At 42.4% G+C, this 72,089-nt stretch overlaps 1 protein-coding gene across 1 annotated transcript; it reads right to left on the reverse strand.

Moving 5' to 3' along the window:
* Nucleotides 1-2,724: 2,724 nt before the first annotated feature.
* Nucleotides 2,725-30,616, reverse strand: LOC138681500 (neuroblast differentiation-associated protein AHNAK-like). Its single transcript, XM_069769044.1, has 5 exons — nucleotides 30,502-30,616; nucleotides 13,712-13,763; nucleotides 11,936-12,086; nucleotides 8,482-8,645; nucleotides 2,725-8,402 (listed from the first exon to the last, which is right to left on the reverse strand). The coding sequence occupies exons 2-5, from the start codon at nucleotides 13,712-13,714 to the stop codon at nucleotides 4,110-4,112; spliced, it is 4,611 nt and encodes a 1,536-aa protein (XP_069625145.1). The 5' UTR covers nucleotides 13,715-13,763; nucleotides 30,502-30,616; the 3' UTR covers nucleotides 2,725-4,109.
* Nucleotides 30,617-72,089: the final 41,473 nt, after the last annotated feature.

Genomic DNA, 72,089 nt, shown 5'->3' on the forward strand with positions numbered 1-72,089 from the left:
TCAGCAAAGGGTCCAGAGCAATATTAAATAACAGAGGTGACAGGGGACACCCCTGCCTTGTACCCCCGAAGATGGAAAAAGAGGTTGACTGAATACATTAAGCCAAATTGAAGATTGGGGATTGGTGTAAATTGTCTTTACAAAGTTAAAAAAGGTAAAGCCAAACAATCTATACTTTAGGTTTCGAATGACGTGAAACCAAGACACTCGATCGAAGGCTTTATCAGCATCAAGGCTGACCAGTATATGCTGCTTGGCCTTAGCCTGGTGACTATGTGTAATGGCAGCCAATGCCGTTCTAATATTATAAGTGATAGACCGACCACGGACAAAACCCGTTTGAGATGAGGTGAGAATATCAGGAAGTATAGACTGAAGTCTATTGCCATGATTTTGAGAAGCAATTTAAAATTAACGTTTAGGAGGGAGATCAGACGGTACGAGGCAGGAAGGAGCAGGTCCCTGCCTAGCTTTAGCAACAAAGAAAAACAAGCTTTGTTGAATCAGTCAGGCATAGAACCCGAATCAATAATATGATGAAAAAGAGAAGTAAGGTGGGGAATGAGTAAAGGTTGTAACATTTTATAAAATTCAACTGAAAACCCATCTGGGCCATGTGTTTTAAGCAACTTTGAAGACTTGATGACTGACCCCACTTCCCCAGGAGAAATTGGCTGATTTAAAATGTCATTTCAAGCATTTTTAATGTGGATTTGCAGTAAAATGTGCATTGAAAACCTTGTTAAAAATGTGTGAATAGGCCCTAAGTAGGAAAAGGTCATGCATAAACATATATCTCAACAATAGAGCATGAGTTTTTACCTTACTGTCTATTATTTCAGAACTCCCATAAACTACAGTGGAGCCACAGTCTTAGCCACCTGTCTAATTCATATACTACATTCAGAAGTACCAAATGTGTTAGGAGACCCCATTCTCCTGATGTATGAGACATCCACAGATGTCTACACTGGGCACCGTGAGTACTTGGCATTCCCTGCTTCTCAGCTGCTGCCACTGGTTCTCTGTGTGTGGCTGCTCACATATAGTAAATCTGTCAGACAAGCATTTTTTGGTCCATATGATTGGCGGCTGCACAAAATGGCATCGCGGGCCGCATATTGCCCGCGGATCAGAGGTTGTGCACCCCAGAGATAGATGATACACCACACATTTCCATATCAGGGATGTCCAGTGTAGGAAGACCCTTGTTTATGAAAGGTCTGTCAGAGACAGTCAACCCAAAAACGATACTGTGATGCTAGTCACTACTCACAAACAAGCAGCCAGACTGGATAGTCAAGAGATCCAAAGTGAAAAGCCAGGAGGGTATGTCATAGAAAGAGGGGTGAGATAAAGGCGAGGTTAGGTCACAGTCTGGGGTCACAATGCTAAGAAGGTAGCAAAATACGACAAAAGGGCTAAGCAAATACAAGGTCAAAGGCAAATTCTAGGTCATGCAGCAAAGATCGGAATACAAGTAGACAAACACCTCTTGAGCAAAACTACAAGTGGCAGTAATCTAAGGCAGAGAGCTGGATAAATAACTAGGTACTTACTGCAAACATGAGACATGGATGGATCCCTGGCCCTGATTGGATGACTAACCTGTCACTCAAGACTCTGACAACTCAGCATGCCCCAGCATCCGATTGGACAGCTGAGATGTCGATCACCATACTGACAGCTTTGCACGCCTCTGCCCTGCCTAGATTGAATGACAGAACTGTCATTCACTGTGTCCAGACACAATGATAGGCAGAATTGTGACAGATACCTTGTAAAGACTTGAAGCTATCCACTCCATGTATTAGGTACCAGAGAAACCCCAGCCTTTAACTTATAACTCCTATACAGGGATCTGGACTTATAGCGGGTCTCAGAATGCAAGAAGTTTAGGAGGGTGCAGTACCACCTCACTGGTCACAGAAGGGAGTTGATTACTCCTGATGAGCTGCTGGACAACACACACTCATTGTGCTTGCATGGGCGGCACCACAGGTCCCAGCCATTCTAGTATCCAGCCATACTAGTATCCCTTGCTGGGCAGTACCTGCAACGCCCAATAATGTAGGCCTTGATGTCTCCTCCAGCGCTAGCATGATGACCTCGTTGAAGGAAGAACTTGATCCAGCTCCTGATCCACACTTCAAAGACGTGTTGTTTAAAATCCTGAAGTTTTTATTTCCAGAATCGTTAAAAATCAATAGAGAAAATAAAAAATACTAAATATAGGAAACAAAATCCTCTGTGATGGAGGAGCAGTAGGGGTGACAAAAAAAAAATTGAGGCTACCAGATGCGTTTCGAACACAAGTGGGTTCTTAGACTTGGTTTAAACCAATATTTTTAATGGTATGTCACAATGATGGAGAAGGACAAGAGCCAGGTGCAAGTCAGAAATTAGGTCTATGGCTTTTACGTATCACATCTACTTTCTCCCAAAAAGGTGAGAGTAGCCTACATGACCAAAAAATGTGTATCAGGTCACCTCCTCCGTGCATCTCTAACACATGGGGCTTGCTTCTGGGGTAATCGAATGTAATCGAGTAGTAGCTCTATACCATCAAGATAGTCATTTATAACCGGCTTCATGGAAGAGGGAGCAGATAGAGGATTTGTACTGCCACTGGTCCTTTTACTTCATGTTACATATTATTTTTAACCTAACAACTTAATTTTACCTTTAATGAAGTACTATTACAATAGAAATGAGACTCCATCACATGTTTTATTCTTTATTTGTTTCTTCACCTCCTTTACATTACTTATACACATTGTAAAGAATACATCATAGCTTATTTTTGATATATTTATACATAAGGTTGGCTTACCGTAATTGATCCACTTAAAAGGAAATATATGTGTCACATAGCACAGTACAGCATAAACACATAGTACGTATTGGATATTACACTTGATATTGCACAATAACATCTTGTGATTTTATAGTTATACATTTTTTCCTAATTGAATTATAAAATTACATATTATTGGTTTATGATGGTTGTATTCATGGTTATGTTTGACTTGACAACAATGGCCATCACAAAGGACAAGGTAAAGTACTAAATAACAGTATCACATATGCTATATTTATGCAAAAATTTACAGCGCTGCTATATAGTCAAAAAGAGTATAGAGTTAAAAGTGCTAAAGAATAACGCCTTCAAACAATTGGCAGGTTTAAGAGTTTAGGTGGTGAACAATCCGCATGGGATCAATTACATTTCTGTAGGTCCCAATTAACAATAATAATAAATTAAGATACAAAGTACACACATATACTGAAAAACAAAATACTTCAACTAGCAATCCTCATGTTACTAAATTTTATCTCCAGGATGTAGTAAATATAAGTGACCTATCACACATGTGTCTGAGGACATCTGACCTATTTGGTCATCAATATCAGATCTGGGGGAGTTCAATAACACCCCATTACCACCGATCAGCTATTACCAGCTCCTGCAGCTGTTTCCTGTAAGCAATGCATGAAGCAGTACACCACAGTTCCATCACATTTTATAGTGGCAAGTACTCCTGATTAGCTACTATTCAAATGAATAGCTCCATACACTGTACACACTGTATACACTGCTGACCGGACTGGTAACAGCTGATCGGTAAGAATCAGGCCCTCACCAATCTTATACTGCCGACCTATCCCAAGGATAGGTTATTAATATTATACTAGTTGAAAAACCCTTTCAGAATATTACTTTTACTAAATTTTCATTACATAAATGTGGCAAATAAATTGACTGTACAATTATTCATACAATATTAAACCCACATGATAAAACTGACTGTTATAAATTTTAAATACAATTCCCAAATGTCCCAAGATATCATTTTCATAATTATAGTGAAATCTCAAAAAAATTGCTATATATTTCGGTAAATCAAACTTGAATTTTTTCTTATTTAATTATTGTATTATATTCAAAATGTGATTTGTATCTCTATTCGTTTGGGTAACATGGATTTGTCCACTTTTATTTTTTTTAATACGGCACTTCAATTGTTGTTGTTTTGGTTGTTTTTTTAGTTTTCTTTGTTAGATTCTTTGTTATCCAGGCACAAAAATGTAAATCTATGTGAGCGATGTTACGAAGTGCTTAGACGTGGAGGTGACAAATCAAAGCCAACATCAGGTAATGAAAATGTATCATTGAGAAAAGAAGAGAATTTTGATTGAGAAACGTCCCTTCTCTTTGGTGAGTTAAGGTCTATATCAATATTCGCAGGAGGCACACTAACATTTATGTCATCTCCTGGTTCTTCTGTTTGACCATGAAAAGGCTTTTTCCACTTAGGAGCATTCATTTGTACAGAAGGCAAATTTACATCATAAGAAGCGTCATCATTTTGGTACATTTGCAGCCTAGGTGGAGAAGCATTAATGTCACCTCTTACTTGTGGAATGTCAACATCAAAACCTGGTCCTTCTGTTTTGCCTGGGAAAGGCTTCTTCCACTTTGGTTCATTCATATGTACAGAAGGAAGATCAACATCTATATCCACATCATCTAGCCCATCACTATTCAACCTTGGAGCAGACATACTCACATCTGGTATGGTCGGGGTTTTTATTTTTTGTGCTTTGATGTTTGCCGATGGTGAACCTGTGCTGAATTTTGGTGCCTTTATTTGTGGTTGAGATATCTCAATACCGGGTACTTTCACTTGGCCATCAGGTATGTCAAATTTCGGACCTGATATTTTAGCAGAAGGTAATGAAATATTTCCTTCTGAGGGTTCTAAGCTAATTTTTGGCGCCTTTGCTTGAACATTGGGCATAGTAACTCCACTTTCCAGCTCTGGTACTCTAACTTTAAAATCTGCATCTTTTCCTTTAAATTTTGGAGGTTGGATGCTGGCAGTTGGTAAGTTTGCATTCAATTCTGGAGTTTTTAGCTGAACGCTACCCCCTGGCAAAGAGGCATCAGGTTTCTTCATTTTGAAATCAATGTCTTCTCTAGATTTTCCAAATGTTGGCATTTTAAACTTTGGCATAGTCATCTTCTTCTCAGATGACTTAAGAGTGACATTTGGTACACTAGCATTCATGTTTGGCAAAGTTGCACTTCCTTGGAAATTTGGAGGTGAAACATCATACTTAGCAGACTCTAGGCCTAAATCAACATCAGGAAAACTTGGTTTAGTGTGAAAGATACGCAAAGTTGGAAACTTAAATTTTGATTCTTTGGTTTCAAAGCGTGGTGCCTGTAACTGTGGACCATCACCTGACATATTAACTGAGGGCATTTTAAATTTGGGTGGGTTAATTTTTTGTTCAGTTCCCTTCAAATTAATTTGAGGAGCATTTATTTCTGCTTGAGGAGCCTGAAATGTCCCATCTACTTGTACCTCTGGAGTTTTTACATTTGGTCCTTTCATTTGGAAGGTAGGCATTTTAAGTTTGTGGTCAGCTCCTTTTACATCAATCTGTGGAACATTTATATCCATTTTTGGTACATTGAAAGATCCACTAGTGTCTACATCAGGTGTTTGCAAATGTGGACCTGTCATTTGGATTGAAGGCATTTTAAATTTTGGAGCTTTTACTTGTAGTTCTGGGCCTTTAGCATCAATATTTGGTGCCTTTATATCCATATTTGGAGGCTTTAAAGACCCACCAACTTCTAAATCAGGCGATTCAAAATTTGGACCAGATGATTGAAATGAAGGTAATTGAATTGATGGCATTTTGAATTTTGGAGCATTAATCTTTGTGTCAGGGCCTTTCACATCAAGTTTGGGACCATCAAAATCTACTTTTGGTGTGTTTAAGGAGCCACCAATGTCTACATCAGGTGCTTGTACATTTGGTCCTGACATTTTAATATTTGGCATTTTAAATGTTGGGGATTTTACTTGTGCATCTAAACCTTTAACATTAATGTTGGGGGCATTTAAATCAACTTTTGGAGGTTTTAGGGATCCATCAACTTCTATTTCAGGGGCTTCAACCTTAGGACCAGACATCTGGAATGAGGGCATTTGAAATTTAGGTGTATTTATATGTGCATCTGGAGCTTTAACATTAATGTCAGGTGAATTAATATCTACCTGTGGACCCTTCAATGATCCATCCATCTTTAAATCAGGCATTTTTAAGTTTGGGCTCTTCATCTGAAAAGAGGGAAAATTAAATGTGGGTTTTTTAAACTTTGGAACACTTAAATCTGCTTCAGGGCCTTTTAAGTTTACTTGTGGTGCATTTAAATCTACTTTTGGAGCAGACAAAGATGCATCAATACCTACATCAGGAGTTCGAATGTTTGGCCCAGATATTTCAGGTCCCTTAACATTGAATGAGGGCAACTTGAATTTGGGACCCTTTATATCTGGAAGGTCAATATCTACATCTGGGCCTGTAAGATCTCCCTTTATTTTTGGAACTGACACATTTACATTAGGGGCATTTAGATCTGCATTTAAAGTTCCAGTTTTGACTTGCGGAGTTTTCAAATTTAGCTCAGCATCAGGTAGACCTTTTTTGCTGCTGAATAGGTTAAAAGAAGGCATCTTAAATTTTGATTTTGTTTCTAGTTTTGGGACCTCGAGATTAACATCTGGAGTCTTTAATGTTGGCATTTTTATGGCACCTTCTGGGCTCTTAAGCTGAGGAGTCTTTACATCCAATTTAGGAAGATCAATATTAACATCTGGGGTCTTTAATTTGGGCATCTTTAAGTCTGCTCTTGGAAGGTCCACATTAACTTCTGGACCTTTTAATTCTGGAAGATTTAAATCTGCTTTGGGAATATCAACATTTATACCTGGGGATTTAAGTTTGGGAGCTTTTATGTCTAATTTGGGCAAATCAAAATTTACATCTGGAATTTTCATTTTTGGAGGTTTTATATCAGCAGTTGGTAGGTCAACACTGACATCTGGACCCTGAAGCTTGGGAATGTTTAAATCTGCTTTTGGAACGTTTATGTCTACTTCTGGACCATTTAGTTTTGGGATTTTGATATCAGCTTTTGGAAGGTCAACATTGATTTCTGGTTTCTTGAGTTTGAGACTTTGAGGCATTTCAAGATCAACATCAGGAAGTCCCATATTTACATTGGGAAATTTAAGATGTGGAGCTTTTATATCAGCATTGGGAAGATCAACATCAACATTTGGACCTTTGAAGTTTGGTGTTTTGATATCAGCTTTAGGAAGGTCAATGTTAACATCTTGACTCTTCAACTTTGGCAATTGTAAATCTGCTTTTGGAAGATCAACATTTAACTCTGGGAATTTCATCTTTGGCAAGTTCATGTTGGGTTTTGGCATGTCAAACTTCATATCTGGAAATTTAGGACCTCTAAAATTACCCTTCGGTAGGTCAACATTAATTCCAGGCCCTTTAACCTGAGGGCTATTTAAGCTCACATCAGGGAGGTCAACACTGAGATCTGGGCCATTTAATTTGGGAATTTTGACATCTGTTTTAGGAAGGTCAATATTCACGTCTGGACCTTTCAGTTTTGGAATGTTTATGTCTGCTTTAGGGACATCAAAGCTGATGTCAGGCAACTTTCCTACTTTCATATCCATTTTTGGAAGATCTACATTAAAGTCTGGTGCCTTGATTTTAGGAGCCTCTAGGTTAATTTTGGGAACGTTCATATTCATGTCTGGACTTCTGAGTTTTGGAAGGTCAACATTTACCTGTGGACTTTTGAATTTTGGACCTTGCATATCTGCTTTAGGGAGAGACACATTCAAATTAGGGCCTTGGACATTTGGCAGATCAGCATCAAGGTCAGGAACATTGAGAGATCCAGATAGTTTTGGAACATTAAAGTCCCCATCTCGATCAGACTTTTTAGAACTGAAAATGTTTAGTGAAGGAGCTTTAAACTTTGGCCCTTTGATGTTCATGGGATTAATGTTGACATCAGGACTGTTCCATTTGGCTGAAGCACTTGGTGTTGTAAGATCCATTTCTGGAAATTTTGTTCTACCATCTACCTCTATATTAGGAAACTCCTCATTTGGAGCTCTCAGATCCACAGCAACATCTGGAACACCATTTTGTCTCATATTAAATGAAGGTGCTTTCAAGTCTGCTTCTATATTAGGGGCATTTATTTTTGGTCCTGAAACATGAACAGATGGCATTTGATAGCCTGGAAAATTCCCTTTAGCATTGATTCTTGGTGCTTTGATCTGTACGTCATGGTTTTGGTTTACATTTGGAGCATTGAAATCTGGATATGGAATTTCAGAAATCTGTGAGGATGAACCAAATGCACTCAATTTGTAGTCTGTCATTGATGGTTTATATTGTCCTTCTCTAATGCCTGGTTTGGACAAATCTTGCATAGAGACTGAACCTTTAAGGTATCTGCGAATCTTGCTGTTGAAGAGTTCATCATATGCTGAAGTATTCACAGCCTATAAAAATGAAAATAAATATTAATGTTACGCTGGTGGAGTTTGTGTATTATGCTACATTAGTTTGAGGCTTACTCACCACGTTATCTGTTCTTAGAGATTGTGCACTGACTTGAGGCAGTGTTTCAGTTTTTGTATGCAGCTGCAGACTAGTTTTGTAGGGCTCTGTAGCTTTCAAAATATCTAGAACTTCTCCTTTGTGAAGGTTATCAAAATATATGGTGGCCCCAAGAAGCTCGTCTCCTGAATAAAAATATGAATGCTTGGTTAAAACTTGAACTGAGTTATTATATCTATGTAGGTAATTATATAACACCTTCATTCAACTATATAAAGCATGTAATGCAGGATCAAGATACTGATTCATGGCATAACATCTTGCTATATGCACATAGTCCTTCCACATTCCTTTCCATTCTTCGTTGTAGAGAAGGGTAGTAATATACTGTTTTAGGTGTGTTTTATTTTATGGAAATTTTAGCTGCGTTTTGCAGTACCAGTATGTCTATGAGATTCCAGAAATCTCATGCACACAGCTTGGGTTTTTTCATGACCTCTACAGACTGGATGTACTATACATCTTGTAGAAAACTTGGCACTCAGGTAGACGTTGTACACAGATAATGTGCATGTGCTGCTAATCCTGAGTGCTCGTTTCTGCCTGTAACCCTGTGCACACTGCAATTTTTTGACTGATGAAGGTCATTGTAGGACCGAAACGTCTTCTTTATTTCTGGATTGCCTGCACACAATAAAATTATCTGCTTAGAACATTTACCTGAGTGCCTAGTTTTCTACAAGATTTACACGGGTTGGGATCCTCCCTGGGCACCATCCACAGGAGTGCCGTAATTACCAATTTGGATGTACTACACATTGAAATTCTATTTAATGGGAGCTGTCACCAGGTCTTTATGTGTAATCCGAGAGCAGTATGACAGAGTGGCAGATACCCTGATTCCAGCGATGTGTCACTTACTAAACTACTTGCTACTGAGTCGCCCACCAGGGCAATGGGGATACTCGGCACCAGGTCCGGTCGCTTAAAATGGATGTCACGGTGGCTGCGACCCTGTCCATGGCCCTGGGACTCACTGTGAAAAGGGGAACGGTCTTTAAAGGGAATTGTGATTAAGTCTGTCGTGACGCCACCTGTGGTGTTTGGTCAATAGGGGGACCGACGCTGCTTTAAAGAGGTCCTCTGGGGGATGTTGTCGCAGCAATGATGGTAATGCTTCTTACAGGTGAAGTGGGGTCCCCAGGGGTCCTAAAGTGTGTGGCAAGGTGGTGAATGCCGACGTATAAGTGGAGGACACAAGTTGTAAAGTCTTTACCTGGTTTACTGTAGATGTAGCAGGCCTCAGTACTAGGTACAGGTGTAGTTAGGGTCTGGCCGGCTTGGAGGCAATTGGGGAATCCCTCTCCCAGGTGAGGTCCGTAAGCCTTTCCAACTAACGCTGTCCTATGAGGTCCCTGCTGCTTGAAGCTGTTTAGCAAGTCCTCTTTTCCCCCTGTCCTAAGACAGGTACCTGCACGACAGGCAGCTTGAGCCGTGTTATAGGGACTCTATCATCCCCCGGGCTCTTCAGGTGCTGCTGAGTATTAGGTGTGGTGTGGGCCAATCACATAAAGTTCTTAGTTCTCCGGTTCTGCCAAGTGTCCCACAGTTCCACTAAGGCCTCAGGCTCCCGGTACCTGGCTGCTGCGCTCTGGCTCTGAGGGTGTCCTGCTGCTGTTCCCCTGCTGAGCCCTGTTCCACTCCTGTACTCCTTTTCTCTGTGCTCCACTGCACTTCACCCTTCAGGTTCTCTACTCTTTCCTGGAGCTGCAGCACTTCACTGGCTGCACGGCTCCGGCTGTCTGCTCCATGTCTCTCCTAGATTGCTGCTCTCCTTGGTGTCCCTGGACCAACTCTCTAACTCCTCCTCCAGGCCAGAGCACATAAAGTTGGGGGACTCTCCCCTAAATCAGGATTCAGAGCTTCCCCTTCTGGCCTGGATTCAGAATGTGGCGCATGTGTGTGCTTACCAGGTAAAAGAGAACCCCATTGCCTCCAAGCATGATATCGCCCTCCCAAAAAGGAAGGCAACATCACTGTAACAACCGGTCCCTGGGGTGTTACACTGCCACTTTGATAAAATGACTTTTTTCTCTGGTGCAGACCTTCTAATTGTCTGAATGCTGAGCTCTGTAAAACCCAGTGTACACCACTAATTAGCAGCATTCTGTGAACATTTTACATTGACAGAAAACTTCTATTCACTGCTGGGGGGGGTGATTACACAGAACAGAAGGACTTCATGACATGAGACAACTAGTCCTCTACTGATAATCTCGTGCTGATGAAACACTGATTTTATGGAAGCTACAACAAGCAGCCCAGTAAGTGACACATCACTGCTCTCAGATTACATAGCAACAATCTGCTGGCAGATTCATTTTCAATTAAACCTATTGCAAAAATGATTTTAGCTGTAAATGCATTCATTTAAAAAAATTAGCATTTAAAGGTATCCATACACTTTTAGACTGCTTCAAGTATTCCATAGTTCCACAGCAAGAAAAGCTTCATACCAATAGTCAAACATAAGAGTGGCAATGTGATGGCATTTAGATGCTTATTGCATTGAACACTTGTTATTATTGAAGGAACCATCACATTTTCAATATATAATAAAAGTTCCAAACTCTGGCATTTTGATTGGCGTGAAAAACTGTCTAAGCCCTATATAAGGATGTGACATACTCCCATGTAGCATAATCACCATGGAGGCCATGACATTATAGCGATTATTCATCAAGAAAAATGTAATGGATAAAGAGAATATCACTATGGAGACCCTTTACAATCAGATGAAATTATGATGGGAAGCAGCCGCCAAGTTTTCATATCCTCTGCATCAATGAATGAAGCACTGCATTGTCACCCACAAAGATAAAAAGGATTGTCTGGTGAAAACAAGTTTTCACCTATCCGTGGGATAATCTGTGGATCACTGGGGGTCCGACCACTGGAACCTGCACCAATCAGAACTTTTTTTCCACTAGAATGGTGTGGGAGTGCGTCTGGTCGACTGCTGATCTATTCATTCACTATAGGGCAGCTGAGCGCTACATACGGAAGCTCCATAAAGAACAAATAGAGTGGCAGTCGGGTATCCAACCTGCCATCCCATTTTGTTACGGGGATAAAAGTTTCCCGCTGGGGATAAAAATTCCTCGTTTTGTAAAACGGTACAGTATGTTTCTCAGTTGTGAAATACCCATGGATCAGCAAGTCATGGTATATCCTGGGGATAGGTAATAACTTGTTTTCACTGGACAACCCCTTAAGAAATTGCACTCCAGGGTGCACTTCCAGGGACCATTGGAAATACTTATAGGTTTTTACAAAGTAATGGTCAATGTTTAATTGTACTGTAGTATTTTATAAACTATATTTAAGTATTGCTATAAGTATAGAAATGTACATACTATATATTTGTTTAGTCGGCCAGAAAATACTTACTAAGAAAATAGAGAATTTTACATACCTTCTTTGAGTCCCAGACTACTAGCAACGGGGTCACTATGTTTAATCCCTGCAACAACAACGCTCCCATTATCATCATCCAATGTCAACACATCAGAAATGCTCCCTGGGCGTCCGGTGAGGAGCACCTTATTGTTTTCCATCGAGTAGCTCTGAAAAAAATAATAGAGTAGTATAGAAATCGGCATATGTTGTTTATATTTATAGTATCTTTTAGAAAATGAATACTATACTATGAGTACTATACTGTACAATTTATTATTTCATATAGGATAGTCTACTAATATGTTGGTGAAAGTAGCAGTTGTTACTCTGGAAAGTAATTGGAGCAAGTAAAAGTCCATCCAACAGATGTGAAATCTGAAGTATTGAACAGTAACATATAATTTATAATAGATTATTGAGAGAGGTTCTCAGAGAACGAGATAAAATGGCATGCTTGATATAATTCAGCCCATCCTAATCACGTCCTAGTCAGGTGTCAGTATGAGCTACTGAAGACCTACAGATCCTGAAACCAGCATCTCACCTGAGAAGGCACACATACCTCAGTAGGTGGTTGGAAACACTGTTGTTATATGTGAAGAAATATATCTCTTCCTCAATGAGCAAAAAGGAGGTTTTCTCCAGCTTCATCCTCTCCAAAGTCTATTTGTTTTGGCAGGTTTGGCGGTGCTCAGTGGTGCCAAACTCCACTGACATTTTGTGAAAGCCCAAAGCCCCCTACACATCCATTACTGCAATGCGGGAAAATAGCCTCTGGCAAAATGGCGGCCGGAGGCGCCACATGCGCAGACTGAGATCTTGGCACCAAGATCTCGTCTCCCAGGCTTTCACAAAATGTCCAAGGAGCCCCTACACCACTGAGCACCCCCAAACCTGCCGCACCAGCCTGGGATGGGAGTCAGATAATCATCACGTCGCTTAATGACTTAGGCACATCTATTAACTGCCTTGTACTGCCACCAGAAATTTCCTGGAAATGACTGGAGTACATTTCTGCCATTATTTCCGGTTAGTAGTATAAGGTTTGACGAATTTGACACCCCTTCTCGCCCATGTACTGCCCATACTATGCCCAAATTGGTGTAGCTGGCTGAGACTGGCATGTAAGTGACAAAAGTCGCAATATTTATATGCAGCCTTCGAGTTGCACTAAAATATTGTGACTTATTAAGATGTGTTCTGGTTAACGTGCCATAAACACATTGTCTGGTCTTGGTAAAAGTGTTTATGTGACTTAAAACTTCTGAATCCTTACAGCGCGTGCACCACACGTGGTCAGGATTATTTGGTGTCGCTGTTGAGACTGGGTAGATCACATGACCCCAAGTATGCGATTTGTATACTTTTGGCCACATTTCAACTAGACGTGCTCGGCCTCACTCAATACACTTGTATTGAACAAGGCTAAGCATGTCTAGTAGGTGAGTGACTGCATGTAAGCAAGTTGTATGTGACTGCCCAATCTCGGCAATGGCTCCGTAGAATCCCAACAGTTTGCGGTGTGTGCGCTGTGAGGATTAAGAAGTCTGCAATCACATAGCATGACTGCAGACTTTCATCACAAGACCGGACAACCCCAGCACAATGTTTAGCATACTCTTCTTTCACCAGTGGCATTCAGGTTTTACACTATTGTCATGTTAGCCAAGAGCATATTTTCCAATATGATCACACAAGATAATATGCGTGTAATGTGTCAAAATAAGGCCTCAGGCACAACATACCAGTCACCTTTTCTAAGGTTTTGTTTTAGTAATATTTACATACTCACCATTTTCTGTACAATGTCACAATTTCATAGTACGCTGGATCTTCTTACATATCTATCAAAACAAACAAGAGAACCTTAGATCAATACATCAGATATTTCCTGAAATGTCATAGTTATGGTATGTGTTTATGACTATGAGATATTCAGACTTTCAACAATGAGATCTGCAGTAAGTCGCTCACAGAGAAAGTAAGCAAAAGCCAAAAACTGCATTGACTTAATGGCCTGGATACGTCAAAACCTATTCAATGGGATTGTTTACCTCAACCAATTTGCGGCGTTGAAAGATCAGTGGTCATTTAATAGCCTGTCAGACTGCTCTTTATGATGCACACTAAACAATCTGTATTAGCTCGCTCACTGTGCTTGGGTTGCCATTGGTCTCGGCAGCACAAGTCTTGTTTACACAGGATGATGCACCATTGAAAATGGTAATCTGTTGTGCAGCTTAAAAGATAGGTTCACCGCCTTTTGCTCCTTCATCGGTGATCAGTGGCCTGTTTGCACTGTAAGATTATTGTGAAATGACTCTTCCTAAAAAAGCTCCTTCCCAAAAATCTTTCAGTGTAAATGCACCTAAAGACTTCCATGAGATAATAGACATGAGAACCGGGTCAGACTGGCCCACTGGAGTAGAAGAGGATCTTCTGGTGGACCTAGTGTTTGATACCATGATGAGCCCTAAAGGTTATGCAGAAGACAAATCTATCTAAAGCTAACTTTGAAGCCAGTCAATTAACACTAAGATTTTCTCCTTATTTATTAGACGACAAGATCCATCTGGTTGATGGGGTTGAAAAAACCCCACTCAACAGTGGTGGCTAAATTGTACAATTTTCTGGGTAAAACCTTAAAAATATCACAATACAATACAAATATATCTCTGAGGATCTGTTTATACCAAGGAAGGTGACGGTCACAAGGGGGCATTCTCTGCATCTGGAGCAAAGAAAGTTTTTCCACCAACATAGAAGAGGATTCTTTACTGTTAGGGCAGTGAGAATCAGGAATTCCTTGCCTGAGGAGGTGGTGATGGCGAACTCAGTCGAGGGGTTCAAGAGAGGCCTAGATATCTTCCCGGAGCATAACAATATTGTATCTTACTGTTATTAGGTTCTTTAGAAAGACATAGATCTGAGGATTTATTTATGACGGAATAAAAATCAACCACATCCATCAGGATATCTCAGCCCAAACTCCTCAGTGCCTGGATCCCCTTCCCTGCCGCACCTAAAGCTCACTAGACATCTTTGAGCCTGTTTCAGAAGAAGAAGTTTCCAAGCTCCTCGCTTCTGCTTGGCCTACAACCTGCAACAGTGACCCCAGTCCTTGACATCTCCTCTCTATACACTGCCCCTATTGGACAGACAATCAGCAGATTTGGGTTCCAGTACCATCTCTATGCTGACGACACCCAATTATACACTTCTTCCCCTGACATAACCCCCACCCTAATTCAAAATACCAAGAATTGTCTGTCTGCTGTCTCTAACATCATGTCCTCCCTCTATCTGAAACTAAATCTCTCCAAAACGGAACTAATGTACTTGTGTTTCTTCCTTCTACTAACCTCACTCTACCCAACATCGAAATTACCCTAGAGGGTTCAACCATAACTCCCAAGCAGCATGCCCGCTGTCTTGGGGTCATATTCGACACCGAACTTTCCTTTACTCCCTATATCCGATCACTCACTCGCTCCTGTCACCTGCATCTTAAAAACATCTCCAGAATCTGACCTTTTCTCACCTTTGAAACTGCTAAGACTCTTACTGTCGCTCTTATTCATTCCCATCTGGACTACTGCAACTCTCTTCTGATCGTTCTCCCTCTTACCAATCTTTCTCCTCTCCAATCCATCTTGAATGTGGCAGCCAGGGTCATATTTCTGTACAGCCGCTTCACCGATGCCTCCATCTTGTGCCAGTCATTACACTGGCTACTTATTCGCTACAGGGTCCAGTATAAACTCATCTCTCTCACCCACAAAGCTCTCCACAGCTCTGCACTGCCTTATATCTCCTCTCTCTGTCTATCGCCGTACGCATGCCCTCTGTTCTACAAATGACCTAAGACTAACATCCCCCATAATCTGAACCTTGCACCTCCGTCTCCAAGACTTCTCTCGTGCTGCGCCAACTCTCTGGACTGCACTTCCCCAGATGATCAGACTGATACCTAGCCCCGACCTATTCAAGCGCACTTTAAAAACCCATCTCTTCAAACAAGCCTACCACATCAACTACTCAGTAAACTAACTTTGTCCTGTTCCCTCCTTCCAAATATTATTCTGAATCTGCACCCTACTATTCATCTGTCTCCACACCCTCCATGCACATGATATCTGCACTTGATACTTGACTATTGCACTTAAACACACGGGCTGATGACTGGATCATGCAGCTTTATATGAAAATGCCTATTTATTATAATTGCCAGACCTGAAATAACAAGCACTTATCACCTACTGTGTCCCCCCATTTCCTTGTAGATTGTAAGCTTGCGAGCAGGGACCTCACCCCTAATGTCACTGTTTAAATTGTCTTAACTTGTATTGAATTTATTGTCTGTACATGTCCCCGCTTAATTGTAAAGTGCTGCGGAATATGTTGGTGCTATATAAATAAAAATTATTATTATTATTATTATTAAAGGCTGAGCTTGGTGGACAAATGTCTTTTTTCGGCCTTGCTAGCTATGTTACCTTCAAAATCATCCCAGTCTTTGACTATTGCAAGTGTGCGGGTGGGGTTTCAGCTGTGTGTGGTCGATAGACTGAGGTTTTGACCACATAATATTAGCCTCAGTTTTGTAATGATAATATATCATGTGGGTAATAATAGATATATGTTGTGTGGGTGCAATGATAAAATTACACCCTAAGGCTGTGTTCACACGTTGCGGTTTTTTCACGGTTTTTCCCGATAAAAACGCTATAAAACCGCAAAAAAAACGCAAACAATAAGCATCCCATCATTTAGAATGAATTCCGCATGTTTTGTGCACATGATGCGTTTTTTTCCGCATAAAAAACGCATACCGCACAAAATCCGGACATGCTCTATCTTTTTGCGTTTTTTTTGCGGATTTCCCACTCCAAAATGCATTGGGAAGTGTCCGGAAAAAACCGCGGCAAAAACGCGTCAAAACCGCGGCAAAAACGCTTCAAAATCGCGGCAAAAATGCATGCGGATTTCATGCAGAAAATGTCCGGAATTCTCAGGAATTTTCTGCATGAATTCCTGAACGTGTGCACATAGCCTAAAGTGGAAAAGCACTATGCAACATTCTATATATAGAAGAAGGGCTTTCAGAATAATTTACTCTGAAAGGTCATGTTCCCAGGGTTGGGCTGAAATGTTGTCCTAAATAGTCATTAAGGAAAACCATATTGGGTGCAGGAGAAACTTACAGTCTCACCAAGACTCGAGAGCATAGGGCGTCCCAAGATGCCTATATGAGAAGACCAACTCTATTAAAGTCCCTTTGGAAAACTTGAATTGGGGCCAATGAGCTTCAAGTCTTGTATCTGCTTCTCATCCTGCTAAAGTGTGATCCTTATAAAATAAAGATGATTTATGGAAGGGCAAATTTCAGACTATAATATCTACTAGTGACTGCTTGAAAGCAGTAATCAGAAATGACCGCTATACTTTGTCAGATTTCAGACACTGTGATCTTTGTGATGTAATTGCCTCATATAAACAAAATTGATGCTCTTATAACAAAGGATGTATTTTAATCTGTGAATAAGAGGGTGTAAGTAAATTATCCCTCCATGATTAAATAGCGCACTTCTCACCTGGTCTAATTTACAGCACCAATCCAGGGTTTTTTTTATTTCAGTGCTAGAGTGGTGTTACTAATCTTAGCTCCCTTCTTAGAAACTGCACTTCCCAGGGCAGCTCCAGTCTCATGGCCGGCCCTATTTCATGATCTCAACTACCTACTGACCAGGAGTCAGAAGTAACAGTCACAAGCTCACAATTTAAGTCTGTGGGAGCGACGTTCTAGCTCTCAGATTTACACTGAGTTGTGACTTCTGGATCTCCCAGCAGACACTGAAGCGATCCACAGGTCACAGACTGCTGGAGATCGACTGGAGCGGTGCTGATAAAAGATCAAGATGGTGGCTGGTTAATGTAAGCCTAACACCACTAAAGTGGCACTGCAATAAATAAAATGCTGAAGTGGTGCTTTAATTTCTATCAAACTGATTATATTCATTGTTTGGCCCATCATTAAACAATGCCATTGTTCTGGCTGGTCTGTGCAAAACAACAGAGAGTCCCGAAGGCATTCCTGGAAATCTGTGATGTGTTTACGCAAGAAAAATGGAGTACAAGCCTTGATCAACTTACCCCAACAACACAGGGGTCAGGATTTTCTAAAACTCTTGTAACATGGTGCGGGGCGGTAGCTGTGGCGATGATGTCGGTGACTTTAGCTGGTCAGGACCAGATGGTGTAAAGTTCAATGAGGGAGACCACCACTCGAAAATAGTCTTTTACTTAACATTAACTTAATGGGATAACTTCACAAACGTTTCCTTTCCAATACGGAGCATCATCACACACATTCTCTCTATGTCTTCTAAGCGTACTTGTTTCTGCATAAAGTTACTGTTTTCAGCACACAACCCAGCTCAGTACTGCAGTCCAATAAGTCAGAATCCTATACTTTAGCCCGCGATTCCACATCCTTATTTCCTCTCAGGGGAACTACTTTGCCACTATGGGTAATGCTTAGCTTCTCTGCTGGATGAAGTCTTGGAACTCCTGCCTGGGGCACTCTCTTCATCTCATTTACCCTGTTCCGTCCTGGCTCATTACCTCTCTGAATTTTAAACTGAGGGCCGTAAGGTGCAAAGTGTCCTGTCCCGGGACCCGTCTCTGTCCTTCAGTCACTTTCCTTACTCTACTCTGGATCTGACTATCAACTGTCACTGTGACACTAGTCACTATTCACGGACAAACTGTGAAACTTGGGCAGTCAAAGAGTCCGGGGTCAGATACTAAGAGGGATAGTCGCATACAAAGGGGTAAGACAAAAGGCATAGTCAGGTCACAGTCCAGAGTCAGATTTCCAAGGTCAGGGTGCATCAAGACAAATGGGGTAATGCAAACGGGTATTCAATAGGCAAATCCAGAGTTCAGCAACAAAAGGTCAGAAGTCAGCACAAGGCACAGAAGGCAAGCCACACAGAGCTGAAAGCTGTACCAGATGGCTGCTAGTTGTAGCAGAGTTCAGTAGCTGGGCAGTGACCGGGAACAAGGAATACTTGATGGAAGCTCAGCATCTCCCAGTACCAGATTGGACTGCTGAGCTGTCACTAAAAATACCAACACCTCAGCACGCCCCTGCACTACATTGGGCAACTGAGCTGTCACTGCGTCTCTACCCACGTGGGGGACCTCCACGCCATGCAGCTCTGCTCACTATTCAGACCATAGGACTGCTTCTGGTTCACATTGGGCCCTATCTGTCTTCTTGACAGGAAACTGTCACTGTCCCTTCAACTTAGCCCTACCCACTCTGGGCTAGTCCCAAACATTAAGTCTAACTTTCCCTATTGTCGGGTGGAATACAGTACTTTCACTACTACTAATGCATGTCCCAACGCACATTACACATCATAACAGTACTCATGTTTTTAAGTGGGAACGTGAGCAGTATGTCCATCTCCTTACACCCTCTTCCTCATTGGAGATACAATATTCTACCAGGAGTATAGTGATGGCAGTCACACCCAGGCTTAAAGACCCCTCTGTAATATAAGGTGACTTCTGGCAAGCTTCTAAAGGATGTACCCCTGCATTGCTTTGTACTCTAGTGACAGTGACACAGTGCATTCTTTAGTATTTACAGTACAAAATTCTTTATGGGATACACCTCAGCTTGAGGACATTTGTTGGCCCGCTTATACGTTTAAAGTAAATCCTGGCTTTAAATGTAACCATGCCACATTCCTGAACCTTCACAAAATGGACCCTGTTATTACACATAAATGAACACACCTCACTGTAGCAAGTATAAGGGCATTATTATCTGTTGCTGTCACTTACATTGCATGGGAGTTCAGTCTTCTTAAAGGTCCAGCAAGGACTGAACTCCATTATAATCCCCAAGACATACTGCCATTGATAAGTGCACCTTGTTATGTTTCAACTCATAATTCTAGAGGAACAACTATCTAAATCTAAATCACAGAATATTATTACCTCTTAAGGACACAGCCAATTTTAGTTTTTGCGTTTTTTTTCAAATAGCCATAACTTTTTTGTTTATTTTTCCGCTGACATAGACCCATGAAGGTTTGTATTTTTTGGGGATTAGTTGTTTTGAATGACACCATCCATTTTACCATATAGACAAGGGAAAATTCCAAGTTAGGTGAAACCGTGAAATAAAAAAAACACATTTCCATCCCTATTTTTCAGGTTATATTATTCAGGTATTAATCGTACAGTAAAAATTACTTGACAAAATTATTTTCCAGGTCATTATGTTGATGCCAAAAGTGTTATTTTGTTCTTTATCTATTTTAGTGGCTTGAAAAAATTCTGAACTTTATAAATCAAAAGAATTTGGGTTAAGCCACCATTTTCTGAGATAAATTTGTACAATTCATTCCATTTTTTATTCAATGGAGCTGTGTGAGGGCTTGTTTTATGCCGTGACAAGCTGGTGTTTTTATTGCTGCCATTTTCGGCGGCATAATGAGTTTTGATAGCCTCTTCTTAACTTTTTTTACAGCGTTGATGCGACCTAAAAATTGCAATTCTATTGTTTTGATTTTTTTTTCCAGATTACAATGTTTACTAATCAGATTAATTGAGTTTGCATTTTGATAGATTGAACATTTACGAACATTGTGATATCAAATATCTATATTTTTTACTTTTTACATCTCTACTGTTAATTATTGAAAAGTGGGGCAATTTTTAGATTTTTTTTTATCTATATTTATAAAAACTATTTTATTTTTTTTCACTTTATTTGTTAGACCTCTTAGGTACTTGAACCTGTTTGTACTGGGGTGTTGCTGTATTTAATAAAGACCAGTGTCTCCTATGACAGCTGGCCTATGGCTTATTGCTGGATGTCAAAGGTGAAATTGCCTGACTCGCACGGAGGCCTAATGGTGGCCGTCATAGCAAGCCTTTGGCTCCCTGCAATCACTGATGGAAAGCAACATTTAAGGCTACTTTCACACTAGCGTCATTTGGCCTCCGTCACAATGCGCCGTTTTGGAGAAAAAACGCATCCTGCAAAGTTGCCCGCAGGATGTGTTTTTTCTCCATAGACTTTCATTAGCGACGCATTGTGACGGATTGCCACCCATCGCATCCGTTGTGTTTTGGAGGACCGTCGGCACAAAAAACGCTACATGTAACTTTTTTTGTGCGTCATGTCCGCCATTTCCGACCGAGCATGCGCGGCCGGAACTCCGCCCCCTCCTCTCCGGACCTTACAATGGGGCAGCGGATGCGTTGAAAAACTGCATCCGCTGCTCCCGTTGTGCTTTTACTTCACAGCATGCGTCGGTACATCGGCCCGACACACTGCGACGGGCCCGTACCGACGCTAGTGTGAAAGTAGCCTAAGAGGTTAACAGCAGTGATCAGCGGAATCACAGATCTCTTCTATTAAAGGCAGATGACGGCTATCTAATATTGCCGGCATCTGCCCTGTCTGTAGCGGTCTCAGCTTCTGAGCCTGCTCAAAACACCCTGATGCACTACATGATGTAAGAGGACATTAAAGGGTGAAAGAATATTTCAGAAATATTTCAGTTTCTGCTGCCCTTAATATTTGTGCATTTGCCACCAGGGAAACAATAGCGTAGTGTTATGATTTTCACATGTACACTTAGCTAATTTTCTCAGCAAATTGATATGTGAGAAATCTTACAGACAATTCGTTCTTTGTTGCTTTGTTAAAGAGAACTGGACGACTTATGAAACATAAGACATAAAGAAGATCACAATGATCCATGTGACTCTTTAAAGCGACCCTCTGACAACTTTTTTTTTTTTTTTAAGGAAAAATGTTTCATGTATACATAAAATACTTGTTGCCCTAATTTTGCATCTTCATTGGGCAGTTGCTAATCCCTTCTTAGTTTTTGCACAATTGTTTCCAGCTTCTCAGACTATTCTTTGGTTTCTCACCTCCTCCCTTATCCATCTTGGATGGACCAGCTGAAAGCTGAGGGTACTAGGTAAATAAACTATTTGTATTGCATTTTTGGTGCATTAACCCCTTTACCACCTTAGGATTTTCCGTTTTTGTATTTTCAGTTTTTTGCTCCCCTTCTTCCCAGAGCCATAACTTTTTATTTTTCAGTCAATATGGCCATGTGAGGGATTGTTTCTTACAGGACCATTGGTTTTATCATATAGTGTACTACAAAACAGGACAAAATTGCGAGTGCGATGAAATTCCCCAAAAAAGTGCAATTCAACAATTGTTTTTTTCTTTTTTTTACCATGTTCACTAAATGTTCAAACTGACCTGACAATATGGTTCTCCAAGTCACTAGCAGTTTGTATATACCAAACATGTGTAGGTTCTTTTTTATTTAAGTGGTGAAAAATAAATCTAAAGTTTGTAAAAAATAAAAAAAAATGGCGCTATTTTCGAGACCCATAGCATCTCCATTTTTCAGAATCTGCGGCTGGGTGAGGGCTTATTTTTTGCATGTCAAGCTGTTATTGCATTTTATTGCGATGTTGCAGCGTCCAAAAAAACATGATTTCTGGCGGTTTTATTCTATTTGTCTTTATGCTGTTTACTGATCGGATTAATTATTTTTAAGTTTTAATAGATCGGACGTTTCTAAACACGGCGATACCAAATATGTGTAATTTTTGTTATTATTTTATTTTGAATGGGGCAAAGGGGGGGTAATTTGACCTTTTCTATTTTTAAAAAACTTTTTTTAACTTTGCACTTGTTTCAATAATATCCTCAGGAGACTTGAAGGTGCGATCTTCTAATCGAAACCCTCCTATTTGTTGCAGAAATTATCATCTGCTATGAATGCTGGCCACGGGGTGGCACTCACAGCAGTTCGACAATGACAACCACAAGGGTCTCCTGCAAACCCCTGGTTGTCATGTTAACCCATCAACACCCTGCAGTCATGTTACATGGGTGCCAATGGGTGGCGATAGAGAAGCGCTTCCAGCACCTGCATGTTAAAGGCTGCTGTCAGAGATTAACAGCGGCATTTGACATGTTAACAGCCTTGGGTGGATCGCAATTCCACCCACGGCTGTTATGGGCAAATGACAGCTGAGCAGATCAGCTGTTATGTGCCTGGAAAGATGTGGGCTCAGTGTCGAAGTCCATATCATAGTGGGGGTGGCGACCTATGTACTTTGTTCATGGGAAAAAACCTTAAATAAAGGGTAGAGCATTACAATGACATGTGAGGTGTGCATGAGTCACTAGTACTGGCCGGATAGGCAGGTACTACCTTATGGATTGTATACACTGGACCAAATATACATGTTTTGACAGTTCCTTTAGGGTGAGTCTCCTTGCTAGTTGGAACTCTTTAGATGTTGAGTCATACTTTACTATGAAATGTGGGATACTTGTATTTTGTTTTCTATGTATTATGTATTGCCAAAATATGCAATTTTGTAATATAAGAATATGAATGTGTAAAGTTGTACTGACCGGAGTCATTGTAACCATGCAGGAAGGCAATGTATTACGAAGAGGCAGGGTATTATTACAGCTATGGAATCTAAATTAAGACTGAGACACCATAATGTTGTTTTATTGCTGGATGTCATTGAGGATCTAATTTATGAGTATTTCAGTCCTGTGATTTTATTACGGTGTGTTTACATTACACATACTAAGGGATTTGTACTTTTTTTTATTATGTCCCTGTTTGGCAGCCAACGACAATGTATGACATATTCAGTTCTGTGTATATATACTGTATATTGCTACAACAATAAGCTAATGCCTATAGGCAGTAATGGAATAGACACGTCTCAACTTAAATGTCAGCATTATTTTTAATTTTTTTACTAAAAGAGGATGAGATATAATAAAATCTGTGATGAGGTTTATTTGTTTTACTTTTACAACATCACTATATTACTAGTATTTGACTGGGGTGCCAAGGGCCCACCAGTAACCAACTCCTGGGCCCCACTTTTTAGCTACATGCAAATGTGACATTATCCTGAATCGCAAATTTACATAACAATGACCTGGTAGATTGTTAAATGAATAAGATATTCCCTTTGTCTGTACGTAGTGATTCAAGTGTATGGTGCCAAGTACTGCTCCTATAAGAGGGTGGTGGCCACTGCTGCACAGGGGCCCACCGGAGGATTCTCCTGCTCTCCTGTGGGCCAGTCCGAGCCTGCATATAACACTAAGTATGATCCATAAATGGAATATTACTCTTGTCCTAAGCATGTCCTCTTCTTTAAATGGGTTATTCTGTAGTAACAGATGTATCCTTAAGCTCAATAGAAACTACATCTACATGCCAACTTCTAACAATGTGAAACAATTCAAATTTGCCATAAGAATCTATTCACATTGTGTATGCAGAGAAAATTCAGCACATACACTGGGAAAATATAGTTCATGCTCTGAACAGAGCCATAGGGCCCCATTGACCACCAAATGCCAAGAGTGTGGACTTTTTACATTCTGTTGTGGCAGTAAACAGTACATAGGTTTCTTTTTTTTTTGCAACTGTATGAAGTAGTATGGTTGACTACATTATTCCCTACATCGGCATCTAGTAGAAAAAGCATGCCGCACTGTCTTTATTATATTAATGTGGAGGCTTATAGGCATCATATGATACTGTATGCCCATGCAATGGCATATGTCAGTGCTATACATCAGGAAATGAGCGAAGCAGCATCCAGAGTTTAGTTCTGAAGGTTACTGTATTAAATTAGTGATATATTTACAAAGTTACTGAATCTTAGACAAAAATTTACACTGTAAACTTATCAGTTATGCCATGTTGGGTAGTTACTAAGAGACTATTATCAATGACTGGTCTGTGTAAAGCGCAAAAAAAAATCTTTGACAGTTGAGCTAGCATGGGTTTGTGCTATAATTTATGGCAATCTGGAATAATTTTTGGCATTATCTATTACACCTCCCACTAAGCTCAACAAGCTTTCCTTACCATTTTTTTTTAAAATGTGAAATGGTACAAAATTAAACATTGTTTACTCATTAAAATCACAACTTATATTTGGTTAACTAAAACAAGTTACTAAATACAGCTAAAACTGCCAGTACTAAGAACATGTAACACTATGTAATTAATGGAAAATGATTTTCCCAGTGCTGCTCTCCTCTATTGTTGGAAATGCTCCTATTTTATGGTATGGGAAAGTGAAATTTAACGTCAATCTACCTTTTTGTGTCACTTGTGACAGACCGTCATCATCTGTAAATACGGTAACTTGATTGTATTTAAGATTTCCATCTAGTAGTCGCTAATCCATAAAATATCTGTCCTAAAGTGTTCCCAGAAAGATTCTGTGTTCTTTTCATGGTGTCATTGAACTTGTACCGTTAGGTGTCGTTTGTCCATAACAAGAGTCTTACTTTCCTTAATTCTATCCAACAGATACAGAATTGTGCAAAAGTTTTAGGCAGGTGTGGAAAAAATGCTACAAAGTGACGATGCCTTCAAAAAAAGTATTGTTAATAGTTTATTTTTATCAACTAACAAAATTCAAAGTGACTGAACAAAAGAGAAATCTAAATGAAAACAATATTTGGTGTGACCGCCCTTTTCCCTCTAACCAGCATCATAGCATCAATTATTTTAGGTATAGATTGTAAACGCATCAGGGCAGGGCCCTCTACACTTGTGTAACAGTTTGTTTCGAAACCTTCAAAAAGAACCTGAAGACCCACCTCTTCCGGCAAGCCTACAACCTGCAGTAATCACCGATCGACCAAACCTCTGCATGACCAGCTCTATCCTCACCTACTGTATCCTCACCCATCCCTTGTAGATTGTGAGCCCTCGCGGGCAGGGTTCTCTCTCCTCCAGTATCAGTTGTGACTTGTATTGTTCAAGATTATTGTACCTGTTTTATTATGTATACCCTTCCTCACATGTAAACGCCATTAATAGGTACACTTGCACACAGTTTTTAAAGGAACTCGGCAGGGAGATTGTTCTAAACATCTTGGAGAACTAACCACAGATCTTCTGTGGATGAAGGCATGCACAAATCCTTCTGGCTTTTCATATAATCTCAGACAGACTCAATAGTGTTGAAATCAGGGCTCTGTAGGAGTCATATCATCACGTCCAGGGCTCCTTGTTCATCTCTACACTGAATGAAGTTCTTAATGACACTGGCTACAACTTTGGGGTCATTGTCCTGCTGCAGAAAAAATTTGGAGCCAATTGGATGCTTCCATGATGGTATTTCATGATAGATAAACATCTGCCTTTATTTCTCATCTTTGAGGAAACCAAGAACTGGGCCAGATTGTGGACCATAGATGAAGTAGTCAGCCAACTTAGTGCAGCAGATGAAAGACACATTATGCTAACTTCACTTTGAAATCAGAAGGTATCCAGCAGTGCCATCAGTTCAGAATTGACAGCAACAATTTTGACTCAGCTACACCAATCTACTGTTTGGAGAATTGTGGCCAGAAATGGTCACCATGAAAGGACTGTGAGCAAAAAGCCATACCTTCAATATGGAAACAAGTGACTCAACTACGCATAAAAATTAGGAATTCGAGTGGATAAATATGGCAGCAGGTGCTCTAAACTGATGAGCCAAAGTGTGAAGTATTTGGCTTTAAAAGAACCCAGTTTATTCACCAAAGGGCTGGAGTGCGGTACGACTGTCTGCACACAACAATTGGAGTGGAGGCTCCTTGCAAGTTTAGGGCTGCATTTGGAGTTGGGAATGTGGTCAGGATTAATGGTGTCTTTGATATTGATAAACACAGGCAGATGCTTATCCATCATGGCGTACCTTCAGTAAAAAGCCAGATTGGCTCCAAATTTATTCTGCAGCAGGAGAACAACGGCAAACATACAATCAATATCATTAAGAACTATTTCCAGCATATAGAAGAACAATGAGTCCTGAAAATGATGATTTGGCCCCACAGAGACCTGATTTGTAAATCATTGAGCTTGTCTGGGATTACATGAAGAGACAAAAGGATTGGCACAAGGATTATGCATTCATCCACAGACCTCCAAAATGTTTCTAACAACCGTGAGCAATAAATGTACTAAGAAGAATTGATGCACTGATGATGTTTTGAAAGCAAATGCTGTTCATACCAAATATTGATATTTCTGTCTTGTCTTTTCACTTTGCCAGGTGAGAAAAAATAGTTCTTAGCTCTTGTCCATTTTTTAAAGCATTTTTACTTTGCAGCATTTTTTTCACATTTGCCTACAACTTTTGCTGTACATGTAATTGTATCTAACAGTGTCGTCACAGCATGGTATACTGCAGTTTAGTTGTAGTTCACAGTGCGGTCATCTAACCCTTGTTATACATAGTCCTTTAGTGATGGATGTTTTGCCATGGACTTACCTGACGACATTCCTGACCTTCATTTCCGTTATCTCAAATCATTAATCAATCCTTGTAATGTTTTTGCAATGACACAAAAGCATTCTCACTTTTCACTCCCCCTTGTCTCTGCATTGATCACATACTTTAGGTCGTTCTCATCAGTTTCCAAATTATGACACATATTTTATGTATGGCAGCCTGGACATAGCAGGCATATTTATGCCTGCCATGCCTAGCATGGTATCCGGAAAAGGGAACCACAAGGCCTCCAACATGTAAAAAATGATTGGCACATTTAGAGTCCTGTAGAGGTTACCACAATTTTTTTTCCTTTATGCCTTCATAGGAAATCAGTCAGAAACATATGGAGATATGGTGTCAATATGACCACCTTACTACTATTCTGTACAACTTTACAGTATATACAGAGCCTATAAGATCTGCCATCAATAACATTCTTATGACATCTGTAATCGAGCTCAAAGAGGTTGTCTCATCACATATCTTCAGGAGCGCACCGTTCCCTTTCCTCCCTACATCTTGCATGTCGGGGAGGACAGTGAACTCCTGATTGATTGACAGTTTGGACCAGCAGCCTGGATGCTCTCCTGGCCTGAACTGGGCGCAAGAAGAGGCAGCTCCGCAGCTGCTTAGGACTACAGTGTCACTACAGTTGGCCAAATCCATTGATTCGACTAGCTTCAGAGCAGCGCTTACAAGCTCTAGAGAAAATATAAAAAACAGAAGCACCCCTTGCGATTTTAACCATTTATGATGTTGAGAAAACCCCCTTTAATTTACATGTGATGAGACAACCTAACAAACTACAGTTACACATTAAAGTTTTATGAAGCTGTCCCAACCCACAGTCCCATAGTATACACCTGCTTTATACTGAAAAACTTGCAATGTTACAAATGGTATCTCCACATAGATATCTTGCTGGATTTGGTTCACTGAAAGTTATTTGCTATGTTGCAATAAATCCTGAGTATTTTTCTCATAAGACAGCTAAGGCAATGACTACACAATATTGAATGCCAAAACTGGAATACGCACTCAACCAAGTAAGCTGGGCATACATGTTAGATACTGCTTTCTAAAAAAAAAACAACACATCATTCACGGTTGGTCTATGAAGATTGACGACTTCGGTGACAATGCCGTAGGATTAAATAAGAATTAGGAAAAAATCTATTTCTGTGATGATCTGTGGACTAGCCAGGTCTTCCATTAATTGGAAGCATATATGTCTTTCAGCAGAAATAACATTTTAACAAGAAGAACGGTCAATAATGAAAAAATTAATCACGGCAACTGTTGAAAAGAATTATCTGCCATCCCATGTTTAACACCCATTCTTGTCACAAAAAGGCACCCATGATCGGCACATAGTCTAAATTGGCCTTTTTGGCAGTCCACAATAGGGTGCATGGTCAGAAATGAAGCAGTGAACAGTGAATTCCTCGTAGCTGCGTCCTTGCATTTCTCTGCTATGGAAGTAAATCTGCGTCTGAGAGAGCAACATGCTCAATACACTTTCCTGGAGGGTGGGGGAGTTTGTCCTGTATCCAAATATATTCAATATAGTAGAAAACCGCCTGACCTTGCAGGTTCATTTTTCTGATACAGAGATCCATTCCTCTGAGCGACCATAATGAAATGATAAAATTTTGGATAAATGCTGCCATCACTAAAGGGAGCTTAGGAGTTTACTGCATATTGATTTAGCATTGAGTTTTCAGTTGAGGGCACGAGCTTAAAGCGTCTCCTACTGTTACCAGTGGGTGTATGCAGGAGCGGACACAGGCAGAAAGGGACCCCGGTGTAAAAACAAGATATGAGCCCTTTGCCATGTAAACAGCTTAGGTGGGTCCCATTACCTCTAGGGCCCCAAGTTGCATCAATGATATGCCCACCCCTGGCTATTGGCAGTCACAATTGTGTACATATCGTATTTGGAGGCATGTTGAAAAAATATTGAGTTCTTTCACCTATAAAGATATATTAAATCAGTAAATCATTTTGGAACCTCTTCTACTGAATGTGTTAGTGAAAGTCAGTGTGAATTGACATCGAAAACAAGCAGCCATACTCAGTGTACCAATATCTGGTCACAATAATAATGTGCACAGGATGCAGCCACCTGCAGCATATCGGTATTGTGACCAGGTATTGGTTAGAATAGCTGCTTTCTTACTGTGATGTTTTCTTTGATTTATGTATTTTTCGGCCTATTTTAATAGTCCCACATTAGTAATGAAGGTTGGAGAGATATAGAGATATTTAGATTCCTAGACTTCCAAATTATGTTCATACACGTAGAAGGAGAAGGAGACAGACAGGAGAGGGTTCCTCTCTATGGGTTCCTTGCTCTCCATACGATACACCCCTTTTTTCTTTATAATTTACTAGTCTCAGTGGGCCATGAAGTTCATTATCTCAGTCTTTTACAAGCACTCATAGTAAGTAGCTAGCTTCTTCTTGGCTGGCAATCGGGCACTTTACTTACTGGGCTGTGCTGTGCTTCTGCCCCTAATCCTAAATCTCCAACAGATCCATGGAGTATTAAACTTTACCACAGAGGAAAAGTGACATTTCATCTACATCATGCATTGTCCACAGGCTCTGACACCTAGATCATATAAATACAGCAAAACACAAATGAAAAAAAAGCCAGCTGACCCTTATCAAAGACATTTGAAATAGATTGTGTTTTTTTATATGAAGCATCTCTAAAAAGCCTTTTAAGAAATATGGTCAGTTAATGGCTATCCTAAATGCTGAAACGTATATTCTAATTTTCTTTATGGCTACATGCACACAGTTTTTCGAAAAGCTTCTGGAAGGAAAACTGAGAGGTTACCCTTCAAACCCTCCTCCAAATCTCAAAATCTTGAGTTTCTGATGAGTTTCATCCCTGAAAACTTTGTAAAAAGTCTCTATGTGCACTTACCTTATCTCTGAGGATAAAGAGGGGTATTCCCAGGATGGCTGCAGATTTATTATGTGAATTGGAGGTAACAACTCACAGCACTTGTGATAATGGAGCACCCAACTCGGTCCAATGGTTAAAAATATGGTTGTAGAGCGTTCATACATGATATGCAATATATAGCCAAAGCGGTGATTTCCTTTTCCATCTCGCAATAATTATTTAAGATTCAATTCATTAAATCAAATACATGAATCTGTGAACATAGGTGTCCGAATATTTACCTTTTCCAGATGCGCACGGTGAAGTCTCTGGAGATCCAGACACCAGGGAAATGAGCTCTTGTCACTTGTCACAAATGGTCCTGTAGTTTAAAGAAGCCAAACAAGTATTGCAAGCTGAAGTATGCTGGGCGGATACAACTGTGTGACAGAAAGGGAAGGGCAGAGAAAATATGAAGCAGGTCCCCAGTAAATTACATCAGTAACACATGCAAACGCAGAGTTGTTCACAGCGAAACTAGAAACGTTACTGAGGAGTCACCAATGAGATGCACCTCTCCCTTAATCTGAAAACTGAGTGTACTGATCAGCCTACAAAATTACCTTCTGAAGGTTTCTTAATAAAGGATCTGGGTTTGGCAATAACTAATATGGCTTTGCTAGTGCATGAATGCCATGCCTGTAACCAGGGTGTTACATAGAGGAGATTCCAGAAAATTAAAATTAGTTCCTTTGTGATGCTGGTTTACACAATTTTATTTCATATTTTTGAGCAGGGACATCTAACATTTTACAGCAAGTGTAATGTTTCAGAAAATCCCTGTCCTCCAGCTTTGGTAAAAACAATCTAAGCTTTACTCACCCTCCCTGGGTCCAAAACGGAGTTTCTTCTGCTCCCGGTGTCTGTTATTGTCTGCAGGGCTGATGTCACTGAGCTCTTTCTGATTGGACAGCACGAGCCACTCAAAGGCGAGGAGCCTTGTTATTGGCTGTTGGCATGAGATTAGCACTGCAGGCAAAAACAGACATCCGGAGCAGCAGTGGAGACTCAGCGCTAGACCTAGGGAGGGTGACTAAAGTTCAGTTTGTTTGTTTGTTTTTTTACGAAATTGCAGTCAGGGAACTTACTTAACTATAATGACTGTCTCCGCCTACTTGTTGTTTTTCCTCCTTTAACTTTCATGATAGCTAATTGTTATGAAAGGTAATTCAGTACCACAATGGACATAGAGGTCAGCGCACATACAGTGACCTGGCAATAACCCAAAAAACAAGAACGAGCTCTGAGACGTGGGAACTCTGTTGACCACAATCCCTAATCCTCTCCAACAACACTAAAGGCAGCCGTGGATTGCGCCTAACGCTCCCTATGCAACTCAGCACGGCCTGAGAAACTAGCTAGCCTGAAGATAGAAAATAAGCCTACTTTGCCTCAGAGAAATACCCCAAAGGAAAAGGCAGCCCCCACATATAATGACTGTGAGTTAAGATGAAAAGACAAACGTAGAGATGAAATAGATTTAGCAAAGTGAGAACCAACTTTCTGAACAGAGCGAGGATAGGAAAGGTAACTTTGCGGTCAACACAAAACCCTACAAAAACCACGCAAAGGGGGCAAAAAGACCCTCCGTACCGAACTAACGGCACGGAGGTACACCCTCTGCGTCACAGAGCTTCCAGCAAGCAGAAAAAAACAAATAGACAAGCTGGACAGAAAAAAACAGCAAACAAATAGCAAAGAGTAACTTAGCTATGCAGAGCAGCAGGCCACAGGAGCGATCCAGGAGGAAACAGGTCCAATACTAGAACATTGACTAGAGGCCAGGATCAAAGCACTAGGTGGAGTTAAATAGAGCAGCACCTAACTACTTCACCACATCACCTGAGGAAGGAAACTCAGAAGCCGCAGTACCACTTTCCTCCACCAACGGAAGCTCACAGAGAGAACCAGCCGAAGTACCACTTGTGACCACAGGAGGGAGCTCTGCCACAGAATTCACAACAGTACCCCCCCCCCTTGAGGAGGGGTCACCGAACCCTCACCAGAGCTCCCAGGACGACCAGGATGAGCCATATGAAAGGCACGAACAAGATCGGGAGCATGGTCATCAGAGGCAAAGACCCAGGAATTATCTTCCTGAGCATAACCCTTCCACTTAACCAGATACTGGAGTTTCCGCCTTGAAACACGAGAATCCAAAATCTTCTCCACAATATACTCCAACTCCCCCTCCACCAAAACCGGGGCAGGAGGATCAACAGATGGAACCATAGGTGCCACGTATCTCCGCAACAATGACCTATGGAATACGTTATGTATGGAAAAAGAATCTGGAAGGGTCAGACGAAAAGACACAGGATTAAGAACCTCAGAAATCCTATACGGACCAATAAAACGAGGTTTAAACTTAGGAGAGGAAACCTTCATAGGAATATGACGAGAAGATAACCAAACCAAGTCCCCAACCCGAAGTCGGGGACCCACACAGCGTCTGCGATTAGCGAAACGTTGAGCCTTCTCCTGGGACAAGGTCAAATTGTCCACTACATGAGTCCAAATCTGCTGCAACCTGTCCACCACAGTATCCACACCAGGACAGTCCGAAGACTCAACCTGCCCTGAAGAGAAACGAGGATGGAACCCAGAGTTGCAGAAAAACGGTGAAACCAAGGTAGCCGAGCTGGCCCGATTATTAAGGGCGAACTCAGCCAAAGGCAAAAAGGACACCCAGTCATCCTGATCAGCAGAAACAAAGCATCTCAGATATGTTTCCAAGGTCTGATTGGTTCGTTCGGTCTGGCCATTAGTCTGAGGATGGAAAGCCGAGGAAAAAGACAAGTCAATGCCCATCCTACCACAAAAGGCTCGCCAAAACCTCGAAACAAACTGGGAACCTCTGTCAAAAATGATATTCTCTGGAATGCCATGTAAACGAACCACATGCTGGAAAAACAATGGCACCAAATCAGAGGAGGAAGGCAATTTAGACAAGGGTACCAAATGGACCATCTTAGAGAAGCGATCACAGACCACCCAAATGACTGACATCTTTTGAGAGACGGGAAGATCTGAAATAAAATCCATAGAGATATGTGTCCAAGGCCTCTTCGGGACCGGCAAGGGCAAAAGCAACCCACTGACACGAGAACAGCAGGGCTTAGCCCGAGCACAAATCCCACAGGACTGCACAAAAATACGCACATCCCGCGACAGAGATGGCCACCAAAAGGATCTAGCCACGAACTCTCTGGTACCAAAGATTCCAGGATGACCAGCCAACACCGAACAATGAACCTCAGAGATAACTTTATTCGTCCACCTATCAGGGACAAACAGTTTCTCCGCTGGGCAACGATCAGGTTTATTAGCCTGAAATTTTTGCAGCACCCGCCGCAAATCAGGGGAGATGGCAGACACAATTACTCCCTCTTTGAGGATACCCGCCGGCTCAGATACACCCGGAGAGTCAGGCAAAGGAAGGTATGAAATCACAAAGTCAAAACGGGCAAAAAACAACGACCAACGAGCTTGTCTAGGATTCAACCGCTTGGCGGACTCGAGATAAGTCAAGTTCTTATGATCAGTCAAGACCACCACGCGATGCTTAGCTCCTTCAAGCCAATGACGCCACTCCTCGAATGCCCACTTCATGGCCAGCAACTCTCGATTGCCCACATCATAATTTCGCTCAGCAGGCGAAAACTTCCTGGAAAAGAAGGCGCATGGTTTCATCACCGAGCAATCAAAACTTCTCTGCGACAAAACAGCCCCTGCTCCAATCTCAGAAGCATCAACCTCGACCTGGAACGGAAGCGAAACATCTGGTTGACACAACACAGGGGCAGAAGAAAAACGACGCTTCAACTCTTGAAAAGCTTCCACCGCAGCAGAAGACCAATTGACCAAATCAGCACCTTTCTTGGTCAAATCGGTCAATGGTTTAGCAATACTAGAAAAATTGCAGATGAAGCGACGATAAAAATTAGCAAAGCCCAGGAACTTTTGCAGACTTTTCAGAGATGTCGGCTGAGTCCAATTATGGATGGCTTGGACCTTAACAGGGTCCATCTCGATAGTAGAAGGGGAAAAGATGAACCCCAAAAATGAAACCTTCTGCACACCAAAGAGACACTTTGATCCCTTCACAAACAAAGAATTAGCACGCAGGACCTGAAACACCGTTCTGACCTGCTTCACATGAGACTCCCAATCATCCGAGAAGATCAAAATGTCATCTAAGTACACAATCAGGAATTTATCCAGGTACTCTCGGAAGATGTCATGCATAAAGGACTGAAACACTGATGGAGCATTGGCAAGTCCGAATGGCATTACTAGATAGTCAAAATGGCCCTCAGGCGTATTAAATGCAGTTTTCCACTCATCGCCTCGCTTAATACGCACAAGATTATACGCACCTCGAAGATCTATCTTGGTGAACCAACTAGCCCCCTTAATCCGAGCAAACAAATCAGATAACAATGGCAAGGGGTACTGAAATTTAACCGTGATCTTATTTAGAAGGCGGTAATCTATACAAGGTCTCAGTGAACCATCCTTCTTGGCTACAAAAAAGAACCCTGCTCCAAATGGCGACGATGACGGGCGAATATGCCCCTTCTCCAAAGACTCCTTCACATAACTCCGCATAGCGGCGTGCTCAGGCACAGATAAATTAAACAGTCGACCTTTTGGGAATTTACTACCAGGAATCAAATCGATAGCACAATCACAATCCCTATGCGGAGGTAGGGTATCGGACTTGGGCTCATCAAATAAATCCCGGTAATCAGACAAGAACTCAGGAACCTCAGAAGGGGTGGATGACGAAATAGTCAGAAATGGGACATCACCATGTACCCCCTGACAACCCCAGCTGGACACAGACATGGATTTCCAATCTAATACTGGATTATGGACTTGTAGCCATGGCAACCCCAACACGACCACATCATGCAGATTATGCAACACCAGAAAGCGAATAACCTCCTGATGTGCAGGAGCCATGCACATGGTCAGCTGGGTCCAGTACTGAGGCTTATTCTTGGCCAAAGGCGTAGCATCAATTCCTCTCAATGGAATAGGACACTGCAAGGGCTCCAAGAAAAACCCACAACGCCTAGCATACTCCAAGTCCATCAAATTCAGAGCAGCGCCTGAGTCCACAAATGCCATGACAGAATACGATGACAAAGAGCAGATCAAGGTAACAGACAGAAGAAATTTTGACTGTATCGTACCAATGGTGGCAGACCTAGCGAACCGCTTAGTGCGCTTAGGGCAATCAGAGATAGCATGAGTGGAATCACCACAGTAGAAACACAGCCCATTCAGACGTCTGTGTTCTTGCCGTTCAACTCTGGTCAAAGTCCTATCGCACTGCATAGGCTCAGGTTTAAGCTCAGGTAATACCGCCAAATGGTGCACAGATTTACGCTCGCGCAAGCGTCGACCGATCTGAATGGCCAAAGACATAGACTCATTCAGACCAGCAGGCATAGGAAATCCCACCATGACATCCTTAAGGGCTTCAGAGAGACCTTTTCTGAAAATAGCTGCGAGCGCACCTTCATTCCACTGAGTGAGTACGGACCACTTTCTAAATTTCTGACAATATACCTCTATTTCATCCTGACCCTGACACAGAGCCAGCAAATTCTTCTCCGCCTGATCCACAGAATTAGGCTCATCGTACAGCAATCCGAGCGCCAGGAAAAATGCATCGATATTACTTAATGCAGGATCTCCTGACGCAAGAGAAAATGCCCAGTCCTGAGGGTCGCCACGCAAAAAAGAAATAACGATCCTAACTTGTTGAACTGGGTCACCAGAGGAGCAAGGTTTCAAAGCCAGAAATAGTTTACAATTATTTTTGAAACTCAGAAATTTAGTTCTATCTCCAAAAAACAAATCAGGAATAGGAATTCTCGGTTCTAACATAGAATTCTGAACCACAAAGTCTTGAATACTTTGTACTCTTGCCGTGAGCTGATCCACACATGAAGACAGACCTTTAATGTCCATTGCTACACCTGTGTCCTGAACCACCCAAATGTCTAGGGGAAAAAAAAGGCAAAACACAGTGGAAAGAAAAAAAAATGGTCTCAGAACTTCCTTTTTCCCTCTATTGGGAATCATTAGTACTTTTGGCCTCTAGTACTGTTATGAAAGGTAATTCAGTACCACAATGGACATAGAGGTCAGCGCACATACAGTGACCTGGCAATAACCCAAAAAACAAGAACGAGCTCTGAGACGTGGGAACTCTGTTGACCGCAATCCCTAATCCTCTCCAACAACACTAAAGGCAGCCGTGGATTGCGCCTAACGCTCCCTATGCAACTCGGCACAGCCTGAGAAACTAGCTAGCCTGAAGATAGAAAATAAGCCTACCTTGCCTCAGAGAAATACCCCAAAGGAAAAGGCAGCCCCCACATTTAATGACTGTGAGTTAAGATGAAAAGACAAACGTAGAGATGAAATAGATTTAGCAAAGTGAGGCCCAACTTTCTGAACAGAGCGAGGATAGGAAAGGTAACTTTGCGGTCAACACAAAACCCTACAAAAACCACGCAAAGGGGGCAAAAAGACCCTCCGTACCGAACTAACGGCACGGAGGTACACCCTCTGCGTCCCAGAGCTTCCAGCAAGCAGAAAAAAACAAATAGACAAGCTAGACAGAAAAAAACAGCAAACAAATAGCAAAGAGTAACTTAGCTATGCAGAGCAGCAGGCCACAGGAACGATCCAGGAGGAAACAGGTCCAATACTAGAACATTGACTAGAGGCCAGGATCAAAGCACTAGGTGGAGTTAAATAGAGCAGCACCTAACGACTTCACCACATCACCTGAGGAAGGAAACTCAGAAGCCGCAGTACCACTTTCCTCCACCAACGGAAGCTCATAGAGAGAACCAGCCGAAGTACCACTTGTGACCACAGGAGGGAGCTCTGCCACAGAATTCACAACAGCTAATATATTACTTACAGTAGGAATTAGGGATGATCGAGAGTGCTTGCCACTACTCAATACTCAGTCGAGCATTGGGATGCTCTGGTACACACGTTACTTGATCGCGGGTGCTCGAGTGCCATGCTCAAGTCCCCGCCCTGCATGCTTCACGCCTGTTAGACAGCCAATAAACATGTGGGGATTTCCCACCATAGGCTGTAGTGTCATAGTTATATGACCAAAAATGAGTATGGGTGCGACAGATGACAATGACAAATTGACTTTCCACTTTTTCTCACCGATTGCTTATTGTATTATTATTATTGTATATATTGTTTGCTAATAAATTTTGATAATGTTTTTCTCAATCCTAGTTTTTTCTTTTGGGATTCTTATATAGTATAACCTCACAAATGTATACAATTCATACCTAGTCATTTATCAACACCCATGCTCGTTCTTGGTCACATATTCTTTTCCTAGGATTTTCTATAGGTTGGAGTGCTACAGCCATGTTGGCTACTTAAAAGGTGTTTGTAGTTTTTATTATTATCAATATCAAACAGTGATTGCACAAAAGACACAACAATAATTAAAAACATTTAAAAACACAATGTGAACCGCTCTATAGTCATGCTGTGTGATATAGGCAATGACCAACCACAACAAATTTCTCAGACTAAATGTTATATACACTGGCTAGAGTTACACATGTTTAGGCAGGAAATATATATTAATGTATGCATGTATATAAACACTGCACATATAAACTAGTCGACCAATTCACAATATCATGTTAGCCAATGGGTGGAACAAAAAACACAAATCTTAAACATCAAAGATCGATAAAAAAATAAGCGCCTAAGTCCAGTGGCATAGGAGATGAACTTAGCCACTGACAGATGGCATATACAGGATCATAGATCGAGTTTGTTCAGGAGTCTCTACAATTCTAGGACCCTGAAAAAGACATGCAAAAAACATGCAAAGAACAATATGGTCAGAGGTATATAACCATACAAAACCTGTATCCACCAAATGGCAAGGAAAGGAAGACCAGAACTCAGACCCAGCAATAAGGGAGAAGATATATCCAATATAGAGCCATGTGAGCTGAGAAAAACAGGAGTGGGTGAGCACCCCACGCGTATCGCCACAGCGTTGGGGCTTCTTCAGGGGTAGAAAGCATGCTGTGCCCAGCCAGTGCAAGGTATATATGACATCACTAATTACATAATAAAAGACATCTGTAAGCTTACCGACCGATAATGTTACGGAACGAGCGAGGAAAATGTGGTCGTGGCCGTCTTGTTAGGAGCAGTGTGATGTCATTGTCAATAAAGTTGATCCAAGTCCTAACAGCGCAGGCGTCAGATAAACTGCGCTCGAGCACACGCACTGAGAGCGAGAGGATCCCGAAGTGAAGCGCAACTAACAGCGCAGGCATCAGATAGATTGCACTCGCGCACGCGCACTGAAAACAAAAAGAATCCCAAAGTGAAACGCAACGCGTAGGCGCCATATAGTAATGCGGAATTCATGGTACAAACAAAGAGAACTTAGAGCGTGCCCGAATGCGATGGTATGATATTGCAACAGAGCCCAGCTAAGCACCAGAGAAGAACTCAGAGAAACATGCAAAAATCCGCAAAGTTGCCTGTCTGTAATTATAACAATTATTTAATGGCCTAGTCACCAAAACGGAAGAATGTTTTAATAATATAAGGCCAATTTTTAAAAGGCAAGATTTTTTTTATTAAAAAAGGGCCAGCATGTATAGGCAATTGATATCATAACTGACATTCTGCTATTATAGATAAGTTCCCCAGCAATATCAGCAACCAAAGAATGATACACATAATTAGAGTACTAAATATTCAATAATCATTTTTACTTATTATTAGGTAAACATATGAATATATCAGATATAACAACCAATAATTTCTTGATGTTGAGCAATTAGGCAGCCATGTCTTGGGGGAGTCTCCATTGTTTGAACAAAGTGTTGACGCACAATGGGTGCTTTTCTCTTTTAATTGAGACCATATTGTTCTTTGCATGTTTTTTTTGCATCTTTTAACTTCCATCTTTTAAATTACATCTTTTTAATTACGTTGAATTAGACTGAATTGGACTGAAATTAACTGGAAGGTAACAGAATACCAAACCACTACAACGTTTCGGTTTCTTTTCTCTTTTACTCCCATACTACTCTCCTTCTTACAATCTCCTGCAATCCCTCAACCTGGTAAAGAACTAGTCATTTCCCCGTCAATATACCCTAGTCATCTCATCTTCTCCTCAGAACTGTTCCTCCACATACAATCCTTTCTCTCCAGACACTCACGGCCGCATCATGTCCTATCCTGCTCCCACTTTCTAACGCTCTGTCTGCTACTCCTCATCTCTGGTGACATATCCCCAAATCCCAGCCCTCCTCAACACATCCCCACACTCATTTCTAACCCCCTGCCATGATCCTCTGCACGTTTTCCCAACCATGACAACCTCATACCCATTCATCCAGCCCCCACTCCCTTGGTCCTCTTACCTGGAGCACAATGAACGCACGCCCCGTCTGCAACAAACTGCCATTTATGCATGACCTCTTCATCACCAACAAACTCTCCTTCCTTGGCATCACTGAAACTTGGCTCACCTACTCTGACTCAGCCTCTCCAGCTGCGCTTTCCTATGGCGGATTCCACCTCTCTCACACCCCTCACTCCAGCAACAAACGTGGTGGAGGGGTTGGCTTGCTCCTGTCCAACACATGCTCCTTTACTCTAATTCCACTAACACCCTCTGCTACCCTTCCCTCATTTGAGGAGCACTCCGTCCACATGTATTTCCCCTCCAACATCCAGCTGGCTGTCATCTACCGCTCCCCAGAACTAGCCATCTCCACCTTTCTCAACCACTTCACCACCTGGCTACTACATTTCCTCTCTGCTGACATCCCAACTATCATCATGGGTGATTTCAATATCCCCATTGACACTTCCACCTCAGCTGCCTCTAAACTTTCATCACTGACTGCCTCCTTTGGCCTCAATCAATGGTCCTCTGAGGCCACTCACAAAGATGGCCACACGCTGGACCTCATCTTTACCCGACCGAACTCCCTTACTAATCTCACTAACTCACCCCTCCTCCTGTCTGACCACAACCTACTGACATTCTCTTCCCTCTCCTCTCCTAGTGCGCAACCCCCACTTCACAAACTCACTCACCCTCGCAGAAATCTCAAACATCTCAACTTACAATCACTCTCTGAGTCCCTTCTCCCTCTTACAGACATAACTTCCTTTCATGACACAGATGCTGCTGCCGCTTTTTATAACACCACAATAACAGCAACACTCGATTGAGCCGCCCTGCTCATGCATAGCAAAACTCGTGCACTCAATAGGCAGCCCTGGCTGACCAGCCTGACCAAAGAACTGAGACGGGCTTCCAGGATCGCTGAGTGGAGATGGAAGCGATCCCGCTCTGTCGACCACTTCACTGCATACAAGCAGTTCCTCGCCAGCTTCAAGTCCACGCTCACTGCTGCAAAACAAACTTACTTCCCATCTCTCATATCCTCCCTGTCTCACAACCCTAAACAGCTTTTCAACACTTTCAATTCTCTACTCTGTCCCCCTGCTCCCCTCCCCTCTCATTTCTGCTGAAGACTTTGCCTCTTTCTTTAAACAGAAGATCAATACGATCAGAGAAAGCTTTGGCCCACAGTGCCCAATGCCCCTCTTAGCTGCTCAACCCTGCTCCTCCAAAACCAGCTTCTCCACCATGACAGAAGATCAGCTCTCCACCCTCCTGTCAAGATCACACCTAACCACCTGCATGCTCGACCCGCTCCCGTCCCACCTCATCCCTAACCTTTCCATTGTCTTCATCTCAACCCTAACGCATCTCTTCAACCTCTCACTCACAACAGGTGTCTTCCCTCATCCTTCAAGCATGCCAAGATCACACCCATCCTCAAAAAGCCCTCCCTCTACCCATCCTCTGTGTCTAGCTATCGCCCGATATCTCTTCTCCCTTATGCCTCCAAATTACTGGAGCAACACGCCCATCTTGAACTGTCCTCCCACTTCTACTCCTGCTCCCTCTTTGATCGGTTACAATCTGGCTTCCGACCCCATCACTCATCTGAAACTGCCCTAACTAAAGTCACCAATGACCTTCTAACTGCCAGGAGCAAGCAACACTACTCTGTCCTCCTTCTCCTGTACCTGTCTTCTACCTTCGACACTGTGGACCACTCCCTTCAGCTACAGATCCTCTCATCTCTTGGCATCACAGACCTGGCCCCATTCTGGATCTCATCATATTTGACAGACCGAACATTCAGTGTCTCCCTCCCCCACACCACCTCCTCACTTCACCCCTTGTCAATCGGTGTTCCTCAAGGCTCTGTTCTAGGACCCCTACTCTTCTCCATCTACACCTTCAGCCTTGGACAGCTCATAGAATTCCACGGTATGCAGTACCATCTCTACGCCGATGACATGCAGATCTACCTATCCGGACCTAACCTCACCTCCTTACTTACTAAAATCCTGAACTGTCTGTCTGCTATTTCATTTACCAAGGAAAATGAAATGCTAGGTGAAATCCCAAGAAACAATGAAAACCCTATATTAAGGGTCACCAATCTAACCCAAGAAGAGGTGCGAAACCGGCTAAATAAGATTAAAATAGATAAATCTCCGGGTCCGGATGGCATACAGCTGCATTGGTTCATGCAGCTTTACATGAACACCTGAGCCTTACACTATAGCTGGTCCGAATAACTAAAGCAATTGTTACCATCCACCTCTCGTGTCTCCCCTTTTCCCCATAGTTTGTAAGCTTGCGAGCAGGGCCCTCACTCCTCCTGGTATCTGTTTTGAACTGTATTTCTGTTATGCTGTAATGTCTATTGTCTGTACAAGTCCCCTCTATAATTTGTAAAGCGCTGCGGAATATGTTGGCGCTATATAAATAAAATTATTATTATTATTATTATTACACCCACGAGTACTAAGAGAACTAAGTAATGTAATAGATAAACCATTATTTCTTATTTTTAGGGACTCTATAGCGACGGGGTCTGTTCCGCAGGATTGGCGCATAACAAATGTGGTGCCAATATTCAAAAAGGGCTCTAAAAGTGAACCTGGAAATTATAGGCCAGTAAGTCTAACCTCTATTGTTGGTAAAATATTTGAAGGGTTTCTGAGGGATGTTATTCTGGATTATCTCAATGAGAATAACTATTTAACTCCATATCAGCATGGGTTTATGAGAAATCGCTCCTGTCAAACCAATCTAATCAGTTTTTATGAAGAGGTAAGCTATAGGCTGGACCACGGTGAGTCATTGGACGTGGTATATCTCGATTTTTCCAAAGCGTTTGATACCGTGCCGCACAAGAGGTTGGTTCACAAAATGAGAATGCTTGGTCTGGGGGAAAATGTGTGTAAATGGGTTAGTAACTGGCTTAGTGATAGAAAGCAGAGGGTGGTTATAAATGGTATAGTCTCTAACTGGGTCGCTGTGACCAGTGGGGTACCGCAGGGGTCAGTATTGGGACCTGTTCTCTTCAACATATTCATTAATGATCTGGTAGAAGGTTTACACAGTAAAATATCGATATTTGCAGATGATACAAAACTATGTAAAGCAGTTAATACAAGAGAAGATAGTATTCTGCTACAGATGGATCTGGATAAGTTGGAAACTTGGGCTGAAAGGTGGCAGATGAGGTTTAACAATGATAAATGTAAGGTTATACACATGGGAAGAAGGAATCAATGTCACCATTACACACTGAATGGGAAACCACTGGGTAAATCTGACAGGGAGAAGGACTTGGGGATCCTAGTTAATGATAAACTTACCTGGAGCAGCCAGTGCCAGGCAGCAGCTGCCAAGGCAAACAGGATCATGGGGTGCATTAAAAGAGGTCTGGATACACATGATGAGAGCATTATACTGCCTCTGTACAAATCCCTAGTTAGACCGCACATGGAGTACTGTGTCCAGTTTTGGGCACCGGTGCTCAGGAAGGATATAATGGAACTAGAGAGAGTACAAAGGAGGGCAACAAAATTAATAAAGGGGATGGGAGAACTACAATACCCAGATAGATTAGCGAAATTAGGATTATTTAGTCTATAAAAAAGACGACTGAGGGGCGATCTAATAACCATGTATAAGTATATAAGGGGACAATACAAATATCTCGCTGAGGATCTGTTTATACCAAGGAAGGTGACGGGCACAAGGGGGCATTCTTTGCGTCTGGAGGAGAGAAGGTTTTTCCACCAACATAGAAGAGGATTCTTTACTGTTAGGGCAGTGAGAATCTGGAATTGCTTGCCTGAGGAGGTGGTGATGGCGAACTCAGTCGAGGGGTTCAAGAGAGGCCTGGATGTCTTCCTGGAGCAGAACAATATTGTATCATACAATTAGGTTCTGTAGAAGGACGTAGATCTGGGGATTTATTATGATGGAATATAGGCTGAACTGGATGGACAAATGTCTTTTTTCGGCCTTACTAACTATGTTACTATGTTACTATTTCAGCCTTCTTTTATGCTCGTTTTCTAAAACTGAACATGGACAAAACAGAATTCATCATCTTTCCCCCATCTCACTCTACCCCTCCATCAGACCTATCCATCAATGTCAATGGCTGCTCACTTTCCCCAGTCCCACACGCCCGGTGCCTCGGGCTGATCCTTGACTTTGACCTCTCTTTCAAGCCACATATCCAAGCCCTTGCCTCCTCCTGCCGTCTCAAACTCAAAAATATTTCCCGGATCCACGCATTCCTTGACCGCGACACCACAAAAACACTAGTGCATGCCCTAATCATCTCCCGTCTTGACTACTGCAACCTCCAACTCTCTGGACTCTCCTCTAGCACTCTGGCACCACTCCAATCCATCCTACACTCTGCTGCCCGACTAATCTACCTGTCTCTCCGCTATTCCCCAGCCTCTCCCCTATGCCAAGCCTTTAACTGGCTTCCTATCGCTCAGAGACTCCAGTTTAAAATCCTTACAATGACATACAATGCCATCCACAACCTATCTCCTCCATACATCTGTGACATAGTCTCCCGGTATCTACCTATACGAAACCTCCGATCCTCTCAAGACCTCCTTCTCTACTTCCCTCTCATCTCTTCTTCTCACAACCGCATCGAAGACTTCTCCCGTGCTTCCCACATACTCTGGATCTCTCTACCCCAACACATCAGACTCTCGCCTACCATAGAAACCTTCAAAAAGAACCTGAAGACTCACCTCTTCCGACAAGCCTACAGCCTGCAGTGATCCTCAACCTACTGAACCGCCGCAGAACCAGCTCTACCCTCTCCTAGTGTATCCTCACCCATCCCCTGCAGACTGTGAGCCCTCGTGGGCAGGGTCCTCCCTCCTTATGTATCTGTGTGCCTTATTTTTTTGCTCATGTTTAATGTATTTGTCTTTATTTGCCCCGTATTCACATGTAAAGCGCCATGGAATAAATGGTGCTATAAAAATGTATAATAATAATGTCCTTTTCAGGGTTCTAGAATTGTAGTGACTCCTGAACAAACGCGAGCTATGATCCTATATATGCCCTCTATCAGTGGCTAAGTTCATCTCCTATGCCACTGGACTTAGGCGCTTATTTTTTGATCGATCTTTGATGTTTAAGATTTATGTGTTTTTTGTTCCACTCAATGGCTAACATGATACTGTAAATTGGTCGACTAGTTTATATATTCACATGTGCAGTGTTTACATATATACATACACTAATATAGTTTTCCTGCGTAAACATGTGTACCTCTAGCCAGTGTATATAACATTTAGTCTGAGAAATTTGTTGTGGTTGGTCATTGCCTATATCACACGGCATGACTATAGAGCAGTTCACATTTTGTTTTTAAATGTTTTTAACTGTTGTTGTGTCTTTTGTGCAATCAATGTTTGATTTTGATAATAATAAAAACTACAAACACCTTTTAAGTAGCCAACATGGCTGTAGCACTCCAACCTATAGAAAATCCTAGGAAAAGAATATGTGACCAAGAACGAGCATGGGTGTTGATAAATGACTAGGTATGAATTGTATACATTTGTGAGGTTATACTATATAAGAATCCCAAAAGAAAAAACTTTTATTCAGCCTGGGTGTTCCCACTTTATGGGCATGCTTTTCTTCCTCTCTTTTTTGCTATGTTTCTATATTTGCCCAAGGTGAACCCTTTTAGCATCATACGGTGGTGCCCTCCACGCCTTTCCTTTTTTGCCATGTTGGCTACAGGCATTACTGGCCGGCCAAATCGTGTCATCAATTCTTGTATCAGACCTGATGACGCTATGCTTGGCACCACAATGTCCTCTGGAAGCGGTTCAGGGAGAGTTAATGTAGGAGGGAGAGCTTAGATTATAGCAGGCATACTGGTAGTGTTTGCTATTGCAGCACTTGTATAGCGCTGCTATGCCAGTAAAACAAAAGTCCTTTTCAGGGCTACATATTGTCCTTTTTCTAGTAAAACCGCTGTTACCAGCATTCAGTGTAGGGATAGCTGATGGAGGAGGGATAGTTTTGAACTAGAGGCATATAGACAGGGTTTATTGCCTTACAGTCCTATAACTATAACTAGCTATTGAACCCGTTCTACGCCCGGGTGGCGAGCATTTATATTGGTATATGGTCTCCATCCTGGTATGTGCTGCTCCATCCTGCGCCCCCATCCTGTCATGTGCTGCTCCCATCATGCGTCCCCATCCTGTCATGTGCTGCTCCCATCCTGCGTCCCCATCCTGTCATGTGCTGCTCCCATCCTGCGTCCCCATCCTGTCATGTGCTGCTCCCATCCTGCGTCCCCATCCTGTCATGTGCTGCTGCCATCCTGCGCCCCCATTCTGACATGTGCTGCTCCCATCCTGCGCCCCCATTCTGACATGTGCTGCTCCCATCCTGCGCCTCCAGTCTGACATGTGCTGCACCCATCCTGCGTCCCCATCCTGTCATGTGCTGCTCCCATCCTGCGTCCCCATCCTGTCATGTGCTGCTCCCATCCTGCGCCCCCGTTCTGTCATGTGCTGCTCCCATCCATATGCCCCATACGCTGCTCCATAAAGGTTTATGGCCTGTTGTGAATTCTGTGGTCAAGCTCCCTCCTGTGGTCATGAGTGGTACTTCGGCTGGTTCTGTCTATGAGCTTCCTCTTGTGGATGTGAGTGGGGCTGCGGCTTCTGAGTTTCCTTCCTCAGGTGACGAGGTTAAGTCGTTAGGTGCTGCTCTATTTAACTCCACCTAGTTCTTTGTTCCTGGTCTCCAGTCAATGTTCCAGTATTGGTCTTGCTCTCTCCTGGATCGTTCTTGTGGCCTGTCTGCCCTGCATAAGCTAAGTTTTGCTTGTGTTACTTTTGTTTGCTATATTTTCTGTCTAGCTTGATATATTGGTTTTTCTTGCTTGCTGGAAGCTCTGAGATGCAGAGGGAGCACCTCCGTACCGTTAGTCGGTGCGGAGGGTCTTTTTGCGCCCTCTGCGTGGTTGTTTGTAGGTTTTTGTGCTGACCGCAAAGCTATCTTTCCTATCCTCGGTCTATTCAGTAAGTCGGGCCTCACTTTGCTAAAATCTATTTCATCTCTATGTTTGTATTTTCATCTTTACTCACAGTCATTATATGTGGGGGGCTGCCTTTTCCTTTGGGGAATTTCTCTGAGGCAAGGTAGGCTTATTTTTCTGTCTTCAGGGCTAGCTAGTTTCTCAGGCTGTGCCCGAGGCGCCTAGGTCTGGTCAGGAGCGCTCCACGGCTACCTCTAGTGTGGTATGATAGGATTAGGGATTGCGGTCGGCAGAGTTCCCACGTCTCAGAGCTCGTCCTATGTTATTGGTAACTATCAGGTCACTTTGTGTGCTCTTAACCACTAGGTCCATTGTGGTTCTGAATCACCAGTTCACAACAGTACTGGAGGCCCAAAGTACTAATGGTTCTCAATAGAGGGAAAAGAGAAGTTCTGAGACCATTTTTTTTTCTCTGTACTGTGTTTTGTCTTTCTTTTCCCCTAGACATTTGGGTGGTTCAGGACACAGGTGTAGTGATGGACATTAAAGGTCTGTCTTCTTGTGTGGATCATCTCACTGCAAGAGTACAAAATATTCAAGACTTTGTGTTTCAGAATTCTATGTTAGAACCAAGAATACCTATTCCTGATTTGTTTTCTGGAGATAGAGCTAAGTTTCTGAGTTTTAAAAATAATTGTAAACTGTTTCTGGCTTTGAAACCCCGCTCCTCTGGTGACCCAGTTCAACAAGTTAAGATCATTATTTCTTTATTACGTGGCGACCCTCAAGACTGGGCATTTTCCCTTGCGCCAGGAGATCCTGCATTATGTAATATTGATGCGTTTTTTCTGGCGCTCGGATTGCTTTATGATGAACCTAATTCAGTGGATCAGGCAGAGAAAAATTTGCTGGCTCTGTGTCAGGGTCAGGATGAGGTCGAGATATTTTGTCAGAAGTTTAGGAAGTGGTCTGTGCTCACTCAATGGAATGAATGTGCGTTCGTTTGTGCAGTCCTGTGGGATTTGTGCTCGGGCTAAGCCCTGCTGTTCTCGTGCCAGTGGGTTGCTTTTGCCCTTGCCAGTCCCGAAGAGGCCCTGTACACATATCTCTATGGATTTTATGTCGGATCTCCCCATCTCTCAAAAAATGTCAGTCATTTGGGTGGTTTGTGATCGCTTCTCTAAGATGGTCCATTTGGTACCCTTGTCTAAATTGCCTTCCTCCTCTGATTTGGTGCCATTGTTCTTCCAGCATGTGGTTCGTTTACATGGCATTCCGGAGAACATCGTTTCTGACAGAGGTTCCCAGTTTGTTTCGAGGTTTTGGCGAGCCTTTTGTGCTAGGATGGGCATTGATTTGTCTTTTTCCTCGGCTTTCCATCCTCAGACAAATGGCCAGACTGAACGAACCAATCAGACCTTGGAAACATATCTGAGATGTTTTGTTTCTGCTGATCAGGATGATTGGTTGTCCTTTTTGCCTTTGGCTGAGTTCGCCCTTAATAATTGGGCCAGCTCGGCTACTTTGGTTTCGCCGTTTTTCTGCAATTCTGGTTTCCATCCTCGTTTCTCTTCAGGGCAGGTTGAGTCTTCTGACTGTCCTGGTGTGGATACTGTGGTGGATAGGTTGCAGCAGATTTGGACTCATGTAGTGGACAATTTGACATTGTCTCAGGAGAAGGCTCAACGTTTCGCTAACCGCAGACGCTGTGTGGGTCCCCGACTTCGTGTTGGGGATTTGGTTTGGTTGTCATCTCGTTATATTCCTATGAAAGTTTCCTCTCCTAAGTTTAAGCCTCGTTTCATTGGTCCGTATAGGATTTCTGAGGTTCTTAATCCTGTGTCTTTTCGTTTGACCCTTCCAGCTTCTTTTTCCATCCATAACGTATTCCATAGGTCATTGTTGCGGAGATACGTGGCACCTGTGGTTCCATCCGTTGATCCTCCTGCCCCGGTTTTGGTGGAGGGGGAGTTGGAGTATATAGTGGAGAAGATTTTGGATTCTCGTATTTCGAGACGGAAACTCCAGTACCTGGTTAAGTGGAAGGGTTATGGTCAGGAAGATAATTCCTGGGTCTTTGCCTCTGATGTTCATGCTGCCGATCTGGTTCGTGCCTTTCATTTGGCTCATCCTGGTCGGCCTGGGGGCTCTGGTGAGGGTTCGGTGACCCCTCCTCAAGGGGGGGGTACTGTTGTGAATTCTGTGGTCAAGCTCCCTCCTGTGGTCATGAGTGGTACTTCGGCTGGTTCTGTCTATGAGCTTCCTCTGGTGGATGTGAGTGGGGCTGCGGCTTCTGAGTTTCCTTCCTCAGGTGACGAGGTTAAGTCGTTAGGTGCTGCTTTATTTAACTCCACCTAGTTTTTTGTTCCTGGCCTCCAGTCAATGTTGTAGTATTGGTCTTGCTCTCTCCTGGATCGTTCTTGTGGCCTGTCTGCCCTGCATAAGCTAAGTTTTGCTTGTGTTACTTTTGTTTGCTATATTTTCTGTCCAGCTTGCTATATTGGTTTTTCTTGCTTGCTGGAAGCTCTGAGACGCAGAGGGAGCACCTCCGTACCGTTAGTCGGTGCGGAGGGTCTTTTTGCGCCCTCTGCGTGGTTGTTTGTAGGTTTTTGTGCTGACCGCAAAGCTATCTTTCCTATCCTCGGTCTATTCAGTAAGTCGGGCCTCACTTTGCTAAAATCTATTTCATCTCTATGTTTGTATTTTCATCTTTACTCACAGTCATTATATGTGGGGGGCTGCCTTTTCCTTTGGGGAATTTCTCTGAGGCAAGGTAGGCTTATTTTTCTGTCTTCAGGGCTAGCTAGTTTCTCAGGCTGTGCCCGAGGCGCCTAGGTCTGGTCAGGAGCGCTCCACGGCTACCTCTAGTGTGGTATGATAGGATTAGGGATTGCGGTCGGCAGAGTTCCCACGTCTCAGAGCTCGTCCTATGTTATTGGTAACTATCAGGTCACTTTGTGTGCTCTTAACCACTAGGTCCATTGTGGTTCTGAATCACCAGTTCACAACAATGGCCCCCATAAAATGCCCCATAGTATATGCCCCGTACACTGCTCCATAAAGGTTGATGGCCCCCATAAGATGCTCCATAGTATATGCCCCCGTACACTGCTCCATAAAGGTTTATGGCCCACATGGATGCTCCATAGTATATGCCCCCGTACACTGCTCCATTATGGTTTATGGCCCCCATAAGATGCTCCATAGTATATGCCCCGTACACTGCTCCATTATGGTTTATGGCCCCCATAAGATGCTCCATAGTGTATGCCCCGTACGCTGTTCCATAAAGGTTTATGGCCCCCATAAGATGCTCCATGGTATATGCCCCCGTACACTGCTCCATTATGGTTTATGGCCCCATAAGATGCTCCATTATGGTTTATGGCCCCATAAGATGCTCCATAGTATATGCCCCGTACACTGCTCCATTATGGTTTATGACCCCATAAGATGCTCCATTGTATATGCCCCCGTACACTGCTCCATTATGGTTTATGGCCCCCATAAGATGCTCCATAGTGTATGCCCCGTACGCTGTTCCATAAAGGTTTATGGCCCCATAAGATGCTCCATACTATATGCCCCCGTACACTGCTCCATTATGGTTTATGGCCCCATAAGATGCTCCATTATGGTTTATGGCACCATAAGATGCTCCATTGTATATGCCCCGTATGCTGCTGCAATATATAAAAAAAAAATACCATACTCACCTATGGTCGCTGGGCGCCGAGTGCTGGGGGGCCTGAGCAGGCGGGGACACCGGCGCGCTGTGGGGGTCAGGTGCCGGTATCGCCGCCAGCTCAGGCCCCCCAGCACTTACTATATTCACCTGGCCCCGTTCCACCGCTGTGCGCCGCCATCTTCCCGGTCCTCTGGCTGTGACTGGTCAGTCAGAGGGCGGCGCCGGCGCGCATTAAGCACGTTATCGCACCCTCTGAACTGAAGGTCACAGGCCGAGGACCGGGAAGATGGCGGCGCGCAGCGGTGGAACGGGGCCAGGTGAATATAGCTCATACTTACCCTCCTGGCGGTCCCTGCTTCTCTGTTGGAGATCGCGGTGTGCGTTCAGTGTTTACGCATACCGCGATCTCCTGGGAGCGTCACTCTGTGAGGCCCAGACTGCGCCGGCGCTTGCGCTTGCGCTGTCTATAAAGGCTTCGGACAGAGTGACGCTCCCAGCGTTATATTATAGATGTTGCTGCAAACTAAAAACAAAAGTCCTTTTCAGGCCTGCATATTTTCCCTATTAATACTGGAAAGTTTGCAGGCTTATAATTTTTAGAGGGTCATCATGCGACTCTCACTTTTAATGAGTATGATGTCCTCCTTCATCATTTTTACAAGATGTGTATGAGGCCTACCACTACGATTCTCATACATATAATAATAATCTTTATTTATATAGTGCCAACATATTCCGCAGCGCTTTACAGTTTTACAGCTTCGAACACAACAGTCATAAGTAACAATGTTAATAATATAATAATTAAAGCAAAATAGGACGACCCTGCTCGTGAGAGCTTACAATCTACAATGAGGTGGGGGAGATACAAAGTTTACTACTTATTTACAATGATGTTTTTACAATGATGGTCCAGCCATCTTCAGGGAGTGGGGGATAGATGGAAGAAGTGAATGGGCTACACGCAATCATAAAATGACTTTGATTAGGGAACGTGATAGGCCGCTCTGAACAAATGTGTTTTGAGGGAGCGCCTAAAACTGTGCAAGTTGTGGATGGTCCTAATTTCTTGGGGTGGAGCATTCCAGAGGATTGGCACAGCGCAGGAGATTTCTGGAGTCGGGAGTGGGAGGTACGGATCAGTGCAGAGGTAAGTCGAAAGTCATTTCCAGAGCGCAGCGATTGGCTAGGTCGATAGACAGAAATGAAGGAGGAGATATAAGGGGGTGCTGCACTGTGGAGAGCTTTGTGGGTGAGAACAAGTACTTTGAATTGGATCCTATAATGAATGAGCAGCCAGTGTGCCATATAGGCGATCAGCCTGCACAAAATGAGTGTCCCATAGTGGGACAAAGTGTAAATGTTAGAATGAGTTTAAAACTTTTTTTTAAAAATTGTAAAAATATTTTAAAAAATAATAATAATAAAAAAATATTTATTCTATCAATAAATAAATATTTGAATTTTTAAAAAAATTAACAATAAAAGTACACATTTTTAGTATCACCGCATCCGTAACGACCCGACCTATAAAACTGTCGCCGTAGTTAACCCCTTTAGTGAACAGCATAAAAAAACAAAAAAAATGCTTTATCATCATACCGCCAAACAAAAAGTGGAATAACACACGATCAAAAAGACAGATATAAATATATCCATAACCGGAAAAATAAAAAAGTTATAGCTCTCGGAATCAAACTGATCCGAAGAATAAAACTGCATTATCAATTTTACCACACGTGGAATGGTATAAACGCCCCCCTCCTCCCCCCCCCAAAAAAAGAAATTAATGAATTGCTGTTTTTTGTTCATTCTACTTCACAAAAATAGGAATAAAAAGCGAGCAAAAAATGTCATGTGCCCGAAAATGGTATCAATAAAAATATCAACTCGTCCCGCAAAAAACAAGATCTCACATGACTCTGTGGGCCAAAATATGGAAAAATTATAGCTCTCAAAATGTGGTGATGCAAAAACTAGTTTTTGCAATAAAAAGTGTCTTTTAGTGTGTGACAGCAGTCAAACATAAAAATCTGCTATAAAAACCCGCTATGAATAGTAAATCAAAACCCCTTTTATCACCCCCTTAGTTAGGTAAAAATAATAAAATAAAAAAATGTATTTATTTCCATTTTACCATTAGGGTTAGGGCTAAAGTTAGAGTTAGAGTTGGGGCTAAAGTTAGGGTTGGGGCTAAGGTTAGGGTTAAGGTTGGGACTAGGGGTTAGGGTTTGGATTACATTGATGGTTGGGATTAGGTTTAGGGTTAGGATTAGGGTTAGGGGTGTGTCAGGGTTAGGGATGTGATTAGGGTTATGGTTAGGGTTGGGATTAGGGTTAAGGGTGTGCTGGGGTTAGGGTTGGAGTTAGAATTGGGGGGTTTCCACTGTTTAGGCACATCGTGGGCTCTCCAAACGTGACATTGCATTCGATCTCAATTCCAGACAATTCTGCATTGAAAAAGTGAAATGATGCTCCTTCCCTTCCGAGCTCTGCCGTTCGCCCAAACAGTGGTTTACCCCCACATATGGGGTATAAGCGTACTCAGGAAAAATTGCACAACAACTTTTGGGGTACAATTTCTCTCGTTACCCTTGGAAAAATAAGAAATTGGGGGCAAAAATATCATTTTTTTAAAAAAATTTGTTTATTTATTAAACATAGAATAAAATTACAGTATACATATTTGTCCTTGTCGTTAATCTGCGTGGTCACATTACAGGGATTGGAAGGACAGAACATACATATGTCAATTATTTCACATATAGAAAACGTATGTACTAAATTATGGAACAGTCAGAACATAGGGTTCTTGAACTACAACCAAACTAAACCTCCAAAACTACTAAGCCGCCACTTAACCAAAGTTGAATACTTTATTTATTTTGTTCCTTTCCCATTGCGCAATATTTACAGATCAAAGGACCAGGTAAACCACATTTCTCCCAATTAGTCAGGTCACAGAGTGAGATGAGAGGTATTCCATCTCTCCCAAATTTTGCTGAACTTATGCGGGCAGCCCCTATTTTGATAAAGAGTGCGCTCATAGGGGACGACTGCATTCACCAGTTCAATCCAGGACCTAACGGAGGGGGGTGAATTCCCCATCCACCGCATAGCTAGCAATTTCCTTGCCAAGAAAAGTGTTTCTCGTAGAAAAATCCCCGTATAGTGGTCCCAGGCCTCCTCATCCCACACTCCAAACAGGCAAATTAAGGGTTCAAGAGGAATCGGAATTGACAGTATTGAAGTTAGTAATGACGTCACCTCCCTCCAGTAGTGAGAGACTATGGGGCACTGCCATATCATGTGTATAAAATCAGCGTCAGGTGAGTGGCAACGCAAACATTCCGACGTCAAGCATCGACCCATCCGACAAAGTCTCAACGGAGTCAAATATGACTGGTGGATTATATATAATTGGGTCATCTTATTATTGGCTGATGGGGAGACTCTGAGGGGGGATTCCAAAATATCCTCCCATTCCTCACTTTGCATATCAGGAAAAAGCCCCTCCCATTTGCCTCTCACCGAATCCACAACAGAGTTCGTTCCCGCTGATAGCAGATATGTGTATAGGGACGAGATAAGACCCTGAGGGCCCTGGGACTTAAGAATACCTATCAGAGGTAAAGATGAGATGTTACGGTTCATCCCCTCATTCCTGACAAATGACTGAACGGCAGATCTGAGTTGCAGGTATCGAAAAAATTGAGATCTTGGAAGGTCATATTTATTTTGTAATTGTTCAAAGGACATAAAAACCCCCTGATCATATAAATCTCCCATCAAAAGAACCCCGTAGGAAACCCAAAATTTTGTAGATGGATGACTCACTAACGTCGGGAAATAACTGTTATCCCACAAAGGCATCTCGGCTACAATGTCCCCAAATCCAGTAACCTTTTTAATTTTCTTCCAAGTGGATCTCGCCAATCGAATCATGGGCAGCAAACTAGGAGCACTTATTTTCCCTGATTCCAAAAGACCCAGCGGACATTCAGCACCAACAGAACTAAGTGATTTTCAGAATTAGGGAGATAGTTATGAGGCATCCATTTACATAATGCTTTAGCCTGTCCCGCCAAATAATATAAAAAAAAATCCGGCAGTGCCGCTCCACCCTCCTGTTTAGGTCTTTGCAGGGTAGTTAATTTGAGCTTGGGTCTGCCCTTCCCCCACACGAATGAAGTAACGTGAGAATTTAAACTAGTAAAGAAGAATTTTGGTACAGTTACTGCACTATGTTGAAGGCAATAGTTGAATTTAGGGAGCAAAATCATTTTTATGAGATTAATGCGACCTGCTACAGACAATGGAAGTTTACTCCAAGATGCAAATTTCAGTTTTGTGTATTCCAACAGGGGGAGAACATTGAGCTGTAGGTCCAACCCACTGCGCTGGGACATGTAGATACCCAGGTACTTAAATTTAGACACTATGGGCAGTAAAGAAAGAGTGCTAAGATTGGGTGCTGGGTGTTGAGATAAAGGTAATAGGGCAGATTTATCCCAATTAATATATAGGCCTGAGAACCTACTAAATTTATCTATGGCAGCAATTATTTTTGGCAACGTTTCTTCTGCCCTATCCATGAATATTATCATGTCATCAGCATATAAACCAATGATGTCGGTGCGGTCCGCTATCTTAATACCATCAATACCAGGGGTTGAGCGCAAGCGCACAGCCAATGCCTCTATTGCTAGAGCAAATAGGGCCGGAGAAAGGGGGCACCCTTGACGGGTTCCCCTATATAGTGAAAAAGGCTCAGACATAGAGCCGTTAACAACTATACGGGCCTTGGGTTTCAGATATAACACACCAACCCATTTCAAAAATTTCTCCCCAAAGCCATATTTCTGCAGACAGGCGGACAAAAAGGGCCATTCAAGTGAGTCGAACGCCTTGGCTGCATCCAGTGACGCCAATGCCCAGGCATTGTCTGGTAACAAAGAACTGTACTGAATCACCGACTGGACCCGTCTAATATTTATAGAGGTGCTCTTACCGGGCATAAAGCCAGTTTGATCTGGATGTATAATATCCAGTATAATGGAGTTCAACCTGGTAGCCAGTATCTTAGCAAGGATCTTATAATCCACATTTACCAAGGATATAGGACGATAGGATCCGCATTCCAAAGGATCTTTCCCCTCCTTCTTAAGTACAATAATATGTGCCTCATAAAAAGTATCTGGTAGACACCCTCCCTTCCATATCTCTTTAAATACTTTCAATAGAAGCGGAGCCAGTATCCCCCGGTATTTCCTATACAACTCTACAGGGAAGCCATCTGGCCCAGGGGCCTTTCCAGAGGCCATATCTGTTATAGCTTGCTCCACTTCCTCCAGGGTAAATTCAGCGTCCATAAAGGTCTGTTGGGCGGAACTCAACACAGGGAGTGTTATATCGGACAAATATCCCAGACAATCGGAAACACCAAAACCGCTCTTAGATTCATACAGCCCCTTATAATAATTATAAAAACATTGAAGTATTCCCTCAGTAGTGGAATTCAATGAGCCGTCCGGTGAGCGAATTTGTAATATCATGTTAGATGTATTGTGTTGACGCACCAAGTAGGCCAGAAATTTCCCCGCCTGATTCCCCATTTCAAAGTACGATTGTCGCGTAAAAAACAACTTACGCTTAGACTTGGTGTCTATGTGTTGGGTGTATAGTCTTTGCAGAGTCAACCACTCAACCCTATTATCATTAGTCTGGTCAGCTGTATATGTTGCCTCAGCATTTCTCAAACGTTGTTCAATCTCATCGTCCTCCCTTGATGTTACCTTTTTAATATATGAAATTGTAGAAGACAGACAGCCCCTCAGATATGCCTTAAGTGTATCCCAAAATAAGTTAATATTCTGAAGTTCTGAGTGGGACTGAATGAAGCAGTTTAACTGGTCAACTGTCCTATCGTCCGAATCTATTAGTTTAAGCCAAAAGGGATTCAATTTCCATACTCTACCATTATTTAGCGTCCCAAACACAAGTTTAAGAATAATCGGACTATGATCCGAGGTCCCTCTATTACCGTGTTCCACGCTATCCACCCACCGCACCAGGTCTCCGGATCCGAAGATATAATCTATGCGAGAGAGGGAACTTCTAGTGGAGGAGTGGCAGGTATATCCCCTCTCCCCGGGGTGATGCGTCCTCCATAGATCTATCCAGCCGCTACCTTCCATGAACAGTGTTAACTTAGTCTGGGTCGAGGAAGGAGAAGAAGACAAAGGTTCCCCAGGCGACCCATCTCCCAGTCGCATTCTATCTAAATTACTGTCCATAACTAAGTTGAAGTCCCCCATACAAACAACATGTGCGTCTGGGTAGCTTAATGCAAAGCTCATTGCCATCTTAAGTACTGAAGTATTAGCCGGGGGGGGTTATATATGCATAGTATGACGTATTCGCGGGAATTAATTAATGCATGGACAAAAACAAAACGTCCCTCTAAATCTCGCCGAGTCGTCTGGGCCTCCCATTGGACATCTTTGTGTACTAATAGTGATACCCCTCTCGAGTAGCTAGTGTGAAACGCGTGAGCATACCACTGTACCCATGGTTTCTGTACACCTCTGGCTGTATCTCTGGTTAGATGTGTCTCTACCAGGGCCACAATATGAGGATGATACCGTCTGATTTGAGAGAACACCTTGATTTTCTTCCGGGGTGATTTAATACCCCGAATGTTCCATGTCATACATATCAACTCAGACCCCATATCTAGCCATTAAAAAGCATGGTATGCATTGATGGTGAGAAAAGTCCGCTAATTACGCATGGGAAGTCATAATGGCTTTGGAGGCGGCTCTTACCCAAATACCTACTAAAACTAATTAAATCTAACAGAAAAGAAAAACAACAACTTAACAAAAACTGAACAGTGGAGGAGTAAGATCCTGTACTCCTACAGTCAAATATAAAAGGGAATACCCTCACTGCAAAACTAGTGCATAAACTCAAACCCAACAGATCTTGAATAATAGAGGAGCATGCCTCCATACTCCCACAGTCAAGTAGAAACGGGGATACCCTCACTGAATTCAGTGTCCGGTATTATTGACTTCTTTCGCACCCATGTAGAGAGCTCTATTTATATTGCCATTTGATAAAGAACCCAAATTAGGTTTTTTTTTGGGCATTGGACCCTCCGTGAGACCGCAACCATTCGGCCGCCTCTGCTGGGTCTGTAAAAAACAAAGAGGATCCATCATGGACAATGCGGAGCCGGGCTGGATAGAACATGGAATAAATTATATTCTTGTCTCGAAGTAGCTTCTTGACTTCCATAAATCGTGCCCGCTGTTTCTGGAGCTCCATGGAGAAATCCGGAAAAATCGATATGACGGCATTGTTGAATTTAATGGGGCCCTTCTGCCTCGCCAAGCGAAGAATAGCATCTCTATCTCTGCAATTAAGGAGGCGTGCCAGAAATGGTCGAGGCGGAGTTCCAGGGGGCAAAGGTCTCGTTGGGACCCTATGGGCTCTTTCCACTGAGAATGTTGAGGAGAATCCATCTCCCAGGGTGGTCTTAAGCCAGTCTTCCAGGAACTGCTCAGGCTGCTGACCCTCCGACCGCTCCGGGAGACCAATAATTCGAATATTATTTCGATGCAGTCTGTTTTCCAAATCATCCGCCTTTTGTTTCCAGGCGTTTACGGAGCCAGCAGCTTTTGTCAGTTTAGCTTCCATGGGAGTAATAGTATCTTCTATATGCGACACTCTGGTTTCAACCTCCGAAATACGCCCTCTCATAGCTTGCATGTCATGCCGCAAACGACCCACCTCAGTATGCACATCCTCTATTTTTTCCGTAAGAGATGATCTAGTGAGGGAGATAGCCTGCATTAACTGCTCGGATGCTTGTTTAAGAGTCAGTTCGCCTTGTTCTCCCTCCTCATTACTATCAGAAGGACGGCCTTTACGCTGGGCGGGTGCAGGATTATTTCTGAGAGTGCGCACATTGTCCGAGGAATCGTCTCTGGCGAATTTCCTCAATTTATCAGCAGCCCCTGCTCCCTTAGAGTGCTGCATGGTGGGCAGGCAGAGGAACTCTACAAAGTAATCCTGATTATAATTGCAGATAAACCAGGCTCTAATTTCAGGTCCTGTATAATATTGGACTGTACGCCAAAGGGGATCACGAGACTGGCCGATAGTGATAATGAGGATCACAGGGTGGTTGTTTAGACGTTTACTCAGGCCCTATATATCTGAACGGGCTCTCAGTCCGCACACAGGGAGGTCAGCAGGAAGGGGGTTAATTCCCAGTGTTATGGTGCTGCTAAACGAAGCGGCTGTATGACAGGGGGGGCGCAGGGCCCAATATTTCAGGGCACACACCGCACCACCCCTCCAGTTCCTTATTTGCTCGTTCTCCTTCCAAGCAGCACCGCAGGTATATGAAGCACCGCTCCCTTTGCTGTTAGGGAGCGTGCTGTGTTAATGGCTGCCGCTCCCCTTGGGCACCGCTGTCCCCCTCAAGCCTCCCAGCCTCCGTGCGCGAGCACACCTCTCACCGCTGCGATCCCGTCACCGTCCACCCCGATGAGAAGAGAGCCCGGCTATAGCAGGAGACGGCGCCGCGTCCTGTGTCCTGGAGCGCGCGCACCGAAGATGGCCGCCACTGCACGTGGATCCTCCCGGCCCTTCTGTCCCTGCAGCTCCCGCCGCTTCAGATCGCTACGGCAGCTGTCCGGAGGGCTCACAAGGTTCCTCTGAGTGTGGGGTTCCAGCCCCCGTCGGCTCCACTTGCAGGGGTGAGGTATATGCGGCAGGATTTTTTCAGGATCTATGAAGCTCCTACACAGTGCGTCCTTATTCTTCGGCTACATAGCCACGCCCCCAAAAATATCATTTTTGTGAAAAAAATATGTTTTATTTTTACTGCTCTACATTATAAACTTCTGTGAAGCACTTGGGGGTTAAAAGTGCTCACCAAACATCTAGATAAGTTCCTTAGGGGTCTACTTTCCAAAATGGTGTCACTTGTGAGGATTTCCACTGTTTAGACACATCATGGGCTCTACAAACACGACATAACGTTCGTCCTATCTCAGTTCCAGGCAATTTTGCATTGAAAAGTCAAACAGCGCTCCTTCCTTTCTGAGCTCTGCCATGTGCCCAAACAGTGGTTTACCCCCACATATTGGGTATCAGCGTACTCAAGACAAACTGTACAACAACTTTAGGTGTCCAATTTCTCCTGTTATCCTTGGTAAAATAAAACAAATTGGATGTGAAGTAAATTTTTGGTGAAAAAAAGATAAATGTTCATTTTTTTTAAACATTCCAAAAATTCCTGTGATGCACCTGAAGGGTTAATAAACTTTTTAAATGTAGTTTTGAGCACCTTTAGGGGTGCAGTTTTTAGAATGGTGTCACGGTTGGGTATTTTATATCATATAGACCCCTCAAATTGACTTCAAATGTGATGTGGTCCCTAAAAAAAATGATGTTGCAAAAAAAAGAATTCGCTGGCCAAATTTTAACCCTTATAACTTCCTTAAAAAAAGAAATTTTGGTTCCAAAATTGTGCTGATGTAAAGTAGACATGTGGGAAATGTTACTTATCAAGTATTTTGTGTGACATATCTCTGTGATTTAAGGGCATGAAAATTCAAAGTTGTAAAATTGACAAATTTTCAAAATTTTCTCCAAATTTTTGTTTTTTTCACAAATAAATGCAAGTCATATCAAAGAAATTTTATCTCTATCATGAAGTACAATAATTCACAAGAAAACATTGTCAGAATCACCAGGATCCGTTGAAGCGTTCCAGAGTATTAAGCTCATTAAGGGACAGTAGTCAAAATTGTACAAATTGCCCTGATCATTAACATGCAAACCACCCTTGGGGGTAAAGGGGTTAATAGAGCATTACAGTCCAGATGAGAGTGGATCAAGGCGACAGTGAGGGTTTTTGTTGTTTCCACGGTGAGAAAAGGGCGGATTCTAGAGATGTTTTTTAGGTGTAAGTGGCAAGAGCGGGCAAGAGATTGTATATGGTAGGTGAAGGAGAGATTGGTGTCAAACGGCCTACTGCCAGGGTGTTATTATGGTGCCACCCACGGAGAGGGAAATGTCAGATTTAGGTAACTTAGTAGATGGCAGGAGCAGGAGAAGTTCAGTTTTGGAGAGGTTGAGTTTCAGATAGAGGGCGGACATGATGTTGGAGACTGCGGAAAGACAGTCAGTGGCGTTCTGTAGTACAGCGGGGGTAATGTCAGGGGATGACATGTATACATGTGTGTCATCAGCATAAAGATGGTACTGAAAACCAAATCTGCTGATGGTCTGTCCAGTTGGGGCCGTGTAGAGAGATAACAGAAGGGGGCCAAGGACTGAGCCCTGAGCAGGGCCGTATTTAGAGTTTATGTTGCCCTAGGCAATTTTAGTGCTGCCTCCCCCATTGGTGAGTATGACTAATGCAGGCACTGTCAGCAGTGACTTAGGCTACTTTCACATCAGCGATTTTTGCCATTTACAGCAGATCCAGCAGTTTGTCCACATCTGCTTCATAACGGATCACTTACTGCAACATTGCGTTCAGCTTCATTCATTCCCTATGGGCCCCCTTGAGACTCCGCCCAGGCTCCACCCCATCAGACATTAACAGTTCCCATCACACACCAGATCACACATAAAAACAGCAGCTTTTGATCTGGCCAAAATAATTTTTAAGCTGCCACCATAACACGGTAGACTCTTTTGGCCAGGCCCTACTCTACTGTAAACTATTAAAAATAAATATATGTTTATGTATTTTTCTTTAAGGGAAAAAGTGACATACATTTTTTTTAAATGACCATTAATACCACATACAAGGGACAAATATTGTCACACCATGACCAGACCACATATTACCACCACATAGTGACCGAATAATACCACATGCAAGGAACAAATACTGCCACACCATGACCAGACCACATATTGCCACCACATAGTGACTGAATACTACAATACTGATCATTAATAAAAAAAATAATACTAAGTGCCATTGTACACAGGAAGTCTATATTTACTGTCAGTGTACATGTAATACAGTGAACACTGGTGACATTATACACAGTAGCTCTGTATATAGTGTAAGTGTACAGGTAATACAGGAATCACCAGTGACATTATACACAGTACCTCTCTATATAGTGTCCGTGTACAGGTAATACAGTGATCACCAGTGACATTACACACAGGAGCTCTGTATGAGCTGTGTTATATACTGCGTGGGCTGTGCTATATACTACGTGGGCTGTGCTATATACTACGTGGGCTGTGTTATATACTGCATGGGCTGTGTTATATGTTGTGTGGGCTGTGCTATATACTACGTGGGCTGTGATATATACTACATGGGCTGTGTTACAGTCATGGCCAAAAGTATTGACACCCGTGCAATTCTTTCATATAATACTCAGTTTCTTCCTCAAAATGACTGCAAACACAAATTCTTTGGTATTACTATCTTCATTTAATTTGTCTTAAATTAAAAAACACAAAAGAGAATGAAGCAAAAAGCAAAACATTGATCATTTCACACAAAACTCCAAAAATGGGCCAGACAAAAGTATTGGCACCCTCAGCCTAATACTTGGTTGCACAACCTTTAGCCAAAATAAATGCTACCAACCGCTTCCGGTAACCATCATTGAGTTTCTTACAATGATCTGCTGGAATTTTAGACCATTCTTCTTTGGCAAACTACTACAGGTCCCTGATATTTGAAGTGTGCCTTCTCCAAACTGCCATTTTTAGATCTCTCCACAGGTGTTCTATGGGATTCAGATCTGGACTCATTGCTGGCCACCTTAGAAGTCTCCAGTGCTTTCTCTCAAACCATTTTCTAGTGCTTTTTGAAGTGTGTTTTGGGTCATTGTCCTGCTGGAAGACCCATGACCTCTGAGGGAGACCCAGCTTTCTCACACTGGGCCCTACAGTATACTGCAAAATTTGTTGGTAGTCTTCAGACTTCATAATGCCATGCACACGGTCAATCAGTCCAGTGCCAGAGGCAGCAAAGCAACTCCAAAACATCAGGGAACAGCCGCCATTTTTGACTGTAGGGACCGTGTTCTTTTCTTTGAATGCCTCTTTTTTTCTCCTGTAAACTCTATGCTGATGCCTTTGCCCAAAAAGCTCTACTTTTGTCTCATCTGACCAGAGAACATTCTTCCAAAGCGTTTTAGGATTTTTCAGGTAAGTTTTGGCAAACTCTAGCCTGGCTTTTTTATGTCTCGGGGTAAGAAGTGGGGTCTTCCTGGGTCTCCTACCATACAGTCCCATTTCATTCAGACGCCGACGGATAGTACGGGTTGACACTGTTGTACCCTCGGACTACAGGGCAGCTTGAACTTGTTTAGATGTTAGTCGAGGTTCTTTATCCAACATCCGCACAATCTTGCGTTTAAATCTCTTGTCAATTTTTCTTTTCCGTCCACATCTAGGGAGGTTAGCCACAGTGCCATGGGCTTTAAACTTCTTGATGACACTGCGCACGGTAGACACAGGAACATTTAGGTCTTTGGAGATGGACTTGTAGCCTTGAGATTGCTCATGCTTCCTCATAATTTGGTTTCTCAAGTCCTCACACAGTTCTTTGGTCTTCTTTGTTTTCTCCATGCTCAATGTGGTACACACAAGGACACAGGACAGAGGAGGAGTCAACTTTAATCCATGTCAACTGGCTGCAAGTGTGATTTAGTTATTGCCAACACCTGTTAGGTGCCACAGGTAAGTTACAGGTGCTGTTAATTACACAAATTAGAGAAACATCACATGATTTTTCGAACAGTGCCAATACTTTTGTCCACCCCCTTTTGTATGTTTGTTGTGGAAATATATCCAATTTAGCTTTAGGACAATTCTTTTTGTGTTTTTTCATTTAAGACAAATGAAATGAAGATAATAATACCAAACAATTTGTGTTTGCAATCATTTTCAGGAAGAAAATGAGTATTATCTGACAGAATTGCAGGGGTGTCAATACTTTTGGCCATGACTGTATATACTGCGTGGTCTGTGCTATATACTATACACAGACAACAAGGATTCGGATTCCTGGACCACGGTGTGAATTACTTGTACGATGGACTCCTCGCCAGAGACGGACTACACCTCAACAAACCTGGGAAACACACATTCGCCAGAAGACTCGCCACACTCATCAGGAGGGCGTTAAACTAGAAGAAGAGGGGACGGGAAGAAAAACATTAGACTTGAACAAAGAAGATCCAGGAAAACATACTCAGAAGGGAGGTAAGAACATTTCTAAAACAATCCACAGCGAGGAGATTGGAACAAAACAAAATCCTCTAAACTGCATGCTCGCAAACGCCAGAAGCCTGACAAACAAGATGGAAGAACTAGAAGCAGAAATATCTACAGGTAACTTTGACATAGTGGGAATAACCGAGACATGGTTAGATGAAAGCTATGACTGGGCAGTTAACTTACAGGGTTACAGTCTGTTTAGAAAGGATCGTAAAAATCGGAGAGGAGGAGGGGTTTGTCTCTATGTAAAGTCTTGTCTAAAGTCCACTTTAAGGGAGGATATTAGCGAAGGAAATGAGGATGTCGAGTCCATATGGGTCGAAATTCATGGAGGGAAAAATGGTAACAAAATTCTCATTGGGGTCTGTTACAAACCCCCAAATATAACAGAAACCATGGAAAGTCTACTTCTAAAGCAGATAGATGAAGCTGCAACCCATAATGAGGTCCTGGTTATGGGGGACTTTAACTACCCGGATATTAACTGGGAAACAGAAACCTGTGAAACCCATAAAGGCAACAGGTTTCTGCTAATAACCAAGAAAAATTATCTTTCACAATTGGTGCAGAATCCAACCAGAGGAGCAGCACTTTTAGACCTAATACTATCTAATAGACCTGACAGAATAACAAATCTGCAGGTGGTCGGGCATCTAGGAAATAGCGACCACAATATTGTACAGTTTCACCTGTCTTTCACTAGGGGGACTTGTCAGGGAGTCACAAAAACACTGAACTTTAGGAAGGCAAAGTTTGACCAGCTTAGAGATGCCCTTAATCTGGTAGACTGGGACAATATCCTCAGAAATAAGAATACAGATAATAAATGGGAAATGTTTAAGAACATCCTAAATAGGCAGTGTAAGCGGTTTATACCTTGTGGGAATAAAAGGACTAGAAATAGGAAAAACCCAATGTGGCTAAACAAAGAAGTAAGACAGGCAATTAACAGTAAAAAGAAAGCATTTGCACTACTAAAGCAGGATGGCACCATTGAAGCTCTAAAAAACTATAGGGAGAAAAATACTTTATCTAAAAAACTAATTAAAGCTGCCAAAAAGGAAACAGAGAAGCACATTGCTAAGGAGAGTAAAACTAATCCCAAACTGTTCTTCAACTATATCAATAGTAAAAGAATAAAAACTGAAAATGTAGGCCCCTTAAAAAATAGTGAGGAAAGAATGGTTGTAGATGACGAGGAAAAAGCTAACATATTAAACACCTTCTTCTCCACGGTATTCACGGTGGAAAATGAAATGCTAGGTGAAATCCCCAGAAACAATGAAAACCCTATATTAAGGGTCACCAATCTAACCCAAGAAGAGGTGCGAAACCGGCTAAATAAGATTAAAATAGATAAATCTCCGGGTCCGGATGGCATACACCCACGAGTACTAAGAGAACTAAGTAATGTAATAGATAAACCATTATTTCTTATTTTTAGGGACTCTATAGCGACAGGGTCTGTTCCGCAGGACTGGCGCATAGCAAATGTGGTGCCAATATTCAAAAAGGGCTCTAAAAGTGAACCTGGAAATTATAGGCCAGTAAGTCTAACCTCTATTGTTGGTAAAATATTTGAAGGGTTTCTGAGGGATGTTATTCTGGATTATCTCAATGAGAATAACTGTTTAACTCCATATCAGCATGGGTTTATGAGAAATCGCTCCTGTCAAACCAATCTAATCAGTTTTTATGAAGAGGTAAGCTATAGGCTGGACCACGGTGAGTCATTGGACGTGGTATATCTCGATTTTTCCAAAGCGTTTGATACCGTGCCGCACAAGAGGTTGGTACACAAAATGAGAATGCTTGGTCTGGGGGAAAATGTGTGTAAATGGGTTAGTAACTGGCTTAGTGATAGAAAGCAGAGGGTAGTTATAAATGGTATAGTCTCTAACTGGGTCGCTGTGACCAGTGGGGTACCGCAGGGGTCAGTATTGGGACCTGTTCTCTTCAACATATTCATTAATGATCTGGTAGAAGGTTTACACAGTAAAACATCGATATTTGCAGATGATACAAAACTATGTAAAGCAGTTAATACAAGAGAAGATATTATTCTGCTACAGATGGATCTGGATAAGTTGGAAACTTGGGCTGAAAGGTGGCAGATGAGGTTTAACAATGATAAATGTAAGGTTATACACATGGGAAGAAGGAATCAATGTCACCATTACACACTGAATGGGAAACCACTGGGTAAATCTGACAGGGAGAAGGACTTGGGGATCCTAGTTAATGATAAACTTACCTGGAGCAGCCAGTGCCAGGCAGCAGCTGCCAAGGCAAACAGGATCACGGGGTGCATTAAAAGAGGTCTGGATACACATGATGAGAGCATTATACTGCCTCTGTACAAATCCCTAGTTAGACCGCACATGGAGTACTGTGTCCAGTTTTGGGCACCGGTGCTCAGGAAGGATATAATGGAACTAGAGAGAGTACAAAGGAGGGCAACAAAATTAATAAAGGGGATGGGAGAACTACAATACCCAGATAGATTAGCGAAATTAGGATTATTTAGTCTATAAAAAAGACGACTGAGGGGCGATCTAATAACCATGTATAAGTATATAAGGGGACAATACAAATATCTCGCTGAGGATCTGTTTATACCAAGGAAGGTGACGGGCACAAGGGGGCATTCTTTGCGTCTGGAGGAGAGAAGGTTTTTCCACCAACATAGAAGAGGATTCTTTACTGTTAGGGCAGTGAGAATCTGGAATTGCTTGCCTGAGGAGGTGGTGATGGCGAACTCAGTCGAGGGGTTCAAGAGAGGCCTGGATGTCTTCCTGGAGCAGAACAATATTGTATCATACAATTAGGTTCTGTAGAAGGACGTAGATCTGGGGATTTATTATGATGGAATATAGGCTGAACTGGATGGACAAATGTCTTTTTTCGGCCTTACTAACTATGTTACTATGTTACTATGTTACTACGTGGCTGTGCAATATACTACGTGGCTGTGCAATATACTATGTGTCTGTGCTATATACTATGCTGCTGTGCAATATACTACATGGCTGTGCAATATACTACTTGGCTGTGCAATATACTACGTGGCTGTGCTATATACTACGTGGCTGTGTTATATACTACGTAGCTGTGCTATATACTACGTGGCTGTGCTATACAGTTAGGTCCATATATATTTGGACAGAGACATTTTTCTAATTTTAGTTATAGACATTACCACATTGAATTTTAAACAAAACAATTCAGATGCAGTTGAAATTCAAACTTTCAGCTTTCATTTGAGGGTATCCACAATAAAATTGGATGAAGGGTTTAGGAGTTTCGGCTCCTTAACATGTGCCACCCTGTTTTTAAAGGGGCCAAAAGTAATTGGACAGATTCAATAATTTTAAATAAAATGTTCATTTTTAGTACTTGGTTCAAAACCCTTTGTTGGCAATGACTGCCTGAAGTCTTGAACTCATGGACATCACCAGACGCTGTGTTTCCTCCTTTTTGATGCTCTGCCAGGCCTTCACTGCGGTGGTTTTCAGTTGCTGTTTGTTTGTGGGCCTTTCTGTCTGAAGTTTAGTCTTTAACAAGTGAAATGCATGCTCAATTGGGCTGAGATCAGGTGACTGACTTGGCCATTCAAGAATATTCCACTTCTTTGCTTTAATAAATTCCTGGGATGCTTTGGCTTTATGTTTTGGGTCATTGTCCATCTGTAGTATGAAACAACGACTAATCAATTTTGCTGCATATGGCTGGATCTGAGCTCACAGTATGGCTCTGAATACCTCAGAATTCATTCGGCTGCTTCTGTCCTGTGTCACATCATCAATAAACACTAGTGACCCAGTGCCACTGGCAGACATGCATGACCAAGCCATCACACTGCCTCCGCCGTGTTTTACAGATGATGTGGTATGCTTTGGATCATGAGCTGGACCACGCCTTCGCCATCCTTTTCTCTTTCCATGATTCTGGTAGAGGTTGATCTTGGTTTCCTCCGTCCAAAGAATGTTCTTCCAGAACTGTGCTGGCTTTTTTAGATGTTTTTTAGCAAAGTCCAGTCTAGCCTTTTTATTCTTGATGCTTACGAGTGGCTTGCACCATGCACTGAACCCTCTGTATTTACTTTTATGCAGTCTTCTCTTTATGGTAGATTTGGATATTGATAGTCCTACCTCCTGGAGAGTGTTGTTCACTTGGTTGAATGTTGTGAAGGGGTTTCTCTTCACCATGGAGATTATTCTGCGATCATCCACCACTGTTGTCTTCCGTGGGCGCCCAGGTCTTTTTGCATTGATGAGTTCACCAGTGCTTTCTTTCTTTCTCAGGATGTACCAAACCGTAGATTTTGCCACTCCAAATATTGTAGCAGTTTCTCGGATAGGTATTTTCTGTTTTCGCAGCTTAAGGATGACTTGTTTCACCTGCATGGAGAGCTCCTTTGACCGCATGTTTACTTCACAGCAAAACCTTCCAAATGCAAGCACCACACTACAAATCATCTCCAGGCCTTTTATCTGCTTAATTGAGAATGACATAACGAAGAGATTGCCCACACCTGTCCATGAAATAGCCTTGAAGTCAATTGTCCAATTACTTTTGGTCCCTTTAAAAACAGGGTGGCACATGTTAAGGAGCTGAATCTCCTAAACCCTTCATCCAATTTTAATGTGGATACCCTCAAATGAAAGCTGAAAGTCTGAACTTCAACTGTATCTGAATTGTTTTGTTTAAAATTCATTGTGGTAATGTCTATAACCAAAATTAGAAAAATGTTGTCTCTGTCCAAATATATATGGACCTAACTGTATACTACGTGGCTGTGCTATATACTATGTGGGCTGTGTTATATGCTACGTGGGCTGTGAGACTCTTTCATCCGGGGCCCTCAAAAACCTGGAGCCGGCCCTGGCTTCACTAATTGGTCGCACCCAGCCGGCCGTGAGCAATCAGCTACAGACGCAGTCCGCCTGCAAATTGGCGTGGGATTTAAACCACGCTTCGCTAATTGGCTGCGCCCGTGTATTCATTGAATTTTTCTGAAATCTTCCTAAATAAACTACATACATATTCTAGAATACCTGATGCATTAGAATTGGACCATCATCTAGTGTTTTCATTAAAAATGGTGAATAGTAAACATTGATCCCTAATTATTTTGAATGAATGAATAAATTAATGAATTATAGTAAATTAAATTATATTGAAGTGACCCACTATGAACTAGACATCTCTACGGTAGCCAACAATTGACTGAACTGTTTCCTTGTTGCTGAACAACATGTCTGAGTAGTGACTTATTTTAAGAGGTCTTATCAGAGGCGTAGCTAGGGGTTTGGTTCTGGAGGAGCAAAACTTCTGAGTGGGCCTCTTTTAAACAACAAAAGTACACATATGCATCGCCGAGTCTGGAATGACCCGACCTATGAAACTGTCCCACTAGTTAAACCCTTTAATGAACACCATAAAAAAAATAAAAGACAGGGCAAAAACAATGCTTTATCATCATACAGCCAAACATAAAGTGGAATAAAACGCGATAAAAAAGACAAATATAAATCAACATGGTACCGCTGAAAACGTCATCTTGTCCCACAAAAACCAAGGAATCATGCAGCTTCATCAGTGGAAAAATAAAAAAGTTATCGCTCTCAGAATAAAGCGATGCAAAAATAATTATTTTTTCTATAAAATAGTTTCTATTGTGTAAAAGCGCCAAAACATAAAAAAAAGGGGTATCATTGTAATTGCACTGACCCAAGTAATAAATGTGCCTTATCAATTTTGCCACAAGCAGAATGATATAAAGAAACCCCCCAAAAAATCCTAAATTGCTGTTTTTTGTTCATTCAGCCTCCCAAAAATTATATATTATTTTATTTTTACGGCTCAATGTTATAAACTTCCGTGAAGCACCTGAGGTTTCAAGGTGCTCACCATCTAAATACATTCCTTGAGGGGTCTAGTTTCCAAAATGGGGTCACTCACCTGTGGGAGGTTTCCATTGTTTAGGAACATTGGGGGCTCTCCAAACGGAACATGGCATCTGCTGATGATTCCAGGAAATTTTACATTCAAAAAGTCAAATGACGCTCCTTCCCTTACCAGCCCTGCTGTGCACCCAAACAGTAGTTTTCTCCCACATATGAGATATTGGCGTACAAAGGATAAATTGCAAAGCAAATTGTATAGTGCAATATCTTCTGTTACCCTTATTAAAATGACAAATTTGGGGCAAAAATTACATTTTTGTGGGGAAAATGTGATTTTTTTATTTTCACGACTCAACAATATAAACTTTTGAGAAGCACCTGGGGGTTTAAGGTGCTCACCACACATCTAAGTATATTCATTTAAGGGTCTAGTTTTCAAAATGGGGTCACTTGTGGGGGCACAACAGGGGCTCTCCAAATGGGACACGGCATCTGCTAATTGTTTCAGCAAACTTTGCATTCAAAAAGTCAAATGGCGCTCCTTCCCTTCCGAGTTCTGTCGTGCGTCCAAATTGTGGTTTTCTCCCTCATATGGAGTATAGGCATGCTCAAGGGAAAGTGCACAACAAATTCTGTGGTGCATTTTTCCTGTTACCCTTGTGAAGATAAAAAAACATTGGGTCTAAATTACATTTTTTGTGAATAAAAAGTTATATGTTCATTTTTTTCCCCACATTACAAAATTCCTGTGAAGCACCTGAAGGGTTAATAGACTTTTTGAATGTGGTTTTGAGCACCTTGAGGGGTGTAATTTTCACAATGGTGTCACTTTTGGGTACTTTCTGTTATATAGACCCCTAAAGTCACTTCAAATGTGAGGTTGTCCCTAAAAAGAACGGTTGTGTAAATTTTGTTTGAAAAATGGAAATGGAAAAAAAACTATTTTGCGTGACACATCTGAATAAAGGGCAAGAGAATTCAAAGTTTGAAAATTGCGGTACATGAACCTGGCAGAAAAAAATATAAGGAGATATTTAGGGGAATTATCCTTAAGACTTTATGGCAAAACTGGCAATTGAGTCAAGGTATCTATCCTTTCTATCCTGTGACATCCCTACCCTCATCATGGGAGACTTTAACATCCCCATCAATGATCCCCTCTCCCAATCTGCCTCTCATCTTCTCTCTCTAACTTCTTCATTCAACCTCTCACAGTTTACTAATTCTCCTACACATGAGGACGGGAATACTCTGCACCTGGTTTTCTCCCGTCCCGGATCGCTGCACGACTTTACTAACTCCACTCTCCCGCTCTCGGACCACAACCTTCTTTCCTTCTCTGTCAAGAATGGTCTCCTCACCCGGGACACCCCCACTTACCACACGTATCGGAATACACATACCATTAATACCCAGCAGCTTATGGACAACCTCCACACATCTTTAGCCCCCATCTCCTTACTCTCCTGTCCAGACTTAGCATTGTCACACTTCAATATTACACTGAAGAATGCCCTGGATGAAGCAGCACCTTCTACACGCAGAAAGACCCGACACAGACAACGGCAGCCCTGGCACACTATGCAAACACGCTTTCTTCAGAGCTGCTCAAGGTGTGCAGAGCGGCAGTGGAGAAAATCTCTCTTAGCAGAAGACTTCATCCACTATAAGTTCATGCTCAAAACCTATAACTCTGCCCTTTCTCTGGCCAAACAATCCTACTTCACCACCCTCATCACCTCACTATCTAACAACCCAAAACAACTTTTTGAAACCTTAAACTCCCTCCTGAAACCTAAAGTACAGGCCCCCATCTCCAATCTCAGTGGTGAGGATCTGGCCACTTATTTCCTAGAAAAAATCAACCACATCCATCAGGATATCTCAGCCCATTCTCCTCAGTGCCTGGATCCCCTTCCCTGCCACACCTCAAGCTCATTAGACATCTTTGAGCCTGTTTCAGAAGAAGAAGTTTCCAAGCTCCTCACTTCTGCTCTGCCTACAACCTGCAATAGTGACCCCATTCCTTCACCTCTCATGCAGTCTCTCTCACCAGTGGTTACCACTCACCTGACTAAAATATTTAACCTCTCTCTTTCCCCAGGCATCTTTCCCTCCTCATTTAAACATGCCATCATTACCCCTTTACTTAAAAAGCCATCCCTGGACCAGAACTGCACTGCTAACTACAGACCTGTCTCTAACCTTTCCTTCATCTCTAAACTCCTGGAACGCTTGGTCCACTCCCGTCTAATCCGCTATCTCTCGGATAACTCTCTTCTTGACCCCTTACAATCTGGTTTCCGCTCTTTACACTTCACTGAAACTGCCCTCACTAAAGTCTCTAATGATCTAATAACAGCTAAATCCAAAGGTCATTGCTCTCTGCTGATTCTCCTGGATCTATCTGCCGCATTTGATACTGTGGATCACCAGCTCCTTCTCACCACGCTCCATAGGCCTCAAGGACA

Source organism: Ranitomeya imitator, chromosome 5 (assembly GCF_032444005.1).
Source record: "Ranitomeya imitator isolate aRanImi1 chromosome 5, aRanImi1.pri, whole genome shotgun sequence".
NCBI lineage: Eukaryota > Metazoa > Chordata > Amphibia > Anura > Dendrobatidae > Ranitomeya > Ranitomeya imitator.

Coding starts and splice junctions, on each gene's coding strand:
- LOC138681500 (XM_069769044.1), bottom strand. Junction 8,646..11,935: donor TAGTCTGGGACTCAAAGAAG/GTATGTAAAATT, acceptor ATTTTTATTCAG/GAGACGAGCTTCTTGGGGCC. Junction 8,403..8,481: donor CTCTAAGAACAGATAACGTG/GTGAGTAAGCCT, acceptor TCATTTTTATAG/GCTGTGAATACTTCAGCATA.